A 72,089-nucleotide genomic window follows, 5' to 3' on the forward strand; every position below is an offset into this window, starting at 1 on the left:
AGTTAATCCATGATCTTTTACAGTTCTCAAAGTCTGGTATATACAACTTGTCTTGGTACATCAATAATACATTCTCAATCAACTGATACCCTATGCAACTTTGCCCTTTAGTCCTTTGTAGCAAGCAATCATTTATCTTGATTCTCAAGTTCTTCTCGCAAGTGTCGACTATGGCCATGTGGATTACTTCCATGCTTCATATTAGTGCATCTACCACATGATTTTCTTTTCTTTTTATATGCTAGATTTCAAAGTCGTGCTCACTAATGAATGCCAACCACCTGGCTTGCTTGGCATTTAGGCAAGGTTGATCAAATAAATACGTCATCCCAATGTTGCTTGGGAGCGGGAGCGGGAGTGAAAACCGGAGCGGGAGCGACCATTTTCAGAAGCTCCCGGTTTTGGGAGCGAATACGGGAGCGATTTTTCAAAAATATATATATATTTTATATTTTTTAATTTTTGATACATATATGTCAACAAAAACATGTAGAATGATGAATTAGACATAAAAAACATAAAAAAACATAGATTGATCATTGAACCATATCACATCAATCATCTAGAAATTATAATCTTCATCAACCATGTCCACAAGTTAGTAAAATACATATTACAACTGCAACATATTGAGTCTCATGAATCATGATTCATCAAATTCAATCTTAAAGTTTCAACTTCAAGCTTTCAAAATTGAAAATTCAATAACATTTATCATCATTGATCACCAAAGTTGTACTTGTAAGCTAAGTTTAACCATTACAAGAAGTAATATCTAAGATATTTCTAAGTCCTAACTTCTAACTATTAACATGATATGAAATGTTATAAATTTATAAAATGAAACATGAATAATGAAATGAAATGAAACAACTTTAGTCTTTCACGAAGCATCATATTCATAATTCACAATCATTACCAATGAGTTATAATTGCCAAGGCCCAACTTCAAACTTCAAACTTTCATTGTCACAGTTTACAAAAAATATCATTATGATATGAAAGAGTCAAGAGTCAAGAGTCAAGGACTCAAAACTCAATAGTTATGAAAACTAAAGTCTAATAGAAACTAAAAAAGACAAGTAAACTGTAAATCTACATGTGGCCCTTACCACGAGAGTCTCCAGGAGTATAAGCAGGTCGTGGTGGTCTTCTAGGAGTCTCCCGCACAGACCGACGACCAGAACTAGAACCTCCACGTGAGGGTGTAGATGGAGGTGGCGACAGCAAATGAACAAGACTCGGACCTCGAGCACTGCTACTGGATGGTGGAGGTGGAGGTGGAGGTGGCATGGCTGCTGCAGCTACTTCATCTTCATCCCTTACAAGTTCCTCTTCCAGTTCTTCAATATGTACAATGCCATCCTCCAAATTGTCATTCTCTGGGTGATTGTCCCAAATTTTATATGTGGGATCCTCATAAGCTCGATCACAGTAATGACTCAACAACCTCAAGTTGTAGTGCACATAAACCAAGCTTTCTGCTCGGTTTTCATTGAGTCTGTTTCTTTTCACATTATGTATGTAGCTGTAGGTGCTCCAACACCTCTCTGCAGAAGAGTATTTACAACCTGTGAAAGAACCTTTTTTGCCAATTTTGGCAAAAGTCCATGCCCGCCATATGTTTCCCACCATGTGAGAGTATCAAATCTATCTCTGTCGTCCATTGCATGGAAGTTACCATACAAACCAGTGCCACTGAAGTATCTGCCTATTTCAAAGCGCACAGCTGCACATTCCTCCCTGTCAGGTACCAACTTTTCTAATGCTTCCAAATATCCTCTAGTTACCTCTGGATCTAAATGGGGTTTGGTCCTAACCCCACCCCCTGCTGCAGGTTGGCCCAACCAAGATGTAGAGTAGTATTTTGGTGTAAGGATATACGCCAAGCAATGTAGTGGAAGATTAAGTCTATTCCACTGTTCACACACACAATCGTGAATCAATTTGTACAAGTCGGGATCTCTGTTATGAACAATATCTTCTATTTCCCCCAACATGGTATCCATCTGCTCATACACCTCGCCAATCACTGGTTTTTTTGTATCTGCAAATCGAATCATGTGATAAATGGGCTTGGTGAAATCCAATACTTGCCTCACACTTGTCCAAAACTGACCATCAAGAGCGGCCTCCTCCACCATTTCAAAACCTCCCCTGTCAGCTGCATTTGTAGCCCTTTCCTTTAATACCTGCCAATGTGGACTTGATACCATGCTAGCCAATGCCTCTCTTACCTTCAAAAGGCGCCTGAAGGTGAGGTAATAGCTACCAAATTTGGTCTTTGCAATCTTCAACAACTCCAATCTCGATTGACTGCGGAAAAGGCCATGGGTATTGCTATGATTTTATAATAAATTTTATCATTTGTTTGCCTTTCTTGTACAAATCACCAATCCATTGGTATTGTTCATTTTTGTTCTTGACAATATCATGCAACAGAAGGTTCAATGTGTGAACCAAACATCCAGACCAAAATATGTTGGGGTATTTATCCTCAATAAGCTCCCGCTGCCTTACAATTAGGAGCATTATCAGTGATGACTTCGATGACATTGTATGGCCCAATACGCTCAATTGTTTCAAGTAATGCTTCTGCAATGTTGATGGCGGTCTTGAACTTGTCTGAGTAATCATGTGCAGTTAGAAAGATGGGACCACTAACAGACACAACAAGAACACTTATCAATGGCTTGCCTTTTACATTTGTCCATCCATCAGATACAATGGACACCCCATGGTCAGTCCAAGAACTTGTCATTCTATTCAAAGAATGTGATATTTTTGCTTTTTCATGATCAAGGCCAACGGTTCTTGCGTTGTCATACCCAGGGCTCTTGTATCCTTGAGGGGCGTCATTTATGGCAGAAACCATTTCGTGCCAATAAGGTGAGTGAAGAACATTGAATGGTATCCCACATGCATAGAGAAACTTGTAAACCTTTGAATCCACATCATTCCTACACCCCTCATCAAGGAAATCTGATATGGTTCTATGCCTTAAAGATGATGACCCTGTGCCTCCATATCCACTGCCTTGGGAGGATGCTGAAGGAGTTCTTTGTGATTGTGAGCTTGGTTCAAAGAAACCCCTTGATTTTTTTTATTTGTATTGGGCTTCCTCCTTTTCCCTTATGTATTTGGCTCTATCCGCTGCTGACACCGCTGTACAAGTTTTGATTCCTATTTGTTTGTTTCCATCCCATGGCCTTTTCCCGCAGAGGTGTCTTCTAACATGGGTGTATGAACCTGTGTAATCAGTGTTGCAATGGGGGCAATGAAATTTAGTGGTTCCACCCCCTCTCCCTGTTTCAACCCTGTTAACATATTTCCACAATGGGGTTTGGTCTTGTTTAGTTTTCTGAGGGTCATGTTCACCCTCCTCCAGCTCCTCCTCACCGGGGTTTTCACCAATTTGACTTTCTCCAGCTTCTTCATCCCCCTCTTCAGTTTGGCCCCTCCGTTTCCTACTCTCCAGCACCATAATAACCATAAAAGGGACCAGGAAGAGGAAAATGCCAAGAAATATAGCTGGGTCCATGGTGTTTGATGTTTATAGGGTTTTGATTCTTGAATCTGCAAATTAATTTAATTTATTGGGATTAATTAATTTAATTTAAATTCATGATTTTTAAACTCAATAAACTAAATTAAATTAACTAAATTACTAATTAACTAAATTAAACTAACTAAACTAACTAAATTACTAAGTTACTTACTTTTGCAGGCTTGCTCCTCGCTCCTCGGCACTTGCTCCTCGCTCCTCAGCACTTGCTCCTCGCTTCTCCTTGCTCCTTTGCTCTTGCTCTCCAACAAACTCAACTCAATGAAGTGATAATGAAATTTTTTTAGGCCCATTGGGCTTTTAAAACAATTTTTTTTTTAAATTTAATTTTTTTTTAAGTCCGCGGAATTTTTTTCCGCCGGATCGCTCCCGGCGCCGCTCGAAACGCTCCCGGAGCGATTTTTTAATGCCCGGGAGCGATCGGGAGCGATCGCTCCCCGATCGCTCCCGGGCTTAAAAAATCGCTCCGAGAGCGATGGAGCGACCGCTCCCTACAGCGCTCCCGAAAATGGCAGGGAGCGCAAATTTTTTTTCGGGAGCGTGCTCCGGAGCTGCTCCCGCCCGGAGCACGATTCGGGAGCGGGTTCGGGGGGTGCTCCCCCACAACTATGCTTCATCCCATTGTGGTTTGTCATTAACATAAATATGCAGCTAAGCAAGTAATGGCTCCACATCTTCAAGGCATGGATTATATTGCAAGCTCTAGGTCATGCGTGCCATAATGATTTTTGTCCCCATTGAGTATCCTGGGATCATAGCTAATTACATACCCACTTTGCATAAAGACTCCATCGAGCCCTTCCTTGCACATGTCCATGCATACTAGAAAATATCTGCCCACATTTGCAATCTTCAATATTGGTGCATTGGTAAGAAGATGATGTAACTGTGGGAAACTTTTCTCACATTCTTTTGACCATATGAACCTTACTCCTTTCTTTTGTAGTGAAGTGATTAGGTGGTTGATCTCGAAGAGTCCTTGGATGAATCTTCGATAATATCCTACCAATTACTTGAATGATCTCATCTCTATTACATTCCTTGGAGCAGGCCAATCCATGATGTCCTTTATCTTATTAAGATGAATTGTGATTCCCTATTCCGAAATCTCATGGCCTAGGTAATGGATTTTCTTTTGGTAGAAGTCACACTTACTAAACTTTGCATACAATTGATACTCCCTCAATACATGTAGTATTGTCTTTAAGTGTTCATCTTGCTCCTCCTTAGTCTTCAAGTAAATGAACATCTTATTGGTGAAGGCCAATACAAGTTTATCCAAGTACTTACTGAGAGTGTTGTTCATCAGGCACATCAAGGTAGCTAAAGCATTGGTGCACCACCACAAATGCATAGTTCCTATAGTGGGTCCATAATGTTGTCTCATGGACGTCTTTGTCTTTTATCCTAACATAGTGATATCCAAACCTCAATTCTATCTTAAAAAACGTTGTGGCTCTTCTCAATTGATCGAATGGATCATCGATTCATTGCAATGTGTATATATTCTTGATATCCACCTTGGTCAGCTGCCAATAGTCAATATACAACTTGACAGTGCTATCTTTCTTTTTTACAAACAATGTTAGTGCTCCCTAAGGAGACACACTTGGCCTAATGTATCCCTTGCCCAACATTTCCTTCAGCTATAGCGTCAATTCCATCAACTCATAGGTAATGATTCTTTTAAGGCACTCGAAACATAGGCACTACTCCCGGCATGAGTTCTATAGCGAAGTCACATCACAGTTAGGCGGCTTTTCTAGAAATACATCTTTGAACTCTTGGAGCATTTGGTAGTCTTTGAGCTTCATTTCCTTGTCATCTACCAACCCTAATGCATGGATGGCTTACAACTAGCATCACTTTTGGTAGCACTTCTTTAGCTACATCATTGACACTTGCCTTATGGTCATAGGATTTGATATGCCTTTAACAGTTCTAAGATGTCCATTGTTGTCCACACCTTGCAAGGTCATTAGAGAAATTTTGAGGTCTAAAATGGGCCTCCGAAGGAATATTATAAAATAATAGTGGAAATAATACAATAAGATTAGATTACATCATCAAACTTTAGAGGGAGAAAAGAAAATCAAAAAACTACTTTTTCAACTCGTATTTTCAACTTATCTCTCTACGGTTTTACTCAAATTTCGAGCGGGAGCACTTGTTGCATGCAAAATTTAATTCCTCATCCAAGGAGTATCCATGTGGCATACATTTGATGGACCCTGCTATACAAAAAATGTAAATCACGTTTTTTCATGTATTTCTCATTTTTCGTGTCGCAGGGTCCATCAAACATATGCAACATGGGTACTCCTTGGATGAGGAATTAAATTTTGCATCCAACAAGTGCTCATGCTCGAAATTTAGGTAAAACCATAGGGAGATAAGTTGAAAATACGAGTTGAAAATTTATTTTTATTTTTTTAATCTTTTTACCTTTTTACTCCAACAATGGTGAATCACCCCCCATGGTTGACATCATCATCTTGAATCATATTGGCTCTTATGAAGTTGATTTTGGTTGTACATTTTTGTTTTGAGACCCATTTTAGACCTCAAAATTTCTCTAATGCTTATTGTAGCAATCTAGCTTGACCCTATGCATTGTTAACCAATCCATGTTGATCAAAACATCATATGATCCCAAGGGAAGTATGTACAATGTTTCTTTTATGTAACCCATTCATTTCAAACAAGCATGCTTCCATCGGCTCAGTTTCTTTTCTATTGGTCCCTATGGCTAGTTGGACCACCCACGATTTCCTGTGCTTACTTTTCTAGAGAACACAAGTATCAACAACTTGGGGTGCAATATAATTTAAGTTATCCCTAGTGTCAATCAAAATAGAAACAGGTTGTTGAGCAATTATAGCTTCTACTTCAACCACTAATGCTTGATGGTCTGCTTGTTGATTCTCCATAGCTACATGGATCCCAGGGATGGTTCTCGATACATTACTGACAGTAGTAGTTTCCTACACATTGCATACCCTCTTCTTGTTATCCTACCTATGAGGACAGTCTCGGAGTAGATGTTCTTCTCCTCAACTAGAGAAGTGTAAGCTCTTTTCCACCCAACCATAGGCTCACTTGTGCCTATCTCTTTCTACAGTTGGCCACCCCCTAGCTAGGCTATGATATCACTAGGGAAACTCAATTTTCTCAAGGAAATTGATGGGTATGAACGCCACTCTCCTTCACAAATAGTTAAATGGATGGGACCCTCTACCCACTTAGCCCAAGACTTCCACAAATCCTACAGATAACTTTTCAGCTAGTTTGCATCAGCACAAAGGAGTCCCTTCAATGCCTGTGCAATCCCTCAGCTCTCTCCCCTCTCAGTACCTGCTTCCTCACCCAGCCAGAATCACAATTCACAGCACTCTTTGCCTAGGTAGGGTTTAGGTTTCCCTGCCCAATTTCAGCACTCAAATTCAATATTTAACAGGCCCAATTGCTTAGCAATGGGTGCAGCTCACATTTGGTAACCGTTTTCTCAACTTTTGGCAACCAAATCAAGTTATGCTTGCCAGTCAAAATTCAGCAGCAAACCCACTCGTGATTCTGCTTTTCTCCACTCATGGGTACATCCACAACTCATAGAAACTCTCTTTCAGCATCTCCCATGGGTTCTACACACTCCCTACACATGGAAAATTGAACGCCATGACTCCCATGTGCATCCTCCTCTTGCCCAAGAAGGTTCATGATTTTCTTTCTTGTGGCAGAGGAGGTGAGTGCTTGCAGTACCAATAATTGGCATTCTGCTCTATCCCAACCACCTCCTATACCTTCATAATTGTCAGTGGTTGGCTGTCCAGCTACCCCTCTCTCAATAACCGATTTTGGGGAAATGGAAAGAGAGGGAAAGAAAATACAAATTGATGGCAATATGGCTTTTTGATGAAGGTAATTTGCTCGGCAGGTATAGTGATATCCCCAGCTCCCTCATTAATTCCTACCCATGATATCATGACCATACCAGTGCTCCATGCTTCAGTCAATTGTTCGCATTTTTCTCTTTAACAATCAAAATACATTTGCATCATTTATAAATTGTCTGTTCCTGCCTTAAAATTGACAAAATAGTTTTGTCATGACCCATGGAGACACCAGGAATTATTTATATTTACAAACTAGGGGAAAATGAGGTGTTACATACAAGGGTGCATTGTGGATAAAATTTGAAAGAAGGTTAAAAAGAGAACAAATATAGCAGAAATAAAGATAAATATATTCAGGAAACACACAATAATTACAAAAAGAGGGTTCAGGGTATGTACATAACCAATATTGGATTTCATCTAAAAATCCAGGTCGTTGAAGAGCTTATCTAAAATGAGCAACATGATATAATCAATAGATTGATTGAATCGGGTATATACTATATAGAGAGGTAAAATCCTTGTTTAGACAAAAAGGGGATGAAACCCTAACTTGTTTCCCTAGCTACCTTTACAGGATAATTAGGCCTTCATTAACTCTAATCACTCTAATGTGGACTTATTTAATATAGGTGGCCTTGTAAAATTATGCCCAGGAAGGGTCTAACAGACCTAGTAATCACCTCTTGTCAGAAGATAAAATAAAATTTGACAGGGCATAAAAGGTAATGTGAGAAACAAAAAGTAGGTAGGGTTGATCGAGATAATTAGGGAATGTCTTACTACTGAATTCCTGAAGGAAGGAACAACAAAACATTGATGGTAGACTTAGAGGAATCGTAATAAGCCTCTCAGTTGGGTTTTAAAAAGATTATGTTTCAAGTGGATTCAAAGTTAATTGTTAATCTTTTTAAGATGGGAATGGGCTAGGAAAGCTAGCTAGATTTGGGATGCCATGAAGAATCTAGAATGGTAAAGTATGTACATTCGTAAGAAAAAATAAAAGATGAAAGTTCTCTTAACGAACATAGTCTTGAAGGATATTTATTTGTCATTACTAACCAGGTAGTTTGTTGGATTTCAAATAACTTTGAAATCGTATTTTGCAATCATCTCCTCCATTTCAGATCTAAACTTGCATGAGAACCCTACACTAAGTTATCATACATTAATTCTCGGTCACCCCCAAAAGTGGCAAAGAACCACATCCTTTAATCAGTATTAATGAAGAAGATCGATCCAGGAATGCTGAAGTATGTTTAGGTTGCTAAAGTAATGATTTGGATCTCATTTTCAGCAGCAGTGATTGTATGCCTTCCCTGATTGCCTCAGTGCCTTTCAGCCCTCAGTTTCTATCTTTGACAGTGAATGGATTAAAAGGAGATTGAAAGCCTAAAATGTGGATGTAGGTTCTTATTATCTACTAGTATGCGAAAAACCCACCTTCAATATACGGTGTAAGCTAGTGCTCATATATGGAAACTTGGATAAGCTTCTTGTGATCAAGTGCCGGTTCTTCCACACACTTTTTATACGGTCATGTATCCTCCTGGCATTACTGAATGACCGTGATGGCTTCTGCTAATCAACAATCCCCTTGCAGGTGTGCACTGGCCTGCCAGATGCAAACATGCCATGTTTTTAGGGATTCAGAGTGTAGTGACGGCTATAGTAGCTCCCACTTTCACTGACCCAGCTCATTTCTTAAAAAGGTGCATGTGTGTATGAACACACATAGATACTAAAAATTCACAGTGTAACCAGTTTGTCCATATTGCAGCGAGCCACGTGGTTACTTAATAAGTAAAGACTAAGAGGCATTTTATGAGATAATTATGGCAACTTAATCAAGCTTAGAGCCTTAAGGAGGACTTTTGAGATTAAGTTCACTATATCCAGTAATATCAAACAAGAATACGGGGTTTGGTCATAAAACAAATGGGAAAATCAATCCAAACAAACGATTGTAGAAGTTGCTGTACTCATTCTCAAAGATATATATTATAAATCGCCTTTTAAAATTAATGATTCTGGATTTGTTGATGGAGTATATTTGAATGAGACTTACAACTTCCTTACTTTATACAAGCTGAAAGCTGAACATAGGAGAGAAACGGATGTTTTTTTTTGTGCTTTTTTACCATGGTGAATTGGTAACTTGTTGGAGCAATCTGAGCAGGAGCCAAGATCAAATCTCGCTGCTGCCACTATAACACCAAGAGTATACCTAACAGCCCATAAGTCAAATATACCAGGTATTTATGACTTAGCAAGAGCCGAGACTCTGCGAGTGTGGGGAGCCTTATCACAACAGGCCAAAGATGTCTCCGTGAAATTTAAAACTGGGTAAAGGGAATAACATCCCATTATACCAACCAATCAATCATCCCACAATGAGATAAACATATGAGACAAACTTAACTAAAATATCTCACTTTGAATTGACAAAGGACCAGCTTCCATTTGTGAATCTATACAGGACTCCACCCCTAAGTAGAAATACAACTAATAGAGTCATTACATTTGCATTCTCCCTGTTCACTAGCTCATTAATTCTTCTGCGATGCGCTGCTAGCACCCCATTTCTCAACAATGAAGAATCCGAAGAGAGATAAAATGGAGAAAGCAGAGAAGACAGCAGTGGTGATGTCCAGGGAAACATGTCTCCCCGAGATGGGCTCGACCATGAACAGATTGCTGGTCTTGTTCCTGTTGGTGCTCTGCCCATATGCCACTTCGCTCCCCAAAGCATTGAATGCGTATGCTCTCACGAAGTATGTTCCTTTCGGGACATCCCTCTTCACAGTCCATGTGGTGGTGTTGTTCTTGGTGGTGGATTTACGATAGGGTTGCTCGATGACATCAAACTGGCATGTCTTATCCTTATTCAGATCGTCGTTGGTCTTCCTCCACGTTCTGTCCACTTGACTCACTGGAGCAAAACACAACTTCACCTTCACACTCATGTACTCCGAATCCGCAGGTGTCGAAGATTGTTTCACCCACCATGACACCACCACCTGATCAATTCCGGCCATGGCAACTGCAATACAATTTCAAATCCCTCAGACATATTGTAACTAATCAACTAACCAAGTGGGTATAATAAATTGAATTGAAGTAATGCTTCTTACCATTGGGTAGTGTTGTTGTAGATGAATTGATGGTTGCTATGACTCCCATAGTGTTGGGTAAGGAAGAGAAGTGCACCCCTGCACTAGCCCATGCCATCAAACCAGAAATCTCCACTATACCCCACAGTACAAATCCTAACGGAGATTCCATTTCTGCACGAACACATAAACACAACTGTACATTAATATGAAAGCTTCATTAACTAGAAAAAAGTCGGAAGACGATAACTGAGAAGCAGGGCATTTGCTTACCAGTAAAGATATTGGAGAGACGGTGAACCTCTGAAATGGTCAATCCCCAGGGAGCCTTCATATGATATTAGCACGCTTATGGCTCTTATTTATATAAAATGCATGGGCCATGGATCCATATGAGATTCTGTTCAAAACAGTTTGTGCTTTGAGGGACAGTAATACCAGGGGTTTGACTTTTTGTTGATGCCTGAAAACTGACAACAGGAAGAAATTCTTGGGAATCTGGGTTACAGTCTCCATTAAATACCTAATGAGAATAGGTAATCATCACAGACATATACTCCATTCTCAAATTCTAGATTATAATATTTGAAGTTCAATCAAAAAGAAATATCTTGTCAGTGTCTTTTGTTTTAATGGTTCATTTGTTTTCAAATGATTATGCACGATATAGAATGGGCACAGTGCACCTCGTTTTGTATTAATTCTTCCGATGTATGTGATATACAGCGAGAAGATGTTGCTATCGGTAGAACTTTATTCTACTTCAATAATTTAATAATGAAGTAGTCATTTTCTATACAGTGATAGATCGTACTTGTGCTAAACAATTTGAAGAGAAATTGAAATATTTAATGACTTGATCTTGTAAGGCTGGCCGAAGTTGTTGCGAGCGACAAGCCTACAACATTCACATGGGTAATTGATTCTTCTCAACTTTTAACGAAGACTGTCTGAAATGGAAAGGGCAAAGGGAATCACCATATTATTTAATTATAATCTAATAAATTTTTTGGTCAATTGAATTTCTCAAGTCGTTGGGAGGGTTAAATGATAACCTTTCTACGCAAGTTTCATTGTGATATGATGTTTCATTGTGAGCTATTTTTATATTAGTTATTTTGACTATGTAATTTTTTCTTTATTTTCTTGCAAATGGCAAGAAGAGTGATATCTTCCAAAAGAAAAAAAATATAATTCCATTGAAAGTGGTATTCTTAGGTTTTGAAGCCCATTGGTTGAATGCCATTGAAAGAGCATCCTTAACTACAAATTCCGTCCTTTGCTGGAAAGCGGTATTCTTAGGTTTTGAAGCCCATTGGTTGAATGCCATTGAAAGAGCATCCTTAACTACAGATTTCGCCCTCTGCTCGAGGAGTTTGTGCACTGTTGAGCTCTAGAAGACCTAGTCCGTCTCCCAGGGACAGATCTGAGACGGTTTAGCTGCTAAGGTCTTGTGTGGCAGGGTGAGGTCCCATGGATCCTCACTGGTCTAGAGTCTGGATATGAAATGGTATCAATCGTTCTCTTTGTGCCCCTATCTTAAGGTAGTACCCTGAAAAATGTCGTGATCCTCTATGTGGGGTCTGGTTTGATGGGAGGCTGAAGAATATGTGCTCGGAACCTAAGAGCCTTTTGCATATATAGGGCCAAACATCTCTGATCGGGATACCTGAAAAATTCTGTGATGGTCTGAGAGTCTCTGAACAAGCAATGGAACCTTCCTCTGATCTCGTAGTAGAGAAACTTGTGCTTGCCTGCTTGATTGAAACAAACTCGAAATTGGGTACTATCTTGTCACTTTGAGTTAAATGTTGAGCCCTTGACAAAAATAAATTCCATGAGAAGCAAATTAAAGAAATGTGCGTTTGTCCGCTTGATTTGAGTTTAAATATTGAGCCTTGACTAAAACGTTTGTGCAGCTGGCACTTGTTTAATATTATTTGTGCTTGAAATTAAATCATGGATTAAGGAATATGGTGGGTAGATTGATGTTTATTTATTTAGAAAAACTCGATTTTAAACCTAATTTTTTTTATTAGCCCTAACATTAGTTTATTTGTTATTGTTGTGAAGGATTTGTAAATAAATTATACTAATATAGCTTTATTTTAACCATGGATTTACTAAGTGTTGAGAAAGGTCAAAATTCTTGTAATACAATGTTATGCAATCAGCTCACAAAATAGAAGAAAAGATAGATCAACGCCTTCAAAATCAGCCTCTTCGAGGGGGCAACCTCCTTTACATTACACAAATGAACAATTCTTGGATGATACAAATGATAAGACCTCCTTTCTATATATAGGAGCCTAAGGAGTCATAATATAATCAACTGACATAACAATAATAATGTAAGGGCACAAAAATAACAATAGTGGGTTTCTATGGGGCACAATAATAACAATATGGGACTACATAGGCACAACAATATAATAAGGGGGTTGCACTAATAGCAATAATGGGTTACAATAGTAGTATAGGGACCTAACATACAAACTTCTTTTAAAGTGTCCACGGAGCTCTAGTGCTCTGTTAAGACACTCCTTGATAGAAGTCACGAGTTCAATTCCCCGCCCTGATCGGGGTGATATATTGGACACGACAAAGATGTAGTATTGCCAAGCTTACAAATAAAAAATTCTTCTAAAGTGAAAAAAATGTTTTTGATCTATCTCACTACTTGATAAATCCATGATTAAGATGGTTATATATCCACTTTGATTGTGTAAACTACATAGCGAAAACTTTGCAATTTCAATTAATCTTTGGTAGAATTTTGACAAAATTGATTGAAAATTACTCTTGAAAATGGTCAAAATGTAGAATAGTAAGATTACTTGAAACATTTTAACCATAAAAGAAATTTTTTCCCAATTTCTTTATATAATATATAAGTAACTTTTAAAAACCATATACAATATATGCTTAGTTGACTGTTGGTTTATATAATATATAAGTATTTATTTCTTGTAATATTTTACTTAACACATATATATATGTGAAAATGATATTAAAATATATTAGTTAAGATGTATATTTAAGTAGCTTATTTAAGTTTTATATTAAAATATTTTTAAAGTTTGAAGAATATGTGCTCGGAACCTAAGAACCTCTTGCATATATAGGGCCAAACATCTCTGATCGGGATACCTGAAAAATTCTGTGAGGGCCTGAGAGTCTCTGAACAAGCAATGGAACCTTCCTCTGATCTCGTAGTAGAGAAACTTGTGCTTGCCTACTTGATTGAAACAAACTCGAAATTGGGTACTATCTTGTCACTTTGAGTTAAATGTTGAGCCCTTGACAAAAATAAATTCCATGAGAAGCAAATTAAAGAAATGTGCGTTTATCTGCTTGATTTGAGTTTAAATATTGAGCCTTGACTAAAACGTTTGTGCAGCTAGCACTTGTTTAATATTATTTGTGCTTGAAATTAAATCATGGATTAAGGAATATGGTGGGTAGATTGATGTTTATTTATTTAGAAAAACTCGATTTTAAACCTAATTTTTTTTATTAGCCCTAACATTAGTTTATTTGTTATTGTTGTGAAGGACTTGTAAATAAGTTATACTAATATAGCTTTATTTTAACCATGGATTTACTAAGTGTTGAGAAAGGTCAAAATTCTTGTAATACAATGTTATGGAATCAGCTCACAAAATAGAAGAAAAGATAGATCAACGCCTTCAAAATCAGCCTCTTCGAGGGGGCAACCTCCTTTACATTACACAAATGAACAATTCTTGGATGATACAAATGATAAGACCTCCTTTCTATATATAGGAACCTAAGGAGTCATAATATAATCAACCGACATAACAATAATAATGTAAGGGCACAAAAATAGCAATAGTGGGTTTCTATGGGGCACAATAATAACAATATGGGACTACATAGGCACAACAATATAATAAGGGGCTTGCACTAATAACAATAATGTGTTACACTAGTAGTATAGGGACCTAACATACAAACTTCTTTTAAAGTGTCCACGGAGCTCTGGTGCTCTGTTAAGACACTCCTTGATAGAAGTCACGAGTTCAATTCCCCGCCCCGATCGGGGTGATATATTGGACACGACAAAGATGTAGTCTTGCCAAGCTTACAAATAAAAAATTCTTCTGAAGTGAAAAAAATGTTTTTGATCTATCTCACTACTTGATAAATCCATGATTAAGATGGTTATATATCCACTTTGATTGTGTAAACTACACAGCGAAAACTTTGCAATTTCAATTAATCTTTGGTAGAATTTTGACAAAATTGACTGAAAATTACTCTTGAAAATGGTCAAAATGTAGAATAGTAAGATTACTTGAAACATTTTAACCATAAAAGAAATTTTTTCCCAATTTCTTTATATAATATATAAATAATTTTTAAAAACCATATATAATATATGCTTAGTTTACTGTTGGTTTATATAATATATAAGTATTTATTTCTTGTAATATTTTACTTAACATATATATATGTGAAAATGATATTAAAATATATTAGTTAAGATGTATATTTAAGTAGCTTATTTAAGTTTTATATTAAAATATTTTTAAAGTTTGAAAAATTATACATCTTTATACTAAAAAATGAAAATATTAATTTTTAATTATTTTATTTTTCTGTAACGTTTATATAAAATTATTATGTTATTATCGAAATATTTTATCTCTATGGAAGAAATATTTTTATTACATCTTATAACATCAATTTTTTATTATAGTTGATAATATTTAAAAAAAAAAACAAATATCAATTTCCATAAATTCTAACAAAATCACACGTCACTCTCATACTAAATTATAATTATACTCAATTATAAATTACACCTCTCAATACACTCATAGATCTTTAAAAGCTTCATGTTACATTTAAACTATGATGAATTTATTCTGTGATCCACTTGTCTTTCTTTATCATGAATTTTTAGTACAGGGGATAACGAGTAAGCCGCTGCTTAGTTGTTAAAAAGGATTCCTACCCCCGACATGACAATTCCACTTTTCGTGGATAAAAAATTAATTCCCATCGCTTGGGCCGCTCATACTGAGAGTGTTTATCTCATCTCGCTTTTCTTAAATTGTAATATTTTAAGAAAATGAAAATATCTAATAATTATTAATAAAAATAGATATTAATGTATTTTAACATATTTCTTTAAACGTATCTAAATTATATTTGTTAACGTTATAGGTTTTTTTTTAATTTACTTTACATCGTTTTTATGTAAAATGTACTTGTGAATGTTTTATTAATAAAATTAAAAGAAAATAATAAAATTATTTAATTTACTTTATATTTACACGATAATTATTTAAATTATTAATAAATATTTAAAAAATCATAATACTGAAGTGTTTAAAGATCTTAACTTCTAAATAATGATTATTGATTCTAACTTTTGGTAAATGGTCATAATCAATAAAACAAACCGCATTATTTTATTTTACATATAAGTAAAAATTAAACTCAAAGTCATATAAAAAATAATATTATTTTATAATATTATAATATTTTTTTTAGAAAAACATTACATGAAAATAATATTGTAATAATTATTTTTAAGAAAAACATTACATGAATTTGTGACCAGTCGGAGAATTAAATTGATAAAAGAGATTAATGTTACTTAGTTTAGTATACTTACATAATATTACTTATTTAGTGTTAGCATTAACTAGATAGCATGCTTTTTATGTCATGTTATTGTTGGTAGTGCTTATAATTATATGGTGGATAAATTCATTGCAGTCGTACAAAAACATGTCACAATTAGATTCCAATATATCATTTTAAAAGTCAATGTTGATTTTTAAGTAATAAGTTCTCATCATGCAAATGATCTAAATCATGTGAAAATGTTTTTGATCTAGATTAGATCATTATAAACAATGTCAACTATCAAATAAAAGTTGTATCGAGTACTCCTGTTTTTGAGGTAGCAAAAAATTACCCGATTTTGAAAAATATTATTCATAATATATTTTTTTTAAAAACATACTTTTGAGACTTCAAATTTTCTTATTTATCAAACCCCAACGTTTTTGATCTGGATTGGATCATTATAGACAATGTCAACTATCAAACAAAAGTTGTATCGAGAACCCATTTTTGAAAAATATTATTCATAATACATTTTTTTTTAAAAGCATACTTTTTGACACTTTAAATTTTCTTATTTATCAAACCCCTTTTTTTAGAGGGCTTATTTTTCACACTTTTAATTTTCTAATTGAGCCAAGAGGCTCATTCTACAACCCACTATGATGTGTAAGAGTGTTCATTCGTCATCAAATTTGAAATTTTGCTCATGTTGGCCAAAAAAAAAAAATTCTAAAAATCTAAAAAATAAATAAATTAAATAACTATACAAAACATTTAAATAATGTCAACTCTTTAAAAAAAAATGCACGAGAAGAAATTGGATCCCTCTCGGCTCATGTTATATCCGTATTTAAAATGAATCTATGCTTGTGTATTAAGTGTGGATAATTTTTTTTAAATGTTGATGATTTTCATGCAGATTTTGAAAAGCATCAACATTCATATTTTTACACTTTAAATTTTTTAATGTATTATGTATACACAAATTTTTTTAAATGTTGATTATTTACCCATTTTTGAAGTTGTCTTATTTCTCTTCATGTTTTTCATGCTAAGATATTTGTTTTTTTAAGGGTTTCCAAATTTTTGTTTTTAGTTTTTCTTTGCAATGTTTATTTATAATGAAAATTTTATTTTTTTTGCAAAGTTTAAAAAAAATAATAAAATTAATATTTTGAAGTTATGATTTTTTATATATTTATATATCGTTAATTAATACATCAATACACATAATTGTCACTAAAAAATAATAATTTTAAAAACTCAACAAAAAATACACATTTTACATATAGATATAATTAAAAAAATACTTGTTTCAGGATTTTTTTCGCTAAAATTACATGTTAAATATAATTTTTTTATAGAAAAAGTTGAAAAAATAACAAATTTAATAAAAAAATTATGAATTTTATATCAAAAAATGATGACATTTGAAAAAAATGAATCAAATAAAAGTTTAAGTAAAAATAGCAAAAAAAAATATAACATACAATTTAAAAAAAAAACAATAAAAACCATTAAAAAAAAAACAAATAAATTTAAAAAAAATAAAAAATATAAAACATTAAACTAAATGAAGAATAGGAAAAATTGTAATTACGCCGCAAGGCATTTCCCTCTGAAATCAACTCCCCTCTCTGCACACCTGTCATCTTGTGCACCACAAGATTATATGTTAGACGATTGCAAAAGGTTCAGTCGTTCGATCAAGGTGGTTACCAATTCGTTGCAAAAACGGTTTGCAGAAACTCGATGTTCTTTCATTCTTCTCGGTTGGGTTTGGGATGAACAGACAGTTGTGATGCCTCACTCCAAATCTAAGGCCCATATTAGCGTGGCGCCATTCTTGTCTAGCCCAAACCCTACTTTCTCATTTCATTGTTTTGTTGGAATCCCTCTCTCCCAGTGGACAGGTGCTTCAGATAAATCCTTCAGGGACCTATGGTGCCCTGATGACAGGACTGTGATTATAGTAGAGGACATCTCTTCCCCAAACATCTTGAATTTCGGCATAGGATTAACAGTGGGTTCCAGGATTCCTCATCAATCCTTCGGTGAGCTGCAGTCTAGGTATGGGAATCAATTTTTTGTATCGGAAGAGGGTTATCAGGCAGCCCTTTTGAATACAATTGATGACATCAAGTAATGCATTGTTAGGGAAGAGGGATGCAATAACGTGCCTGGTTTGACAGATGTCCTGTACTTTTTAACTCTTGTGACATCCATTACCGGGGGTTGTGTGTTTGGGTTTGCTGCCCAGCTTAGCCCTCAGGGCAAAGTGGAGGGTTCATGGCAGTGGGTTGTTCTTCTTTCTCCTCTGTGGCTATTGTTATTTGCTTCATTTGGGATACTTCCAATTGTGCGGAGAACTTCAGATTGGGAGCCTTTGGTAAAGAACAGCTTAGGGTTTTTAGGAGCAGCTGCTGCTTTTTATCTGACACCCATCTTTGGAAAATCACCTATTGAGAAAAAATGATTTAACTCTGATATAAAAGTCTGGGAATTTTTTATTTTGTATAAGTTTAGGGCTCAAATGCAACTCATGTTTATTAGTATCCTCAGGAGGGTTGCAATGGCTGCTTATAATTTTTTTCAATGTAGCCTTATGTTATGGGTTGTCCCTGTGGCATATCTAAACCTGTCTCTCTTATATGGGACTATTAGTCCACTGTTTGCATCGAAGGAAATGGAGATATAACACTGAGAGTGATCATGCAGGATTGCATCAATTAATGGGTCTCCTTCACATGTCCACCATGCTCTGTAGTGACAGTAATTAGCTGTAAAGTTCCCAGGTCTGACATTCTCTATGCTCAGCAGCCCTATTATTTTGTTATTCTTCTTTTAGTTACATTCAACGGAGAATAAATTTCGTTTTGATTTGTGTAAAATAAACCTTTTATTGCAAGCATTATATTGTTTTTTATTTCAGGATGTGGTTACTCCAGACTCATGAATTTTCTGAATGTATGGAAATGAGGCCTTCCCCTATAGCTTATAGGTATGTCATTCTTGTGTTTACTACTTCATTTTACATTCCCGTGGTGTGGGCATTACCATCTCGTCTAATTTTCATGGGTTTGGATGTGCCAGAGGATGTGTGCTGGTATCATCGAGCTGGTTCAAGTATTCGTGGGACAAGAGAACAATGGATTCCATTACCATCGTGGTGAAAACTCTCAGGTCTGCATTTATCGTTTTTCCCTCAATTCCTTGTTATTGTCGTTTTGTGTTCCTCAAAGGAACGTGTTTGGTTCTCATGCAAACTATTTTTCTCTGGCTGTTTAGGGTATCCACAGTGGAATGGAATTCACCAAACTATACCAATGGAACCAAGAGCAACTTCTCTTCAAGTGTGCTATGTATCTATAGGTATGGATTATTAACCCTTGTCTCAGAAAAATAACTCCCCTATTTACTTTTTTTCATTTATGCTACCTGTAGCCATGGTGTAAGCCTCGACTGGTTGTGGCTCTGTGACCTCAACCAGTTCACTTGGTTTATCAGTGGGTATTTCAGGGCACCATTAATGGTCGCTACAATGCTAATGCTTTCCCTCGTACATTTAATTAGGAGTGTTATGCATATCTCGGTGCCTGCTGTGATCGAGTGTCGTAGATTCTTAGTCTACGTATCCTCATTTTGGTGTGTGCCTGGCCTTATAGGTGGAATCAGGTGGCTAAGATTTTTGGTGCATTCGGTATTTCGTGATTAGACCCATCTCCAGTATCTCATGGCAACTCAAGCTCAAGCCTCAATAAGCAACCATCAAGAGCATTCTGAGACTTTCTCCACCCCCAGTTAAAATGCCACTCAGTTCCTGCTGCATTATCTCTTTTAAGTCATTCTCTTTCCTCTCCATTTTCAATTACAAGCCCACCTTCAATCGCATAAAACACTCATACTCTGTCAGTCAATGTACACCCGATTCAATAACCCACAACTTCAACCCCTTTCAGATCACCTTCAAAAACCTGGGTATTTCTCAGTTGATATATGCACAACAAAAAAACAACATTCTCAAGGATGTGGGTAAGCAAACTTTGTCAATGGCATCCATGCTCTTGTTCACCTTTCTGATTCAGCAAGTGCAGTTGACACCATATTTAGCAATTACCCAAATCCTAAACAGAGACTTTCAATCCAACATGGCCTCAAAAGAGCCAGAAGCAATAAAAGTCCCAGACCTTCAGCTACCCAACAACTTCACCAATGTTATTGACATAGCCAGGGTCTTATCTCCAACCCAAGCAGTGAAGATTTCACAAGAGTTGCAGGCTTTGGAAGACAAGTCAGAGTGGAAAATGAGAATCCTTACAAGGTCTGGGCGATCCCCATCTCCTTCAGATAAATCCTTCAGGGACCTATGGTGCCCTGATGACAGGACTGTGATTATAGTAGAGGACATCTCTTCCCCAAACATCTTGAATTTCGGCACAGGATTAACTGTGGGTTCCCGGCTTCCTCGTCAATTCTTCAGTGAGCTACAGTCCAGGTATCGGAATTAGTTTTTTGTACCGAAAGAGGGCTATCAGGCAGCCCTTTTGAATAAAATTGATGCCATCAAGCAATGCATTGTTAGGGAAGAGGGATACAATAACATGCCTGGTTTGACAGATGACTTGTACTTTTTAAGTCTTGCAATGTCCATTGTTGGGGGTTGTGTGTTTGGGTTTGCTGCCTAGCTTAGTCCTGAGGGCATAGTGGAGGGTTCATGGCAGAGGGTTGTTCTTCTTTCTCTAACTCTGATATAAAAGTCTGGGAATTTTTTATTTTGCAGAAGTTCAGGGCTCAAATGCAACTCATGTTTATTGGTATCCTCAGGACGGTTGTCGGCCAGATTTCTTAACGCTTGGGATTTCTGTACCCACGTTTTGTTTAATTAATTAAGTTATTATGTTTTGGATACCAATCAATATTGAAATTTTTCAAATTGTTTAATTAATAAGTTATCATGTTTGGATACCAATCAATGATTTCTTAACGCTTGGGATTTATGTACCCACGTTTTGTTTAATTAATTAAGTTATTATGTTTTGGATGCCAATCAATCTTGAAATCTTTCAAATTGTTTAATTAATTATCATGTTTGAATACCAATCAATCTTGAAATCTTTCGAATCACTGTAAGACGATCTTTCTGATTATTTTTATGCTACATCATTTTTATAGTTTTTATATTATGATTGCAAAATTTAGCTCAATATGGTGCGACTATTAAATATTTTACATTTTAAACTTTCATGAAATAGTGAATGGCTTTTTGTAGATGGGGTACCTGAGTACATTTTTGTGATAAGTTGACACATTCTTTTTCAAAAAATATTTTATTTAATCAAGTTTTTGGGTTAAATATGTTTAAATGATGAATGCAGTAAGATTGGCATGTAATGCTCTAGTAAATAATTGATTATTTTACCTTAATTACATTATGGAGGTGGTTATCATTAAAGAGAATTAGTTTAGAAATTTAATACTTTGGTAAATAATTGATTATTTTACCTTAATCACATTATGGAGGTGGTTAACATTAAAGAGAATTAGTACATTATATATAAAGCGTCTCTCCCAACAAAAGACGAAGAATTTAATTTTGTTTATCAGCCTAATCACATTAAGAAAATAGTTCTCCCTTTAGAATGTCAATTGTTTTGATCTTGGGTAACAACGTGTATAAAAATTCTCTTTTCTATTAAAATTCAAACACCATCGCACTCTGTAAAATTCCACCAAAAATATTCCTGTTTATCAAATATTTAGTTGGATGTCATAGATTATTTTCAATGAACATAACACTTTGAATCCTCGTTTATTTTGGTATGGACATGAATTCAAATGATTTATCAGGAAGTATTCGTCCATCTTTGACTAAACTTACAAAACTCTACTGGTTCATTCTGGTGTGTGCCTGGCCTTACAGGTGGAATCAGGTGGCTCAGATTTTTGGTGCATTCAGTCTTTCGTGATTAGACCCATCTACAGTATCTCATGGCAACTCAAGCTCAAGCCTCAACAAGCAACCATCAAGAGCATTTCGAGTCTTTCTCCATCCCCAGTTAAAATGCCACTCAGTTCCTGCTGCGTTATCTCTTTTAAGTCATTCTCTTTCCTCTCCATTTTCAATTACAAGCCCACCTTCAATCGCATAAAACACTCATATTCTGTTAGTCAATGTACACTCGATTCAATAACCCACAACTTCAACCCCTTTCAAATCACCTTCAAAAACCTGGGTATTTCTCAGTTGATATATGCACAGCACAAAAACAACATTCTCAAGGATGTGGGTAAGCAAACTCTGTCAATGGCATCCATGCTCTTGTTCACCTTTCTGATTCAGCAAGTGCAGTTGACACCATATTTAGAAATTACCCAAATCCTGAACTCAGACTTTCCATCGAACATGGCCTCAAAAGAGCCAGAAGCAATAAAAGTCCCAGACCTTAGCTACCCAACAACTTCACCAATGTTATTGACATAGCCAGGGTCTTATCTCCAACCCAAGCAGTGAAGATTTCACAAGAGTTGCAGGCTTTGGAAGACAAGTTAGAGTGGAAAACGAGAATCCTTACAAGGTCTGGGCCATCCCCATCTCCTTCAGATAAATCCTTCAGGGACCTATGGCACCCTGATGACAGGACTGTGATTATAGTAGAGGACATCTCTTCCCCAAACATCTTGAATTTCGGCACAGGATTAACAGTGGGTTCCAGGATTCCTCGTCAGTCCTTCGGTGAGCTGCAGTCCAGGTATGGGAATCAATTTTTTGTATCGGAAGAGGGCTATCAGGCAGCCCTTTTGAATACAATTGATGCCATCAAGCAATGCATTGTTAGGGAAGAGGGATGAAATAACGTGCTTGGTTTGACATGTAGGAATTTACAGGGTAAGTTCCTCAGAAAGAACACCAAAAGGACACCGCTCACAACTAGATCTCAAATCAATACACCAGTATTTTTGACGTGGTTAAAACCCTGAAAGAGGGAAACAGTCCACGGCCTGTCCCAACGTGGGTACTACAGGCAATTTATTAATCAAAGAATGAAAATTTACATAAGCTTCTCTCATGCACGGATTACCCGAACAATGACCCTCCATGCGCTTTAAATAGAACTCATGGACCAATCGGGTGTCAAGCCACGGATCAAGTGTCGGTAATACCGAGGTGAGAGTGAACCGTCGGATCACTACATATCGTGACCGTCGGATTGTAAGTTACAAAATGTACAACGGTAAAGAAACACACTTTACCTAACTCTATACCTAACTCTATACTAGACCAAGTTGAACTTAACTATATCCTATGTGTCGGAATATCCTAACATCCCCCCTTAAGAACAACTTGGGATAGGATTGAAGGATTTACAAATATGACACAATAGGAGAAGGAAGGAGGCACTAGAGCCTATCCCCCCTTAGTGACAACTTCCTGAACTCCAAGCATATATCGAAGTTTAGTGAACTTCGCCTCTGTGAGAGCCTTTGTGAAGATGTCTGCAACCTGATCATCTGTTGAACAATATTGCACTTCAAGAACATGGTCATGAATGAGCTTTCTGATGAAGTGCATGTGTAGTTCAATGTGTTTGCTGCGCTGATGCTGGACTGGATCTTTGCATAGCTGAATGGCACTTTGATTATCACACCAAAGTGTGGTTGGATGCTGCTGCTCAAAGCCAAACTCTGATAGGATCTGACGAAGCCACAAGGCTTCCTTACTAGCTTCCACGGCACCACGATACTCTGCTTCTGCTGACGAAAGAGAAATGGCAGCCTGTTTCTTACAAGCCCATGTAATAGGTCCTGAACCAAGAGTGAAGACATAACCGGCAGTAGACTTCCGATCATCAGGGTCACCAGCCCAATCAGAATCAGTGAAACCAACTAATAGAGGAGCTGCTTTGGCACTGTAATGAATCCCAAACTGTACTGTACCTCGAACATAACGAAGTATTCTTTTAGCTGCTTTCCAATGACTTTCACGGGGGTTTTGCATAAAACGAGCAACAAGGCCAACAGCAAAGGAAAGATCAGGACGAGTATGGGTTAAATACAAGAGTTTTCCTACAAGTTGACGGTATAAGGTAGCATCAACTTCAGGAGAAGTACAAGAGACTGAAAGTTTGACTCCAGACTGAAAGGGAGAAGGGGCTGGCTTACAGTCTTCCATGTGAAAATGACGAAGAATATCACAAGCATACTTGGACTGGGAAAGGGAAATACCCTCCTTGGATTGCAAGACTTGAAGACCGAGAAAATAGTGTAAGTGTCCTAAGTCTGTCATTTCAAATTTCTTTTTAAGGCTGGACTTCACATGGTTTATAAGGTTGGGATCACTACCAGTAAGAATAAGATCATCAACATAAAGAACAAGGATGATAAGAGAGTTGCCCACTTTCTTGGTGTAGACAGTATTGTCAGAATGACACCTAGAAAAGCCAGATTCTAAAAGAAAGCTATCCATTTTGGCATACCAAGCCCGAGGAGCTTGCTTGAGGCCATAAAGGGATTTCTTAAGTCGACAAACAAGGCTGGAGTCTGTTTGTATGAAGCCAATGGGTTGTTCCATATAGATTTCTTCCTGCAAGTCCCCATGCAAGAAGGCAGATTTAACATCCATCTGATGGACTTCCCATTTTAAAGAGGCAGCAAGGGAAAGAACAAGGCGGATAGAGTTCATTTTGGCAACAGGGGAGAAGGTTTCAGTGTAGTCAATGCCTTCAACCTGTGAAAAGCCCTTAGCAACGAGACGAGCTTTATGTTTATCAACTTTCCCATCTGGTCCATACTTGGTTCTGTAAACCCATTTACATCTAACAAGTTTGCGTCCCTTTGGTAGAGGAACAAGATCCCATGTATCATTTGTCATCAATGAATGATATTCTTCATTCATAGCTGCTTCCCAATGTGGATGGCCTGAAGCTTCTGCAAAAGTGTCAGGATCATGATTTACTGGAGCTTGAGCCAGTAAAGAAGAGGCTCTTTCAAACTGAGAACGTGTACGTCGCTGATCTGTAGGATCACCGGCAAGATCACCTGCTGCATCCCGAGTAGCACGGACCCATCTTGGAAGTTGAGGATCCTGAGAAGGTGGGGGAGGATTATCATCCTCGCTTTCATCATCTGAAGAAGAAATGTTTTCAAAAGTAGAAGAGATAGGAAGAGGTGGCACATCCGCCGGACTAGGCTCGCAGGCCGATTTATTTTCATCAAATTTTACATCTCTTCTAATGATAACATTTTTGGACTTAAATGGAATAAGTCTATAACCTTTTACATCTTCAGAATATCCAACAAAAGTACATTTCTCACTCTTAGGTTCTAAAGCTTTATGCTTTTCATCTGGAATATGGGCCCATGCTTCACTTCCAAACACACGAAAGTGACTTACATCTGGTTTAATGGAACTCCAAGCTTCTTCTGGAGTGATATTCTCTAGAACCTTAGTAGGAGTGCGATTGATTATATAATTTGCACAATTAATTGCTTCGGCCCAAAAACTAAGACTGAGTCCTTTAGATTGCAGCATACAATTAGCCATTTCCTTTAAGGTGCGATTTTTCCTTTCAGCTACACCATTTTGTTGTGGAGTGTATGGAACAGTATGTTGCATTTGAATTCCATTTTCGGTGCAAAAGTTGATGAATGTGTTTTTAACATATTCTCCACCATTATCAGTTCTTAGCTTAAGAATTTGATGTCCAGATTGTTTTTCAACAAAGGCTTTGAAGGCCAAAAATGTGTTAAATACTTCGCTCTTGAGTTTTAAGAAGTATACCCAAGTGCGTCTGGAGAAATCATCAATGAAAGTTAAGAAGTACTTGCAGCCAGAGAATGAAGCAACAGGAAGAGGACCACATAAATCACTGTGCACAAGCTGTAAAGGGGCTGAGGCGTGCCAAGAGGCACGTTTGTCAAAACTGTCCCGATGATGTTTTCCGAGTACACATCCGGAACAAACACCATCTCTGCAAGATACCATAGGAAGACCTGTCACCATATTTTCTTTACATAGATGCTGAAGGGAGCGATAGTTTAAGTGACCAAATCGCTCATGCCAAAGTTTGCTCACTTCATCATTATGAGCAACAAATACTGAGGGAAGATTGGATGACCCAAAGTTGTGAAACTTATACAACCTTGTGGAATCATCAGCAAGACCAGTAGCTAGAATCTGTTTAGGATCTTTTAGATCCTTGATTACAACATCATGAGGTGAAAATTCAACAATTTTACCTTCACCTGAATGAGTTATCTGATAGACAGATAGAAGGTTGCAGGATAAGGTTGGAACACATAATACATCATTAAACTGACCATTGTCTAGATGAACAGTTCCAGTCCCTACAACATTAAGAGATCTATCATCACCAACATATATATTTTTGGTGTTACAATCATTTAAAGAAGAAAACATGGCTTGGTTTTTGGCCATGTGATAAGAGGCTCCAGAATCAATGAGCCACTCATGAGAATGAGAAGAAGAAGAAGATACATTTAATGCATAACCAGACTGAGATGATTGACAATGACATGCAGAAAGTGCCATTCCGGAAGTTGAAGTTGAAGTAGGCTCCACATGGATGTTATGTTTCTTCATTGCGGCTTCCAAGGCTTCCATCTTCTTAAAGCATTTAGATTCTAAGTGGCCATCTCGATTACAAAAGTTACAATGTCTATCAGTCTTCTTCCATTTGTTTTTATTGGTCTTATCATTTTGCTGAAATGATCTTTCATTTTGAGGCTGAGTTGGTTTAGGACCATTCTTTTGAGGATATGACTTAGGATTCTTTGAATTTGGTTGCTGCTGGGCGGCTAACGCTTTCGTGGAAGAGTTTCCAAGATTAAGAAGACCAAGGTGTAAGAGTTTTTCTTGTTCTCTTATTAAGGAATCACAAAAGGAGTCAAAGGAAGGGGCCTTGTAGTCTTTTCCTTGACAAATGAAAGCTTCCCTTGTAGAATGGAAAGTGGAAACAAATACAGAGTAGGCTGGTCCCAACTTAGTAAGGATGGAATAAATAAGGTTACCATCTTCTTTCTTAACTTTAACACCTTCCAAGAGATATCTAAGGGTCTTGAATTTGGACAAGAAATCTTCAATGCAAGAAAAATTATTAGGATCCAAAGTAAGCAACTCATTTTCAAGTTGATGGGCTCTAATTTCATTTTTAATCCCAAAAACTTTAGCGAGTTTTTCTAATGCTTCATGAGGAGTCTCAAGTTCTGCAATGTGGAATCTAAGATCAGGAGAAATAGACATCCCTATCAAACCACGTGCTTGATCTTGTCTATTTTCCCATTTTGCAGCCTTGTCTTCATCTTTTGGTTTCTTCTCTTGGTCTGTGGCTATTCTGAAGAGACCTTTACTTCTAAGTAAATCTTCCATGTAGGCTACCCATTGGAAGTAGTTAGTGCTGTCAAGAATGACTTGGCATGGACTTTCCATTTTTTTAAAAAAAACTGAAGCTGAAGATGCTGAAAGTAAGTGTTCCAATGGATAGATCTCGAAAAAATAGGCGGTTTTAAAAAAAACGGCTCTGAAAAAGGCTTCCGGATGAAGAAGTTATGGCTTTTTGAAAAAAAAATTGTTGACGTTGCCGGCAAAGTGCGCGAATGTGCGGGAATGAAAAAATCCGCCCCCACAAAATGGAGACTTGAACCCAAGACCTCTACTCTCTTAAAATAGCTTTGAACCAATTGATCTATACAAAAAATTTGAGAGAGAGAGAGAGAGAGAGAGAGGGGGGGGGGGGGGGGGGCCTTGGTTTGCGTGCTTGCCTTGAGAAAGCTCTTTTTCCCTACAAAACACAAAACACAAAACCCAACACGAATATGCAAAGAAAAACGAACCTTGCGGCTCGAAGTTAGCTTTAGCCAAAAAACTAGAAATTTTTAAAAAAATCTCAAAGTTAGCTTTAGCCGAAAAACTAAATATTTTTCTCAATGTTTCTGATTTTCCGAGATCACACTAAGGTGCAGGGAAAAGAGCATACGCATGAGAAAAATCCTTCCTTTCTGTTTCTGATTTGCCCAGATCGCACAGAGTCGCAGGGCAAAGAGCATACGCAGAAATGAAAGGTATAGATCCGGTTAAAAAAAAAGGCTAAATAAACCGAAACCGAAATAAGCAGAGAGAAAATAACAGTAAACTGCAAAAAACACTGTATACCTCCCGATCTGAAAAATGACGCAGCTAGGGCTACCGGAAACCTTTTCGCGTGAAACGAAAGGGGTTCCTCACTGGAACAGATGCTCCGAACGCAACAGAGCAGTCCTCTCGGCCCGAAAGCAGTCAAAAACAGCAGATCTAGGAAACGACAGCCGCATGCAGTTCTACCGGCTTCAGATTTGGATCACCAACGGACGCGACCCTCAAAGAGGGAAACAGTCCACGGCCTGTCCCAACGTGGGTACTACAGGCAATTTATTAATCAAAGAATGAAAATTTACATAAGCTTCTCTCATGCACGGATTACTCGAACAATGACCCTCCATGCGCTTTAAATAGAACTCATGGACCAATCGGGTGTCAAGCCATGGATCAAGTGTCGGTAATACCGAGGTGAGAGTGAACCGTCGGATCACTACATATCGTGACCGTCGGTTTGTAAGTTACAAAATGTACAACGGTAAAGAAGGACACTTTACCTAACTCTATACTAGACCAAGTTGAACTTAACTATATCCTATGTGTCGGAATATCCTAACATGACAGATGTCCTGTACTTTTTAACTCTTGCGACATCCATTGCTGGGGGTTGTGTGTTTGGGTTTGCTGCCCGGCTTAGCCCTCAGGGCAGAGTGGAGGGTTCATGGCAGTGGGTTGTTCTTCTTTCTCCTCTGTAGTTATTGTTATTTGCTTCATTTGGGATACTTCCAATTGTGGGGAGAACTTTGGATTGGGAGCCTTTGGTAAAGAACAACTTAGGGTTTTTAGGAGCAGCTGCTGCTTTTTATCTGACATCCATCTTTGTAAAATCACCTATTGAGAAAAAATGGTTTAACTCTGATATAAAAGTCTGGGAATTTTTTATTTTGCAGAAGTTCAGGGCTCAAATGCAACTCATGTTTATTAGTATCCTTAGGAGGGTTGCAATGGCTGCTTATAATTTTTTTCAACGTAGCCTTATGTTATGGGTTGTCCCTATGGCATATCTGAACCAGTCTCTCTTATATGGGACTATTAATCAACTATTTGCATCGAAGGAAATGGAGATATAACACTGACAATGATCATGTAGGACTGCATCGATTAATGGGTCTCCTTCACATATCCACCATGATCTGTAGTGACTGTAATTAGCTATAAAGTTCCCAAGTCTGACATTCTTTGTGCTCAACAGCCCTGTTATTATGTTATTCTGCTTTTAGTTACATTTAGCAGAGAATAAATTTTGTTTTGATTTGTGTAAAATAAACCTTTATTGCAGGCATTATATCGTTTTTTATTTCAGGATGTGGTTACTCCAAACTCATGAATTTTCTAAATGTATGGCAATGAGGCCTTCCCCTATAGCTTATAGGTATGTCATTCTTGTGTTTACTACTTCATTTTACATTCCCGTGGTATGGGAATTACCACCTCGTCTAATTTTCATGGGTTTGGATGTGCCAGAGGATGTGTGCTGGTATCGTCGAGCTGGTTCAAGTATTCGTGGGACAAGAGAACAATGGATTCCATTACCATCGTGGTGAAAACTCTCAGGTCTGCATTTATCGTTTTTCCCTCAATTCCTTGTTATTTTTGTTTTGTGTTCCTCAAAGGAACGTGTTTGGTTATCATGCAAACTATTTTTCTCTGGCTGTTTAGGGTATCCACAGTGGAATGGAATTCACCAAACTATACCAATGGAACCAAGAGCAACTTCTCTTCAAGTGTGCTATGTATCTATCGGTATGGATTATTAATCCTTGTCTCAGAAAAATAACTCCCCTATTTACTTTTTTTCATTTATGCTACCTGTAGCCATGGTGTAAGCCTTAACTAGTTGTGGCTTTATGACCTTGTTAGGTCCCTATACTACTAGTGTAATCCCTTATTGTTATTAGTAGAATCCACTTATTATATTGATGTATCCATGTAGTGCCCATATTGTTACTATTGTGCCCCATAGAAGGCCACTATTGTTATTATCGTGCCCTTACATTATTATTGTTATGTCGGCTCTAATTATGTTATGACCCCTTAGACTCCTATATATAGAAGGGAGGTCTTTTCATTTGTATCATCCAAGAATTGTTCATTTGTTTAATGTAAAAGAGGTTGCCCCCTCGAAGATTCTTATTTTTAAGGTGTTCATGTATCTTTTCTATCTTTTTGTGAGCTGGTTTCATAACATTTGGTATCAGAGCTTTGGATTCTAGGGTTTCACTGCTCCAAACAGGTTATCGTGGCATTTTCGCTACAACTTTTTTTTTGTGACGTTTTAGAAGCTTAAAAAAAAACCATTTGAGAAGAAATCGCGCTGAATCTCATGTCCAAATTTCAGAGCTTTTCGCACTATAGTTTTGAAGATATGATCTGAGGAAGTTGGTCTTTTTGCAGACTCCTGAATTACATTCCAAATAGGTGACGTGGGGAAAATTGACATAACTTTCTCTCTAAGCATTGGATTGAAATTTTGTAAGAAGGTACAGAAAGAGGACGAACTGTAGTTTCTTGTATATATATTTTTAGTACCAAAGGTTGAAACAGTGACACGTGGCACTTCATACAAGTTCGCTCTTCTGGAAAGGTCTATAATCAGGTCATCTTGGGAGATTGTGCATAACTCTTTCTTGGAGAATCCAATTTGGATTAGACTGGTGGCATTGGAAAGAGGACACAGAGGGTTACTACAGGTCGCAATTTCAGAACTTACAGATCTGAAAGTACAGAGTTACAGTTGTTTCAATATCGAGCTCCTAAAATCAAGAAAAAGAAAGATGAGGAAGTTTGATGGCAAGGATCCGGTAAATTGGATACTTCAGATGGAGCAATATTTTGATCTACATGGTGTACCACTGTTACAAAAGGTATGTATTGCATCTTCATATTTAGAACCGGATTAATTTTTATGGTATGAAGGGCTTTGTTTTCGTAAACAACTTGTTACGTGGTCAATTTTACAGAGGAAATGATAGCACATTATGAGGATACAAAGAGCAACACCTTCTTTAGAGCAACACCACAACAATTGGAAAGAGTAAAAGGGATTTGTCACATATTGGAAAGAAAAATTATGGAAACCAGGAAGCATACCCCTCACAACTGTAAAGATGGAAGTGTTGTTTATCCTAGCCTTCCACAACCTACAAGGGTTACACCACAACAATTGGAAGAAAAAAGAGAAAAAGGGCTTTGTTACAATTGTGATAGCAAATGCACTAAAGGTCATAAGTGTGCTAAGAAGAAATTATTTTACATAGAATATGAAGAGGAGGAAGAAAAGGATCAAGAAACATCAAAAGAAGAAGATATATGCCAGGACCCCACCCCAGAGAAAGAAGAAATGAATCAGACCATATCTTGTAAAGCATTGGCAAGAATTACCACTCCTCAAACTCTCAAGATAGAAGGACATATCAAGAAGAAAAATGTGCAAGAAGTGAAAGATCACATCGAGAAAGAAGAAATGAATCCAACCATATCTTGTAATTCATTGGTCAAAATTACCACTCCTCAAATTATCAAGATAGAAGGACATATCAAGAAGAAAAATGTTCAAGAAGTGAAAGATCACATCGAGCATCAAGAAATGAATCCGACCATATCTTGTAAAGGATTGGAAGAAATTACCACTCCTCAAACTCTAGAGATAGAAGGACATATCAAGAAGAAAAAGGTTCAAGCAGTGAAAGATCACATCAAGCATCAACAACAAGTTCTCCAAATTTTAAAGGATAACGCCACTTTGGTGCAAAATCAAACGAAACAACAGGTAGATCAACATCATAGTGAAAAATGTTTTGATGTAGGTGATTGGATATTTTTACTGCTACATCTCAAGCAAGCTATTTATGAGAAGGAAATGTTGGCAATACTATATGCACTTAAAAAATGGAGACCTTACCGAATGGGAAGACTCTTCAAGGATGAGGATGTGGAAGCATTGTTTTGTGCTATTTCTATTATCTAACCAGATTGGATAAATGAAGCAAGGGATGAATGGAAGAAGGACAAAGAAGTATGGCCACTTATTCAAAAGTTGCAAAAGATCCCAATTCAAACAATATTGCCAGAAATTGAAGAGGAAGGAAAAATCATATTGGAACCTGGAGCAGTCACAGAAACAAGAACACGATAGCTACGAAATCAATCAATTTCAGAGTATCTCATCGAGTGGAAGAACTTACCCGCTGAAGATTCCACAAGGGAGGACAAGAATTTTATACAGAAGCATCAAGAACTACTTAAGCGTTGAGGACAACGCTTTTTGAAGGAGAGGGGCATGTTAGGCCCCTATACTACTAGTGTAACCCCTTATTGTTATTAGTACAACCCATTTATTATATTGATGTACCCATTTAGTTCCCATATTGTTACTATTGTGCCCCATAGAAGCCCACTATTGTTATTATTATGCCCTTACATTATTATTGTTATGTTGGCTCTGATTATGTTATGATCCCTTAGACTCCTATATATAGAAAGGAGGTCTTTTCATTTGTATCATCAAAGAATTGTTCATTTGTGTAATGTAAAGGAGGTTTCCCCCTCGAAGAGGCTTATTTCTAAGGCGTTCATCTATCTTTTTCTTGAGCTGGTTTCATAACATTTGGTATCATAACAGACCTCAACCAGTTCACTTGGTTTATCAGTGGGTATTTCAGGGCACCATTGATGGTCGCTAAAACGCTAATGCTTTCCCTCGTACATTTAATTAGGATTGTTCTGCATATCTCGGTGCCTGCTGTGACTGAGTGTCGTAGTTTCTTAGTCTACGTATCCTCATTCTGGTGTGTGCCTGGCCTTACAGGTGGAATCAGGTGGCTCAGATTTTTGGTGCATTCGGTCTTTCGTGATTAGACCCATCTCCAGTATCTCATGGCAACTCAAGCTCAAGCCTCAGCAAGCAACCATCAAGAGCATTCTGAGTCTTTCTCCACCCCCAGTTAAAATGCCACTCAGTTCCTGCTGCATTATCTATTTTAAGTCATTATCTTTCCTCTCCATTTTCAATTACAAGCCCACCTTCAATCACCTAAAACACTCATACTCTGTCAGTCAATGTACACCCGATTCAATAACCCACAAATTCAACCCCTTTCAGATCACCTTCAAAAACTAGGGTTTCTCAGTTGATATATGCATAGCACAAAAACAACATTCTCAAGGATGTGGGTAAGCAAACTTTGTCAATGGCATCCATGCTTTTGTTCACCTTTCTGATTCAGCAGGTGCAGTTGACACCATCTTTAGCAATTACCCAAATCGTGAACTCAGACTTTCAATCCAACATGGCCTCAAAAGAGCCAGAAGCAATAAAAGTCCCAGACCTTCAACTACCCAACAACTTCACCAATGTTATTGACATAGCCAGGATCTTATCTCCAGCCCAAGTAGTGAAGATTTCACAAGAGTTACAGGCTTTGGAAGACAAGTCAGAGTGGAAAATGAGAATCCTTACAAGGTCTGGGCCATCCCCATCTTCTTCAAATAAATCCTTCAGGGACCTATGGCGCCCTGATGACAGGACTGTGATTATAGTAGAGGACATCTCTTCCCAAATATCTTGAATTTTGGCACAGGATTAATAATGGGTTCCAGGGTTCCTCATCAATTCTTCGGTGAGCTGCAGTCCAGGTATGGGAATCAGTTTTTTGTATCGGAAGAGGGCTATCAGGCAGCCCTTTTGAATACAATTGATGCCATCAAGCAATGCATTGTTAGGGAAGAGGGATGCAATAACGTGCCTGGTTTGACAGATGACCTGTACTTTTTAACTCTTGCGACATCCATTGCTGGGGGTTGTGTGTTTGGGTTTGCTTCCCGGCTTAGCCCTCAGGGCAGAGTGGAGGGTTCATGGCAGTGGGTTGTTCTTCTTTCTCTAACTCTGATATAAAAGTCTGGGAATTTTTTATTTTGCAGAAGTTCAGGGCTCAAATGCAACTCATGTTTATTAGTATCCTCAAGAGGGTTGTCGGCCAGATTTCTTAACGCTTGGGATTTCTGTACCCACGTTTTGTTTAATTAATTAAGTTATTATGTTTTGGATACCAATCAATATTGAAATCTTTCAAATTGTTTAATTAATAAGTTATCATGTTTGGATACCAATCAATGATTTCTTAACGCTTGGGATTTATGTACCCATGTTTTGTTTAATTAATTAAGTTATTATGTTTTGGATACCAATCAATCTTGAAATCTTTCAAATTGTTTAATTAATTATCATGTTTGAATACCAATCAATCTTGAAATCTTTCAAATCACTGTAAGACGATCTTTCTGATTATTTTTACGCTACATCGTTTTTATAGTTTTTATATGATTGCGAAATTTAGCTCAATATGGTGTGACTATTAAACATTTTACATTTTAAACTTTCATGAAACAGTGAATGGCTTTTTGCAGATGGGGTACCTGAGTACATTTTTGTGATAAGTTGACACATTCTTTTTCAAAAAATATTTTATTTAATCAAGTTTTTGGGTTAAATATGTTTAAATGATGAATGCAGTAAGATTGACATGTAATGCTCTGGTAAATAATTGATTATTTTACCTTAATTACATTATGGAGGTGGTTATCATTAAAGAGAATTAGTTTAGAAATTTAATACTTTGGTAAGTAATAGATTATTTTACCTTAATCACATTATGGAGGTGGTTAACATTAAAGAGAATTAGTACATTATTTACAAAGCGTCTCTCCAACAAAAGACGAAGAATTTAATTTTGATTATCAGCCTAATCACATTAAGAAAATAGTTCTCCCTTTAGAATGTCAATTGTTTTGATCCTGGGTAATAGCGTGTATAAAAATTCTCTTTTCTATTAAAATTCAAACACCATCGCACTCTGTAAAATTCCACCAAAAATATTCATGTTTATCAAATATTTAGTTGGATGTCATAAATTATTTTCAATGAACGTAACACTATGAATCTTCGTTGATTTTGGTATGGACATGAATTCAAATGATTTATCAGGAAGTATTCGTCCATCTTTGAGTAATCTTACAAAACTCTACTGGTTCATTCTGGTGTGTGCTTGGCCTTACAAGGAGAATCAGGTGGCTCAGATTTTTGGTGCATTCAGTCTTTCGTGATTAGACCCATCTCCAGTATCTCATGGCAACTCAAGCTCAAGCCTCAGTAAGCAACCATTAAGAGCATTCCGAGTCTTTCTCCACCCCCAGTTAAAATGCCACTCAGTTCCTGTTGCGTTATCTCTTTTAAGTCATTCTCTTTCCTCTCCATTTTCAATTACAAGCCCACCTTCAATCACATAAAACACTCATACTCTATCAGTCAATGTACACCCGATTCAATAACCCAAAACTTCAACCCCTTTCAGATCACCTTCAAAAACCTAAGTATTTCTCAGTTGATATATGCACAGCACAAAAACAACATTCTCAAGGATGTGGGTAAGCAAACTCTGTCAATGGCATCCATGCTCTTGTTCACCTTTCTGATTCAGCAAGTGCAGTTGACACCATCTTTAGCAATTACCCAAATCCTAAACTCAGACTTTCAATCGAACATGGCCTCAAAAGAGCCAGAAGCAATAAAAGTCCCAGACCTTTAGCTACCCAACAATTTCACCAATGTTATTGACATAGCTAGGGTCTTATCTCCAACCCAAGCAGTGAAGATTTCACAACAGTTGTAGGCTTTGGAAGACAAGTCAGAGTGGAAAACGAGAATCCTTACAAGGTCTGGGCCATCCCCATCTCCTTCAGATAAATCCTTCAGGGACCTATGGCGCCCTGATGATAGGATTGTGATTATAGTAGAGGACATCTCTTCCCCAAACATCTTGAATTTCGGAATAGGATTAACAGTGGGTTCCAGTCTTCCTCGTCAATCCTTCGGTGAGCTGCAGTCCAGGTATGTGAATCAGTTTTTTGTATCGGAAGAGGGCTATCAGGCAGCCCTTTTGAATACAATTGATGCCATCAAGCAATGCATTGTTAGGGAAGAGGGATGCAATAACGTGCCTGGTTTGACAGATGTCCTGTACTTTTTAACTCTTGCGACATCCATTGCTGGGGGTTGTGTGTTTGGGTTTGCTGCCCGGCTTAGCCCTCAGGGCAGAGTGGAGGGTTCATGGCAGTGGGTTGTTCTTCTTTCTCCTTTGTGGCTATTGTTATTTGCTTCATTTGGGATACTTCCAATTGTGGGGAGAACTTCGGATTGGGAGCCTTTGGTAAAGAACAGCTTAGGGTTTTTAAGAGCAGCTGCTGCTTTTTATCTGACACCCATCTTTGGAAAATCACCTATTGAGAAAAAATGATTTAACTCTGATATAAAAGTCTGGGAATTTTTTATTTTGCAGAAGTTCAAGGCTCAAATGTAACTCATGTTTATTAGTATCCTCAGGAGGGTTGTAATGGCTGCTTATAATTTTTTTCAATGTAGCCTTATGTTATGGGTTGTCCTTGTGGCATATCTGAACCTATCTCTCTTATATGGGACTATTAATCCACTGTTTGCAATGAAGGAAATGGAGATATAACACTGAGAGTGATCATGCAGGACTGCATCGATTAATGGATCTCCTTCACATATCCACCATGCTCTGTAGTGATTGTAATTAGCTGTAAAGTTCCCAAGTCTGACATTCTCTGTGCTCAGTAGCCCTGTTATTATGTTATTCTGCTTTTAGTTACATTCATCAGAGAATAAATTTCATTTTGATTTGTGTAAAATAAACCTTTTATTGCAGGCATTATATTGTTTTTTATTTCAGGATGTGGTTACTCCAGACTCATGAATTTTCTGAATGTATGGCAATGAGGCCTTCCCCTATAGCTTATAGGTATGTCATTCTTGTGTTTACTACTTCATTTTACATTCCCGTGGTGTGGGCATTACCGTCTCATCTAATTTTCATGGGTTTGGATGTGCCAGAGGATGTGTGTTAGTATCGTCGAGCTGGTTCAAGTATTTGTGGGACAAGAGAACAATGGATTCCATTACCATCGTGGTGAAAACTCTCAGGTCTACATTTATCATTTTTCCCTCAATTCCTTGTTATTGTCGTTTTGTGTTCCTCAAAGGAACGTGTTTGGTTCTCATGAAAACTATTTTTCTCTGGCTGTTTAGGGTATCCACAGTGGAATGGAATTCACCAAACTATACCAATGGAACCAAGAGAAACTTCTCTTCAAGTGTGCTATGTATCTATAGGTATGGATTATTAACCCTTGTCTCAGAAAAATAACTCCCCTATTTACTTTTTTCATTTATGCTACCTGTAGCCATGGTGTAAGCCTCGATTGGTTGTGGCTCTGTGACCTCAACCAGTTCACTTGGTTTATCAGTGGGTATTTCAGGGCACCATTGATGGTCACTACAATGCTAATGCTTTCCCTCGTACATTTAATTAGGAGTGTTATGCATATGTCAGTGCCTGCTGTGACCGAGTGTTGTAGTTTCTTAGTCTACATATCCTCATTCTGGTGTGTGCCTGGCCTTACAGGTGGAATCAGGTGGCTCAGATTTTTGGTGCATTCGGTCTTTCGTGATTAGACCCATCTCTAGTATCTCATGGCAACTCAAGCTCAAGCCTCAGCAAGCAACCATCAAGAGCATTCCGAGTCTTTCTCCACCCCCAGTTAAAATGCCACTCGGTTCCTGTTGCGTTATCTCTTTTAAGTCATTCTCTTTCCTCTCCATTTTCAATTACAAGCCCACCTTCAATTGCATAAAACACTCATACTCTGTCAGTCAATGTACACTCGATTCAATAACCCACAACTTCAACCCCTTTCAGATCACCTTCAAAAACCTGGGTATTTCTCAGTTGATATATGCACAACACAAAAACAACATTCTCAAGGATGTGGGTAAGCAAACTTTGTCAATGGCATCCATGCTCTTGTTCACCTTTCTGATTCAGAAAGTGCAGTTGACACCAGCTTTAGCAATTACCCAAATCCTGAACTTGGAATTTCAATCCAACATGGCCTCAAAAGAGCTAGAAGCAATAAAAGTCCCAGACCTTCAGCTACCCAACAACTTCACCAATGTTATTGACATAGCTAGGGTCTTATCTCCAACCCAAGCAGTGAAGATTTCACAAGAGTTGCAGGCTTTGGAAGACAAGTCAGAGTGGAAAATGAGAATCCTTACAAGGTCTGGGCCATCCCCATCTCCTTCAGATAAATCCTTCAGGGACCTATGGCGCCCTGATGACAGGACTGTGATTATAGTAGAGGACATCTCTTCCCCAAACATCTTGAATTTCGGCACATGATTAACAGTGGGTTCCAGGCTTCCTCGTCAGTTCTTTAGTGAGCTACAGTCCAAGTATGGGAATCAGTTTTTTGTATCGAAAGAGGGCTATCAGGTCGCCATTTTGAATATAATTGATGCCATCAAGCAATGCATTGTTAGGGAAGAAGGATGCAATAACGTGCCTCGTTTGACAGATGACCTGTACTTCTATGTCTTGCGACGTCCATTGCTGGGGGTTGTGTGTTTGGGTTTGCTGCCCGGCATAGTCCTCAGGGCAGAGTGGAGGGTTCATGGCAGTGGGTTGTTCTTCTTTATCTAACTCTGATATAAAAGTCTGGGAATTTTTTATTTTGTAGAAGTTCAGGGCTCAAATGCAACTCATGTTCATTAGTATCCTTAGGAGGGTTGTCGGCCAGATTTCTTAATGCTTGGGATTTCTGTACCCACGTTTTGTTTAATTAATTAAGTTATTATGTTTTGGATACCAATCAATATTGAAATCTTTCAAATTGTTTAATTAATAAGTTATCATGTTTGGATACCAATCAATGATTTCTTAATGCTTGGGATTTATGTACCCATGTTTTGTTTAATTAATTAAGTTATTATGTTTTGGATACCAATCAATCTTGAAATCTTTCAAATTGTTTAATTAATTATCATGTTTGAATACCAATCAATCTTGAAATCTTTCGAATCACTATAAGACGATCTTTCTGATTATTTTACGCTACATCATTTTTATAGTTCTTATATGATTGCGAAATTTAGCTCAATATGGTCCGACTATTAAACATTTTACATTTTAAACTTTCATGAAACAGTGAATGGCTTTTTGTAGATGGGGTACCTGAGTACATTTTTGTGATAAGTTGACACATTCTTTTTCAAAAAATATTTTATTTAATCAAGTTTTTGGGTTAAATATGTTTAAATGATGAATGCAGTAAGATTGACATGTAATGCTCTGGTAAATAATTGATTATTTTACCTTAATTACATTATGGAGGTGGTTATCATTAAAGAGAGTTAGTTTAGAAATTTAATACTTTGGTAAATAATTGATTAATTTACCTTAATCACATTATGGAGGTGGTTAACATTAAAGAGAATTAGTACATTACTTACAAAGCATCTCTCCGAACAAAAGACGAAGAATTTAATTTTGATTATTAGCCTAATCACATTAAGAAAATAGTTTTCCCTTCAGAATGTCAATTGTTTGATCTTGGGTAACAACGTGTATAAAAATTCTCTTTTCCATTAAAATTCAAACACCATCACACTCTGTAAAATTCCACTAAAAATATTCCTGTTTATCAAATATTCAGTTGGATGTCATAGATTATTTTCAATGAACATAACACTTTGAATCCTCGTTGATTTTGGTTTGGACATGAATTCAAATGATTTATCAGGAAGTATTCGTCCATCTTTGAGTAATCTTACAAAACTCTATTGGTTCATTCTGGTGTGTGCCTAGCCTTACAGGTGGAATTAGGTGGCTCAGATTTTTGGTGCATTCGGTCTTTCGTGATTAGACCCATCTCCAGTATCTCATGGCAACTCAAGCTCAAGCCTCAGCAAGTAACCATCAAGAGCATTCCGAGTCTTTCTCCACCCCCAGTTAAAATGCCACTCAGTTCTTGCTGCATTATCTCTTTTAAGTCATTCTCTTTCCTCTTCATTTTCAATTACAAGCCCACCTTCAATCGAATAAAACAATCATACTCTGTCAGTCAATGTACACCCGATTCAATAACCCACAAATTCAACCTCTTTCAGATCACCTTCGAAAACCTGGGTATTTCTCAATTGATATATGCATAGCACAAAAACAACATTCTCAAGGATGTGGGTAAGCAAACTCTGTCAATGGCATCCATGCTCTTGTTCACCTTTCTGATTCAGCAAGTGCAATTGACACCATCTTTAGCAATTACCCAAATCCTGAACTCAGACTTTCAATCGAACATGGCCTCAAAAGAGCTAGAAGCAGTAAAATTCCTAGACCTTCAGCTACCCAACAACTTCACCAATGTTATTGACATAGCCAGGGTCTTATCTCCAGCCCAGGCAGTGAAGATTTCACAAGAGTTGCAGGCTTTGGAAGACAAGTCAAAGTGGAAAATGAGAATCCTTACAAGGTCTAGGCCATCCCCCTCTCCTTCAGATAAATCCTTCAGGGACCTATGGTGCCCGGATGATAGGACTGTGATTATAGTAGACGACATCTCTTCCCCAAACATCTTGAATTTTGGCACATGATTAATAGTGGGTTCCAGGGTTCCTCGTCAATTCTTCGGTGAGCTGCAGTCCAAGTATGGGAATCAGTTTTTTGTATCTGAAGAGGGCTATCAGGCAGCCCTTTTGAGTACAATTGATGCCATCAAGCAATGCATTGTTAGGGAAGAGGGATGCAATAACGTGCCTGGTTTGACAGAGGACTTGTACTTTTTAACTCTTGCGACGTCCATTGCTGGGGGTTGTGTGTTTGGGTTTGCTTCCCGGCTTACCCCTCACGGCAGAGTGGAGGGTTCATGGCAGTGGCTTGTTCTTCTTTCTCCTCTGTGGCTATTGTTATTTGCTTCGTTTGGGATACTTCCAATTGTGGGGATAACTTTGGATTCGGAGCCTTTGGTAAAGAACAACTTAGGGTTTTTAAGAGCAGCTGCTGCTTTTTATCTGACACCCATCTTTGGAAAATCACCTATTGAGAAAAAATGATTTAACTCTTATATAAAACTCTGGGAATTTTTTATTTTACAGAAGTTCAGGGCTTAAATGCAACTTGTTGGAAATAATACTTGGGGGGGGGGGGGGGAATCAGTATTATTAAATCAATATAAGTTTTTCATTTCCATATTATGATTGATATACGCTACTTCAGTTAAGGCAAACCGCGTGTATATGCAACTATGTGTAGTGTAACAAGTGTATATCCAGTAAACTTCTGATTCAGTTAGTTGATCCTTAATGAGTGCATCAGAACATTATTAGCCATATGAACAGTAAACAAGAGTAGTAAAACATAACAGATCATCACACACAAGAAGCACACATGAACACCATGATATAGGGTGGAAACCCAATGTGGGTGAAAATCACTTGCTGCAAATCGTCTCTATCTTCTTTTAATAAGAAACTTCTTTTTACAATATTTCTGTACTGGTGCAGTCTTATACCAGTACACAGGCTTCTACCTGTAGAAGGCTACAACCTTCTCTCGTTCTCCAGCTTCTCCTGGAAGGGAGCTGCAACCCCCTTAGCTCTTGTACTAGCTGATCCTTTTACTAGTACGTAGGTGTCGGCCTACTGAATGCTCCAACCTTCACTCATTTTCCAGCTGCTACTAGAAGGGAGCTACCACCCCCTTAGCTCTTGTACTAGCTGATGTACTAGTACGTAGGTACCGACCTACAGAAGGCTACAACCTTCTCTTTCTTCCTCCAGGTACCACGTTTCATAAATTTTCAGACTGGATACTCCTGAAGCACAACACTATAATCTGAAGGCCACATTTCATCCAATTTTCATACTGGACCCATCAATATCATTGAAGCACATAATCAATCAACACTAGCATCATCAATCTCTGAATCACCCAATACTGAATCACTGAAACCTTGTCAACAAAATGTAGTCACCAAAACACAGAGTAGAACACAGAACTCTGCAACGACATTCAGATCTAACTGTATCCTCAAAAATCATGCATCAGAGTACATACGCTACTTGGAAGAGCCGAACCAGCGTGTATACGCAACTTCACCAAGGAGAACCAACGTATATGTCATCAATTACTTACTTATAACTTTGCTGCACTTCCTAACCTCAGACATACCCAGATCATTACATATACAAGGATATTACATATGTTAGCAACCAGATCTAGTCCATCAGATCACATAAAGATAAATCATTATGATCCTGATCCATTATAGATCTCATCCATCAACACTGAAGCTAAACACAATCAACCAAACTGAATATGCAGAATACTGACACCAGTAAACAGTCATCAGAACTCATCAACAACCAGAACCACCTGTAACTTCAAACATCATATCTTATATGGTATACACTACTTAGATGTATCTAACCTGCATATGTATGTGCTTTTATCATAGTCAACCGGCATATACATCTGTAAATATTCATTCATGATTTGCAGCTATTCCAAACTTGAGTTATACCCAGATTACAATATTTACAGAACATTACATGCGTCAGTATACAGATCTAGACTTAACAAGATCAAACTGTATAGAGATGATTCATTCCAAGCCATTAGATCCCGATCTATCCTTAGATATTGTTCTCCATCAACCACTAAGATTCCTCCTTAGCTCAGATCAAGCAAAGCATCGTGAACCCATAACCTACATACTGGATCTCATACTTCATAAGATATTCAAGATTTTCTGAATGCCTTTGCCTAATGATCTTCTTCTCCTTTTATAGTCTTAGGTCTTACTCAATACCATGGTCCAAAACCATTTAGAACCAATACTAGGGACCCAATACCTGGGTTCAACACTTTGGATGCAATACCAAGGTCCAAAACCATAGGTTTAAATACCACAGACCCAAAAATAAGCTTTCCCACATGTACGCACTTTTCCGTGCATGAAAGTGCATGCATACGCATACGTGACTTTTGATCAAAAATACCGCGTGTATATGCACCTTTGTATATAGTGAACTTGCGTGTATACACTACTTGGTATATAGCGAACCTGCGTATATACGCGACTTGGTATATAGTGAACCTGCGTGTGTACACGACTTGGTATATAGTGAACCTGTGTATATACTTTTCTTTCTTCATTCTTTGTAACCTGATCATCAGTTCTTTGCTACTAACCTGCTGCACTATGATCTGTCATCTGTGTGAGTTGCCATCAAGGACAACACTTGTATCATAATGCCAACACAACTCATGTTTATTAGTATCCTCAGGAGGGTTGCAATGGCTACTTATAATTTTTTTCAATGTAGCCTTATGTTAAGGGTTGTCCCTGTGGCATATCTGAACCTGTCTCTCTTATATGGGACTATTAATCCACTGTTTGCATCGAAGGAAATGGAGATATAACACTAAGAGTGATCATGCAGGACTGCATCGATTAATGGGTCTCCTTCACATATCCACCATGCTCTGTAGTGAGATGGAATTGGTTCTCATTGCTGTAATTGACTTTGTGTTTCTCTCACCAAAACAATACTGTAATTAGCTGTAAAGTTCCCAAGTGTGACATTCTTTGTGCTCAACAGCCCTGTTATTCTGTTATTCTGGTTTTAGTTACATTCAGCAGAGAATAAATTTCGTTTTGATTTGTGTAAAATAAACCTTTTATTGCAGGCATTATTGGAATAAAGAAAATAATTATTTTTGCATGAGGTGCCAAGTGTCACTATTGAAAATTTTTATAAAAGAGGGAGAAAGTTTGTGAGAAAGGGACTTTTTTAACACCCTACTATTGGATTAATATCCTAATGACATTGTGTACTTAGAGTAACTATCAATATTTGTGGTGATTTTAGTAAAAATGGAGGTCATGTTCTTCTGTTCATCTCCTCAATGGGTATTGAATTCCCTTCTTCATCATAATGTTTGTAAGATTTATTTCTTTCTTTCATAGGCTTTGGCGTCCTACTTTTGTAATATTTATTTCTTTCTTTTGTAGGCTTTTGCTTTTAATTCCTGCCTTTCTGAGCTACGGTGCTTTAAAGGAAACTAGTCTTAGCCTTTTTCTCAATCTAGGTGGTTTGTAAGGAATAAAAATAAGATGTGACATACCCTAGTAGATGTTGTTACCTTTTTCTCCAGCTAGGCATACTTATATTTGTTCCTTAATGTTATTGCATCTAGGGTTAAATTAGAAAAAAACTTACTAATCTCTAAAATTTTAAATGCATATATTCCTTAATGTTATTGCATCTAGGGTTAAATTAGAAAAGAACTTACTAATCTCTAAAATTTTAAATGCATACAATTAAGGTTGTGAAAGCATAGTAGTCGAAAAGGGCTCCAGATACAAACATTAAGACCTTAAATTATTTACAAAATGTAGGCCACCATTATACCATTTAATGGGAGAATAATGAGTACCCATCAACATCATTACCATAGGTTTCTCCCATAAAATGGTTTTGGGGTCAATGTCAATAGTGAAAATATCATCTACATAATAGTCAACATTTTTTATATCCGCTTCTCATGGGATTGAATTTGAAGAGCCACACTTGATTCTTCTTTACCTTCACTATGTTAAGACAATTTAAGTACATATAGGTTATAGTTTTAATGTTATAGTTAACGTGTTAGGTATTAAAGTTTATGTCTTGTAACATTTTAGGAGTTACAATGTGTTTATGATGAGAGTGTATTAGGGGTCATAATTTTTAGAATTCATTGTGTTAAAAATCATATTGCACTATGGTTTACTTAATAATAGAGTTATTCCCTTAAGGATTATAAGGTAATAAATGTCATTTTTTCTTAATGGTAATAGTGGTTAGAAGTTGCATTTTGGAAGGGTTTGCAATTCTCCAAGAGTGATCAAAGTATATTAGGGTTTATATGGGATATGGGACATATAAGTATTTTGACTTTCATAATGGTTTTTGGTTAAGACACATTATATTTGATATTATAGTGACCATAGTGGTGAAAGGTTACACTAAGAAAGAGAAACAATTAGTGGGGCTAATATATAGTGCAATATATAGGAATATCTAATAATAAATTCATTATAAGTATTTTTATTCTTTATGAAAGTATTTTTTTTGTTGTATTTGCGTTCTTCAATTTATGCCTTACAACGTTTCCTTTGCAACATCTGGTGCAAATGCTAGTTTTATTCATAATGAGAGAAATTACATGTTCTAGATGCTAATATAGCATATGCATTATAAGTTTGTCCTGATACACAAGATCAAATAAAAACTCTAAAAACTAATCTATTCTTTCCTACCTTTCTTTTTTTCAACTTTTCAGCAACCCCCAATGTTGGGAGTGGATGTTACAATAGACATTTGGGCATCTTTGGTAGTAGATGGTATTTCTTTGTCAGAATCTAAGTTTTATGTTCCATGTGATTGCTTGCTGCCACTGATCTCTTTCCCTAGGGAGGGATGGTCACTTTGTAGCTGTGGGATGGATGGCCTTGGCACTAAAGCGGAGCAGTTCTGGTTCTCGTCATTTTGTGAGTTGTACTGAGTGTTATGTGCAATGATGACTGGGGTATTTCTAGGAGATCTGCTTCTTGGGATGTGTTGTTTGTGGTATTTTCTGTTAATTTTTCCTCTTCTATATCATCTACATGAGTGGCTGAAAACTGCCATCCTTTCGGCTTTGGTGGTTGTCTTTTTTTCCTGTCTTTTTTGTTTTGTGGGAAACCACTTTGTAGATGACTAGTTTGTTGACAAATACAACATTTGAAGGGCATATTCTCATAATCGATGGGTTGGTACCATTACTAATTGTTGTGGTATAACAAGATGTGATCTAGTAAGCCTTGACTGAGATCAACCTCCACACAAATTTTGGCGAAAGTGAAGATATCCTTGGTAAGACGATTGCCATCCACTTTTAAGAATTTCCCAAGGGCATTTCCAATGCCTGCTAGTACTTTGTTGTGCCAAAAATGTATAGGAAGGTTGTGTAATCTTACCCACACAAGAATTTTGGAAACCACCATGGTATTTGCATCAAAATCTGGAAACCATGATGTCAAGAAAAGACCAGCATTACCCCAAAACCATGGTCATTCATGCAATGCATATTCCTTGTCTTTAGTTGTGTCAAATTTGACAATGAAAAATCCTTTTGAGCATAAGTGTATATCACATTTTTCTGTCCATATGGAGTAAATCCATTGGCGAAGGGCTTTTAGTTTAGGTCAAAATTAAACTTGTAAATCACTGCTTTAAAGATATAATCATCATGTATCTCATTTACCTCAGGTATAGTAATTGTTAATGCATGGATCTGTAGTGCCCGCTCTAGTTAACTGACAATAATATGACACTAACATTTATTTAGCCCTAAGGCCCACACATTATTCTTTGAGGACCTTAGGTTGAGGATCTGGACACATGACGCTATTATTATTAGTGATTGAGATATTCATGGTTGTGATGCTTATGTATGTTATCTATTGGTATTATGATGATTGTAACATCAAATGGTTAAGTTTGGTCTTTATTGAATTTATGATGATGATGGCAGTAAAGGATATGTATGCTCTCTATTAAAATCACGATGATGATTAATTTGATAAATAGGTATATTTCTATCGATGTTACGATGTTGATAGCTTGATGGATAGGTATGTTTCCATTGATGTTTTAATGATGATAGCTATGATGGATGTGTCCCCTATGTTACCTACTTTCATTAGTTCATGGTTACTATGAACAATGATGTGAATGACTAGGTGTTGTTAATGATGCTATTATGACAATGACTAACACTGAGAAACCTTGTTACTGATTATTAATGAGTATGGCAGGAAACCACCAGAGGCACTCCAATATGATGAGTTGACGACAACTGGTCTCATGAGAAAATTATATTATTTTATCTTTGAAATTCAAAGTCAATTTTGAAACCTACTATATATGTTTATCTATATTATGATGAGATGTTAGTGGTTGCAGGTACAGATTAATTGCTTGGCCGAATGACTCACATATGGGTAACGGGGTTGTATAAGTGGATGGAACTACATGGGAGGGGTGGGACAGTGTCCCTGATCTCACCCACTAGCACTCCCACTATGACTTGGGCTGGAAAGGTTGAAACACCTTTGCCTTGAAGATCACGATGTCATGAGGGCAGGTCCCAAAGTTGGGTCGCTCATGAGGATTTTACCGGGGGGCATGCATTAAGGCGGATTCCTTGATCCCCGACACCATTAGTCTCACTATAGCAGGCAACATAAGAGATGATAGTGGTCTATGAAATTGCGCCTATACTTTCGCCTCGTAGTCACTGAATGCTTGAAGGGCAAGTGGTGTGGCACCCTTGGAACCTCAAGGGAATTTCTTGAAGGGCATGACCAACTTGGCACCCTTGGCATCATAAATAAACTATTGGGTGTGGCACCCTTGGAACTTCAAGGGAGGTTCTTGAAGGGCACGACCAAACTTGACATCCCTGGAATCATCAAAAATAAATTAATTGATAAATATAATCAAAAAATGAAAACTAGGTAAATTTACATCAAGGGTAAATGAGGTTAGAAACCGAGGTAATTAAATAAAAAATAAAACTTGGGTTAAGAGGATCATAGGAAGAAATAAAATAGGTCACCTTAAAAACTCTACCCTTCCCATGTTGGAAAATATTAGGTAGATTATGTAGTTTAATTAGGAAAAAAGGGGAAAGAGGGATATAGTTGTAAGGATAAAGATTAATCATAAAATAGTTAAACTTAATTAAGAGAAGAGGATTGGGAATTAAAATAAGATTATTAAATTAATTTCTATAGAAATGTAGAGAACCTTCATGTGGCAACAACCAACATAAGAATATCCATCTAAGAGATAACTTGAGTTAAATTAGGGAGTAGATAGGGGATCAAATCTTGACTCATTAATTGACTTTAGTAATGAACACAAATTAAGGAGTAAAAAGAGGGATCAAGAGGCAACTAGGAGAAGAAATAGGAATCTTGATTGAGGTAAAGAAAATATTAGTTTTAAAATAAAATTTATGTAAATAATTTTGGAGACCCTTGATGAGAGAGTGACACATGGGTGGGTGAATAATCAAACTATTGAATTATAAAAAAAATGATTAATTATGCATGACATGCCAAGTGTCACCTATGAGGACTCCTATAAAAGAAGGGGCAAGCCATAGGAGAAGAGGACTTTTTGGGAACCCTAGTGTTGGATGGATGAGACAATGTCAGAGTAGTGATTACGAAACTATAGTGAGTTTGGTGAGGTAGAGGATTTTTAGAGAGGGGACTCTTGAGCCAAGGAGTGCTCTCCTCTACCAGCTAGTGCATTCCTCCATTGTACAACCCCATTGCAGCTCGGGGGTTCGCGGGGAAGAAGGGTACCGAAGGAGTAGGCTGGGAGGTTAACCGGTGGGTCATCGCATTCGGATCAAGTACATCGTCATTCACTCTCGGAGGTGACCGACAACAAGGGAATACAAGTAACAACAAATCAAGTGGAGTCTCGTCTTTTGGTGAACGATACATATGTGTTGCAATATTATTTTGTATGATTGCTTTATGGTCTTAGTTAAATGTATGTAAATTTTATGATATGTTCAGTGAAATGAATTTCAGGAATGTGTTAGACAGTGCTAAATAAATTTGAATTCCCAATGTTTTTTCTCTTCTGGTTGTATTTTATTGTGATTTATTTTTAATAATATATATACATATAGTATAGAACTGGTCCTTACACTTGGTATAGAACTGGTTCTTACACTTGGTATCAGAGCTATGTTGAACCCTTGAGGCCTATGGGCCCATACATGCATGGCTAGTTTTGTTAAATAATATGATGAAAGTCTCTAACTAATGTGACGAACTCCGACCTCCTCCTTCGTTTATCCCTTGCAATTTCGTCTGGCAGGCAATTTTAAAAAATCTCTGCTCATGAATTCGTCAATTCTAGCTGTTGCCCTATTTCTTCCCTTGAAATTCTATCCGCTAGGGAAATCTAAAGCATCTCTGTTTAAATTTCACGAATTCTGGCCTTTTTCTTCTTCAATAGCCTGAAATTCCATGGCATTTTTAAGAAACGCTGTTTAATTTCATAAATTCTGTTTTGCTTTGTTTTTATCCCTTGAAATTCCGAACGCTGTGGATACGCTGATTAAACTATTGCCTTTGATTTCTCCGTGGATCAGAATCTGTGCTATTCATTTCATACATCTTGAAACCTCCGCACGGGGTTTCTTTTGCCTTTAATCCGACGAGTTTTCGAAAATGAATTCTTCCAAGTCAGAACTTGATCTGGACCGGCCTAATGTCAAAGAGTATCTAACAGAGGCACATTTAGACGACACTCTGCAACCCGGCATCCAGAGCACATATGAGAACTGATTTTGAAAGGACATCTGTCCATGCACAATCGCTCATGTGTAACTGCAGATTTGACTGTGCATGCTAACGAGAAGCTTAATTGACCACATTAATGTCAAAGGAAATTTTGATGATACTAAATAAAGACATGCTTTCTTTATAATGAAAAACTACAAACTCCAAGCTCAGGAACCTAGCATAAATGAGATCTTGACAAGAAACTAAATCAATAAACATTTTTAACAACGACCACAAATTCTAGGCTACTGAACGTGGCATCGACATACTTTCATTTGAAGATTTTTCGAAATTTGTAAGAAATCATATGAACCTGAAAGTGTGTGAGCCAATTGAGTTTTTTTTTTCCTGTTCTGTAACGATTGAGATTTTACTCTGTTAAATTTGGAAATGATCGGGAAATGCATTATTCTATCAAACAATCCATCAATTGGAGAAACACATTTAATCACCTAAATTCCCCAAAAGCTTCTGTGATTGCTAGCATTTCGATCTTGCCTTTGCCTTTGCCTTTGAATAAGAGGTACGTTTGGGTGGTTTTTTTTTTACCAATCACTGGTTGGATTCGCAGGGTTTTTGTTTTTGTTTTTTGTTTTGTTTTGTTTTTTTTTTGTTTTGTTTTTTTTTTTTGTTTTTTTTTGTTTTGTTTTGTTTTGTTTTGTTTTTTTTTTTTTTTTTTTTTTTGTTTTGTTTCGTTTTTTTTTTGTTTTTTTTTTTTTCGGGTTATAAATTTTACATGATATTGGTTTCTCTTAAAAATATTTATAATCAATTTTTCACTTAACTGTACTTCAGATTTGCATTCCTCAATATTTGTACATGTATGAAATATTGGGTCGTTTCCAATAGGTTTATGCAGTTTTTTTTTTTTTAAATATATTTTTCTGTTCTTTTTTTTTTCAATGAATGGGTTTTCGAGGGTTTGTTTCAGAGGTATATTGGTCAGACAAAGGTTTTTAATTTCTTTTATTTGGAAATGACTTAATGTTGCTTTTTAATTTCTTTTATTAATATTTTGGCCGGGACTTGGGACATGCTTTGGAAGAGTGTTACGAGTGTTACTTCAAACTTGTTCGATGATATTTGAATTAAAAAGTCCCTAAATATGCTTACAAAAATAAGCTCAATACCCAACTAAAGCCACTAGAGCAAAGCATTTAAAATTTGAAGCCACAAATCCTTCTAAAAACACTTAAACAATACGTAGATGCATTTCATAGTTTTGAATAAATTGCTATCAATTGCATGCCAAAAAAATAGAAGTATATTACTCAAAACCAACCAAAATCTAAATAAGGTTGAGAATGACAAGTAACCAAAAACCATTACTGAAAATATTTATCCTCGATTAAATTGAGTTTCTAATTTTCACAATGGAGGCACATGTATATAAACAAATCCCCAGAAGTGGATGACACAATCCAATAATATTCGAATTTCAGAGGGAAGTTTTGCTAGATTAGAGAATTTTGGTCATGACTTCAAAATGAATAAAATAAACCTACTTCTGTCAAACCTGAACCAAAACTCATATAAATCAATTCCAAAATCGAAATCAGTGGAAGCATGAGTCAATTATCCATCCAAGTATGAAGTCAATATGATTGAACAAACCAAGTCTACACATTCTTTTCTAAAATATAGATATGTGCATGCATTTTTGGAGTTCACGGTCCAAGCTATTTATGCATGGCCAACCTAAGGCCTAATTCAATGTCCAATAAACAGTCAAGACTTAAAACAATTTATAGTTTAAACTCAACAACCATAGAAACATAGACAAAACAAGTTGGATAGGATAACCCAATTTTGAGACAAACATAAATCAATTGCCAAAATCAAAATATGAAGCCTGCGAGCATCATTTTTAACTTTCTCATGTAGCGTGAATTATTCGGCAAACAATTTTGTACAGTTCCTAATCTGTTTCCAGGGTTTCAATTTGTTGACTTGCTGTCCTGTTTTTTTCTCATTCTTTAGGGTTTTTTTTTTTCATTCAATTTTATGCAGCCCATGTAATATGTAATTAAGGGCTCTATTGCAATCTCTAGTACTTTAATTCTATTTGGGGCTTTTGCTTATATAAATAGCTCCTCTCTACTTGAATTTGTGTATCTAAAGTTATAAACAACTCCTCTCTGCTTGAATTTGTGTATGTATAGTTATAAACAGCTCCTCTCTGCTTGATTTTTCATTTGTCTTTTGCTTTCTATCTGTGCATTTGGTATTTGGAACTTAGGGTGGAGTCCGTCAGTTGTTTGGAGCTTTATCAGCTGTTTGGAGAACAAAATTTCTGCTTTGAGCAGAATCACTGCTACCTGGAGGTGGAAATTGTTGTTTGGAGCTGGAAATTGTTGATTGCACATATTTTGATTTGGAAATTGGACTAAGTACTAAGTCACACTTGCTTATTTCTAATAACATTTGTGACTTTATGGTGTCAAGAATGCTAAAAAATTTGGTTGATTATGTGTCTTCATTTTTTGTTTTGTTTATATATATATATATTATTGCTCTTCCCTAAAAAAAATAAATTTGGTGTGCTGTGGCCGTCCCCCCATTTTCTGTTCTGGATAATTTATTTCATTACCCTTGTAGGTGACACTGAAATTATCAGCAGACGATAGCAGGTTCAAGGAACTAAGGAATTTGGTTGGCAAATTGAAAATTCTATCATAATCTTTTATTATAATTCACAACATCCTTGAATAGCAAATCTGTTTAACATATATGCAGAATATCGAGTATGCATATTACAAAGTTAATCCATTTTTTTTTAATAACTCATAAGGATTGCTACAAGTTGTGTCCTATAAAAATTGCTATGCACTGAAGACAATTTTGCTAAGCAACTAGGTTATTGTGTTACGTGGTGTTTTGGTTGAGCACAAACATTTTGTCCATGGAGAGCTCAAAAGATGTAAAAGTTACAATGGTTATAATAGTGATATCCCCTGATTAATTCCTACATCAATATGCTTGATCTCAAATTGTCTATCTAATTGTTTCTCAATGTCAAGGTGCATTTATACTTGTCACTGAAAAGTTACGAACAACATGAGAATGCTAAGATTTCTACTAATTACATAAGGCTTCCCTTAAGAGACATGTAGTCTTTTTTGTTTTGAAGAAATAATTCTTTTATTAGACAGTAGTATAATATATACAAATACAGAGGTAGAATCATCCATCTCACTGCAGTCAAAGTCAAAAGTGAGTTCAAAATGTGCCATGACAGAGAAATCATTATCAATTTTTCAGCCAAAAAAAAAAAAAAACCTCAACAGTAACTTGGGAAGCCAAATCATCAAAGGCCATCTTTCAAAAAAATGCTGTAGACCCTGACATACCCTCAAAAACATGTACATCAAATCCTACAGAAGCATCAATCTAGTTACCACAACACTTACCCAACACAAGTGACTTATTTCCCCAGTCACTTGAGATATATTCACTTATGTAAACATTTATTTCACAAGAAGCCTTAAAGAAACAATTAAATTTTGATGTCAGGTTTATCAAGATAGTTTCTACTTTTACAATGCAGGCAGTTTTCCTGAAATAGCTTCACATCTACAAGGCTAAAGTAGAGAAGCCTTTTAAATTGTCAGTCTTCATGGGGTGTTTATACTCATCATTGTTTTGCATCAAATGTGCAATTGTTCACTTTGGTTTAACAGGTTCGGCAGTGGACAACCATTTCATGGTTGATAGTCCACTCTGCAGCCAAGTTAAACGAGTTTGATTTACAATTTTACATTATGTTGTCTCTACAGGTAATCCTGCATCCAGATAGAGGAGGGGGTTAAGTGCTTTGCAAATTTGTTATAATTAAAAGTTAAGATATTATATTACAAAGCAAAAACTGCTTTGAGCGTTTTCACTATATTTGATTTGTTACCTTACATTTGATACTTGGTTTCTAGTTTCAAATAAGTTCCCCTTCACCCAGTATTGTTGGGAAAGTTATAGATTGAACTATCAAGCTTTTCCTCATTGGAGTATGAAGAAAAAAAATTCTATTGAGAGTAAATCAGACCAAAATAAAAATAAAAAAAAATGATTATTTTTTTTTTTTTTTTTTTATAGAGAAATTTTATGTGAATAAATGTACCGAATGAATTTGCTGGGTGTGTTTTGACTATTAATACCAGAAAAGATTTACTTTAGCTCACTCATACAAAGTGGCTTTAAACAAATTTTCTGAGATTCAGTTAGGATGAGATCTTGTGCAAAATAGGGATATCTTGCGATGACCACATGAATGTAATCTTTTTGGATTCAATCTAAGGATACTATGTAACTGTAATGTACTAAATCAACAAAAATAGCAGAACATGAACAATATTCAGAGAAATTAAATGTGGAAAAGCAAATACTAAAAAAAAGAAGTTTAAACTTGCAGAGTATATCCCTTATCTTAAATATCTCCATGAGAGTGAGCAATGTTCATAGGCTTCTTCGAGGCAACCTCCTATGAGAAGAGCTCCAATTACAGTAATAACCCTTCAAAAAAACATTCCATAACCTCTAACTGTATAAAATAATTTCTTAAGAGTATAAAATAATTTCTTAATAGAAAAAGCCTTGACTACTTGTGGGCTTGCCATTAATGGGTAACAATCACCTAGTGGGCCTTAACTAATAAAGATAACCATTTTCATTTAAGTAACTACTTACTATCTAATGGTCTCTATTCAAAGAACACGACCTCATATAGTAATTTACTAACTATTAAGTAACCAAATTATGGAGGTCATGATAGGAGCCTAACATGCCCCCCTTCAATGGGAACATTGTCCTCAACACTAGAGGTGGGGAAACTACTGTAGACTAGCTCTTGGTTCCCAAGTGGCATCTTTTGATTGCATATCTTTGCACTGGATCAAAACTTCTTAGATGGTGCACTGCTCCTCGATAAACAATACAACTTCTGGCTGGGCCAAAAGGACTCTTTTCAATCCATTTTGGAAAGGCTAGATTGAACTCAACAATTTGATGCTACTGCCTTCAAACAGGAAACATGAAAGATTGGATGGATCTTGGAGTGGGATGGAAGAGCTAATCTAGTAGGCAACTTGTCCAATACACTGGGGAATCTAATAGAGTCACATACAATTTTGGTGCTAGCTGTAGGTGGATTTTATCTTTGAGAGAGGTATTATAAGGTTGAAGGTGAAGAAACACATGATTCCCTTATAACAAAAGAACACTTAGAGCAATGCTAGTCAGCTTGTTGTTCATGTGATTTTGATCTGTTGTCACATTGACTACAAGGGTAGGGAGAATGGCCTCTTGTGTGAAGCATGTAATCAACATCTTGAACTTTGGATGTGTTTGGTAAATATGAAATTATAGAAGGGAATTTTTGGACATAGATTGCCATAAAGTGTCATTGTGGGAGTGCCATGATAAATGGTATTGTACCACCATTATTCAAGATGTAGCCATTACATTGCTAATGTTTCTTATCTAAAGCAAAGCATCAAAATTAGGTTTTCACGCACTTGTTGACCCCTTTTGTTTGACCATTAGTTTAAGGATGGTGCATTGTGCTCATGTACAATTGGGTACCTTGGAGTTTAAATAGCATCTACAAAAAAATCGCTGGTTAATGTGGGGTCATGGTTTGACAAAATGGAAGTGGGTCGATTGTGTAACTTAAAACAACAATCCATGAAAACTTGGACATGTAAGGAAGGTGTAAATGGGTGTGGTAAGGCATAGAAGTGTGCATATTTGGAAAGGCAATGAATGACCACCATGATGACTAATTTGTTGCTTGTTGGAAGGCCCATTATAAAAACTATGGAAATGTTAGTCCAGATAATGGTTGATATCAAAAGTGGTTGCAATTCCCTAGGATTCTTAATTGTCTCCCCTGTTGGAAAATGTAATTAGGTTCGGTCTTTATTATTGTAGTTGAAGTCGAAATGTAATTTATTTGTCAAAAGAAAGTGAAAATAATTTTAGTATTGACTTATTAAAGCATGGGTTTCATGCTTGGGTCTATTATAGGTCAAGCCTCCATTGTAGGCTTTAGTTTAATTGTCAAAGTCATTTATTGTTTTACTCCTCCACCAAGTCATTCTCTTTAGCAAAGTCTTCAAGACCACCTTGTCAAGTCTGCCTCAAAAGTATAGTTATTAAGTGAAGATCCTATGGGCCTAAACATAGTGACACACCTATTCATATACACATGTCGACTCATTTCTAGATGGCAAACTACTATATATAACTAGTTGATCTTGTCACATTTAGTCATCTGTGTAGCTTACATTTCAGAGCAAGTTTTAGTGTTTTCTATGGAATGTTTCAGTATCTTTATAGTGACAAGTTCAAACCTCAGAAGGGAGGTTCGAGTCCATATCCAAAAATGTTCCGTTTTAGGGTAAAGAAAAAACTCCCCTATACTTAAACCTTTGCTCACTCTTCAACCCATATGTCTCCCCTCACATTTGGTCCTTACACTATTCCAAGGACTTTGAGACGAAGTCTATTATTAAGAGGGGGTGTATGTAGTGCCCGCTCTAGTTGATTGACAGTAATATGACACTAACGTTTATTTAGCCCTAAGGCCCACACATTATTCTTTGAGGACCTCAGGTTGAGGATTCGGACACATGACGCTATTATTATTAGTGATTGAGATATTCATGGTTGTGATGTTTATGTATGTTATCTATTGGTATTATGATGATTGTAACATCAAATGGTTAAGTTTGGTCTTTATTGAATTTACGATGATGATGGAAGTAAAGGATATGTATGCTCTATATTAAAATCATGATGATGATTAATTTAATAAATAGGTATATTTCTATCGATGTTACGATGTTGATAGCTTGATGGATAGGTATGTTTCCATTGATGTTTTGATGACGATAGCTATGATGGATGTGTCCCCTATGTTACCTACTTTCATTAGTTCAAGGTTACTATGAACAATGATGTGAATGACTAGGTGTTGTTAATGATGCTGTTATGACAATGACTAACACTAAGAAACCTTGTTACTGATGATTATTGAGTATGGCAGGAAACCACCAGAGGCACTCGCATATGACGAGTTGACGACAACTGGTTTGATGAAAAAAACTATAGTATTTTATCTTTGAAATTCAAGGTCAATTTTGAAACCTGCTATATATGTTTATCTATATTCTGATGAGATGTTAGTGGTTGCAGGCACATATTAGTTGCTTGGCCGAATAACTCACATATGGGTAATGGGGTTGTACAAGTGGATGGAACTACATGGGAGGGGTGGGATAGTGTCCCTGATCTCACCCACTAGCACTCTCGCCGTGACTTGGGCTGGAAAGGTTGAAACACCTTCACCTTGAAGATCACGATGTCATGAGGGCAGGTCCCAAAGTTGTGTTTCTCATGAGGATTTTACCAGGGGGTGCGCATCAAGGCAGATTCCTTGATCCCCGACATCATTAATCTCACTATAGCAGGCAACATAAGAGATGATAGTGGTCTATGACATTGCACCTATACTTTCCCCTCGTAGTCACTGAATGCTTGAAGGGCAAGTGGTGTGGCACTCTTGGAACTTCAAGGGAATTTCTTGAAGGGCACGACCAACTTGGAACCCTTGGGATTACAAATAAACTATTAGGCGTGGTACCCTTGGAACTTCAAGGGAGGTTCTTGAAGGGCACGACCAAACTTGACACCCTTGGAATCATTAAAAATAAATTAATTGATAAATATAATCAAGAAATGAAGACTAGGTAAATTTACATCAAGGGTAAATGAGGTTAGAAACTAAGGTAATTAAATCAAAAATAAAACTTGGGTTAAGAGGATCATAAGAAGAAGTAAAATAGGTTACCTTAAAAACTCTACCCTTCCCATGTTGGAAAATATTAGGTAGATTATGTAGTTTAATTAGGAAAAAAGGGGAAAGCGGGATATAATTGTAAGGATAAAGATTAATCCTAAAATAGTTAAACCTAATTAAGAGAAGAGGATGGGGAATTAAAATAAGATTAATAAATTAAATTCTAGAGAAATGTAGAGAACTTCCATGTGGCAACAACCAACATAAGAATATCCATCTAAGAGATAACTTGAGTTAAATTAGAGAGTAGATAGGGGATCAAATCTTGACTCATTAATTGACTTTAGTAATGAACTCAAATTAAGGAGTAAAAAGGGGGATCAAGAGGCAACTAGCAGAAGAAATAGGAATCTTGATTGAGGTGAGGAAAATATTAGTTTAAAAAAAAAATTTAAGTAAATAATTTTGGAGACCCTTGATGAGAGAGTGACACATGGGGGGCTGAATAATCAAACTATTGAACTATAAAAAAAATAATTAATTATGCATGACATGCCAAGTGTCACCTATGAAGGCTCCTATAAAAGAAGGGGAAAGCCATGGGAGAAGGGGACCTTTTGGGAACCCTAGTGTTGGATGGATGAGACGATGTTAGAGCAGTGATTACAAAACTATAGTGAGTTTGGTGAGGTAGAAGATTTTTAGAGAGGGGACTCTTGAGCCAAGGAGTGCTCTCCTCTACCAGTTAGTGCATTCCTCCATTGTACAACCCCATTGTAGCTCGGGGGTCCGTGGGGAAGAAGAGTACCCAAGGAGTAGGTTGGGAGGTTAACCGGTGGGTCATCGCATTCAGATCAAGTATGTTGCCATTCACTCTCGGAGGTGACCGACAACAAGGGAATACAAGTAACAACAAATCAAGTGGAGTCTCGTCTTCTGGTGAATGGTACATATGTGTTGCAATATTATTTTGTATGATTGCTTTATGGTCTTAGTTAAATGTATGTAAATTTTATGATATGTTCAGTGAAATGAATTTCAGGAATGTGTTAGATAGTGCTGAATAAATTTGAATTCCTAATGTTTTTTCTCTTCTGGTTGTATTGTATTGTGATTTATTTTTAAAAATATATATACATATAGTATACAACTAGTCCTTACACTTGGTATAGAATTGGTTCTTACAAGATCTGAGTCATCTGCTCCATGATGTAGGAACCAGGAGTGGTGGCTCTCTGTTCGGATTGTATTTGGGCCTCCAACTTCCCTTTGACTACATCTTTGAAGGAGACAGGTCCTTTAGAGATTTTCCCAAGGCAGCGTCTGAGGAGTCTTGTATTAAGGGAGATAGTTGAGTCACAGTCGATGTTATAATCTTTTAACTTGTAATCCTTCTGCAAAATTTTTCCTGCATGGATCAAGAGTTGTATACTGGCTGGAATATCCATATTTTCTTGTATCCTATGTTTAAGAATTGTTATCTCCTCCTCATGCTTGATCTTAATGCAGGTGGATTTCCCTTCGATAGACCTAATGAAGAGAGTGATTTGTGTTCCTTCAATTGATTCTGATGTGGGTGTTTCAAGATCTAGAGGTGGATCATTCATTGCTGCTTGTCAATCTTGCTCGACCGATGTTGCTTGTTGTAGATCTGGGACTTTGTGTACATTGACTCCGTGGCTGACTCGTAGATCCCACCAGCTAACACAAAATGACAGCCCAAAGTAATACATAGGTTGTGGCCACAAACGATTCACTGCCCCCCAGACCTTGATTCAAGACAATCTTTGTGCCTTCGTTGCCACAGATCATCACCTTATCCCCCAAAATCCATGCTGAGGAAATACATGAATTCGAGGAGGGTTAGCCAGATCTATCCATCTCTGCTCTGGATCCGCTAAGAGGGTCTATGAAGTTGTGAGATTAGGCCAAAACAGAGGTCCATCTATAATAATATACTCCAGATCTGGTTTTTTGAAGCTTATCCCCATTAAAGGAGACAAATCCAACCTTAGAGGGAGTCGATTGACCAACATAAAAAAGTGAGTTGTGTCTAAGCGTCCCCTGCTTTGTAGAGAGTATCTATCAGACTTCTCGAGTGGATTTTCATTGCATTTTTCCTCATGAACGACAGATCTACACAGGAGGAAGCTAGATCAAGCATATACGTCCATATCTGGCCATTACTTAGGCATATCTACTTTCTAGGGGCGTAGATCTAATAGGAAAAAGCCCAATCTGAGGGCAAGCCTTCGATTTTGTATGGGAGCATTCATCCCTTGCCAAAGATCATGGCATCATCGGATATATTTCTGTCTATCGTGTGTTGCATAACTTCCTTCAGATTTGTTGCACGGACATCTGATCCCCAACTCAGGATCTCCTAAAGTGCCCAGATCGCAGGGTAGAAGAGTTTCGTCTGTACACTGATCAAACTTTGCTACTCTCGCCATCATCCTCTAGAATTCTCCAAAACTAAATGAAAATTAAAAAAACATTAAAAAGAATTAAAATAAAAATAAAAATAAAAATAAAAAACAATTATAATTAAAATAAAAAAATATATAAAAAAATAAATATTTGTTTTTTCTTTTAAACTGTTCAATCAAATATTATTTATTTGTTTTTATTTTTTTCTTAATTTATCTTTTTTTTTAGAAAATATTAATATTTTTTTAAAATTTTATGTTTTATAAGTCAACTTTGATTTTTTTTAATATTTTTTATGTTCAATTTTTTTTGTTTTTGTTTTTGTTTTTAATATTTTTATATATTTTGATATTTTTTTGGGGGTTATTTTTTTTTTTTAATTTTTTTTTTTTAAACTCCTTTTTTTGTTTTAGGTTTTTTAATCGTTTTAATGTTTTAATTTTGATTTCTTTTGTATTTTTCACTTTTATTAATTTAATTTATTTTATGTTATTCTGCAAGGTTCGTTTCAACCCTTAACTAGCAACACAATCCCATTATGTGTGAATTTGATTGTTTATTTTAATGTTTTCGATATAATGGATCAAGTCTACCCTCACAAAGTGTCAATTTCATTGTCGATTTTTAAGTTTTCATTGCAATGCGTCAAGTTGTCTTAGGCCAAGGTTTTAAAATAGCTATACTTTTAGCAGTTAAAAAAAAATTACTTTCGGTATAATGACTCTTTCGTTCAAGTGTTCTTTTTTATTTTTTTTAGTCAGACAATTTTTCCATAATGCCATGGTTGAAATATGTTGAAAACTTAAGGTTTTCCCTAGTCATGATTTTTTTAATTTTAATTCTATGGTTGAAAAATTGTCAAAATTTTAAAGCTTTTCTAAGTCATGATATTTTATCTTTAATACTATGGTTGAAAACAATTATAAGTATTTTTTCTTAACATAATGTCTGAAAATTGTTGGAATTTTAAGGCTTTTTAGAGACGTGACATTTTATCTTTGATGTCATGCCTGAAAATTGTTGGAATTTTAAGGCTTTTCAGAGACATGATATTTTATCTTTAATGTCATGCCTGAAAATCGTTGGAATTTTAGGGTTTTTTGGAGTCATCATATTTTATGTTTGACATCATTATTAAAAAATGTTGAAAATTTACCCAAAAAAAGACATTATTCGAACATCAACATTTTTCGTTTTCAGGCTGTTTTTTGCACAAAAAAATTGGTTTCCACTATCATTTAAAAAAAACGTTATTCCAGCATAAACACTTTTCGTTCTTTAGTTATTTTTTTCATGTTTTTTTGGGGATTTTTTGCTAGAGTTCTCATTTTGAATTTAAAGTTCCCGTTTGATAGTTTACATTGTTTATATTTTTTTCATCCATCTCGATGCATTTAGAGTGGAAAAAGTGGAGGAATCAGTTCACGAAACCGTTTTTATCGGCGGGACCCAGTTTGGCAAAATAGGGTCTGAAACTTTATGGGAGTGTTTTGAGGCATCAAACAACATTTTTTGGGGGTAAAACTTTTCTGTTCTAATGTGTCAGCTTTTCATGTTATTCGGCACATAGAGATCTTTCCAATGATGCATGAAGCACGTCAATCAAAATCCATATGCAAAAGTTATGCCACTCAAAAGTTGCCTTTCCATTTTTTACACCTATAGTTTAGGAGGATGCTGCATCAACCCCCATTATTCATGGAAAGGGGCTAGCCATGTGTTTTATTGGGTTGTGTTATAACTGGGCCACTAGGAGGAAGATGCATTCCATTCTTTCAAGAACATTTTCTTCCATATCTGAGCAAAGATAGAATCTATGCACTGTAGCAGCCCACAGGCCACATACATTACTTCTTTGTACTTGCAGCCTTATTTTCCAAACAGAGAAAGACAGCAAAGTGATGAGCCCAAAAAATGGGTAACTTTATGGGCTCATTTTGCCTATTATTCTCGATTAATCCACCATTATTCATAGTTTTATGCATGCTTTTGAACATATTTATGTTAATTGAATGAATGAGAATAGTCACTTGACCACAAATTCTAATACGTGCGTATTGCAGATTTTTGGACATCTTTTGGACCAAGGTCAAGCATTTATGAGCCAGTTGACAGCCAAATACAAAGGAACAAGGCTAAGGATTTGTAGGAAGGGTGTCTCCCGCACTAAATGACCCCTTGCTCGAGTTCTCCACCATCATCTCAGAGTTCAACATCTCACCAAAGATGATTTCAAGGGGCAGCCGAGCAGGTTTTGTGAAGTGGTTGATTAACTGCAGTCTTGAGTAGCCAAGCTCCTAAAGTTAAGGAGGATTGTTGGGAGTCCTCGTGTTGCATAAGTAGGAAGGCTTCAAGCCTTGGTAGTTTGGATATTAAATAATTGTTTTTCGCACTTTAGTGCAGCTCTGCATTTCAGCTTATTTTCGAGCTCTTGCTGTAAACAATTTTGTGACATGACTATTATTTTTTGAGTAATGGAGATGAATTTCGCTTTGCACCAGCTCTGAGCTTTCCTAGGAGGCTATAGCTCTTGGGGTTGGGCCCAACCCAAGTGCCAATACCTCCTTTGTGTACTTTTATGTGTTTTCCTTGCATTCATAGAATAATTTCTGTTATTTAGGTTAAGATCTTGCTTTGTTACTTAGGTTGCTTTTGATGATTAAAATAAATTTTAATCCTTCAGGTTGATTTGACAATTTGGTAACAGAAAAGATCTACAAAAAGGCCATCAAGCAATCCTTGATCTCATCTCTCGCTCCTTGGGACCATGAGCTGAGACCAAGGCATACTTGCTGCCACAAAAAACAATGTTCTTTCCTTTCTATGCAATTGCTAGTGTTAGATTTTGAGTTGGAAAATTTGATACCAGTTGTACTTGCATGTTTAGATCTGTTCTTACTTAGTTTCCATAGCTATCTTGCATGATTTCCTGTCTATAAACTTTTGTTCATCATGTTTCTGGTTTTTAGGTCAGATTAGGTCAAAATAGATAGATCTCTGGTTTTTCTAGTCTTTGTTCAATCAATTTTGGAAAATAGTGTTTAGAGTACCTGTAATACATTCCTACCTACCCTTCCTCCATCATCCAACCTGTTCCAGCCCCTAATCCAAGATTCCTTCCCTTCATTCGCCACACTTTCCCAATTTTCCCTAATTTCTATATTTTTGTGCAACATTGCTTTCTCCATCTTTGAACAAATCCAACCATCTTCATCACTCCTGAGCTTCATTTACCAAGTTCCACACCTTTTAACAACCTTATCCATCCTTAATTTCCACTTCCCCACCATTTTTTTCCTCCATCAATCCTCTAAAATCCTCTTTCGACCGTTCCTGTAGAACTTCCTGTAGAACATCCTGTAGAACCCCTGCAAACTTCATGTAGAAGTTCACGTGAGCAGTTTTTCGAGATCTGATCACTGTGAAACTCTCTGGAAGGTTGCTAGGGACCCCTTAGGCCCTCTTCTCACCTTCCCAACCTTCTGCAAGCGCCCACTCCATTTCCTTTCGCCAATCAACCTTTGCACAATAAAAAAACAGTTAAAGCACATGCATAATAATTCTGCAATATTACTCAAAAATACAAAAAGGTGTTTTTTCTATATTTTACTTTAGAAGTAGCTTAGTCACATGAATTTTAACTTTCCAAGAGTCAATGGCATCCATTTCCGCAGCTTTCATCTCTTTTCTTGCACTAGTAGGGTTAGTCGGTAAAACTAGGGTTTGCATTTCCTTTCAGCTTTCAGCTTCTTTATGCAGATAGACTAGCCTTTTTGAGTTAGAATTCATTTATCACAGTTAAAAGCTTCTTCTAAGAGCTCATAGAAGTTGGCTTAAGCACCTAGCGGACTTGTGCCAGCTGATCAAGTGATAGCTTGTGGCAAGAGCTAGTACTTGTGCATATATCACTGTCGCTTCCATGTTTGTTACGTACAACCAGGTTGATAAAAGTAAAGAAGGGAGTCCTAGGAGTTGCAACATCATTGCTGCAATACTGGAGTCCACCATCTTTTTGGCGCTATTGCCGAGGAAGCATCAGAGTATTTGTGATTACTGCTTTTCTTCTATTCTCTACTACAATCTTCTGCTAAGTAGTTTATTTCAGCAAGAGTAGAGTTGTTGTTTCATTTCCATTCTGCAATTTTATTTCCGCAAAAGTAGATTAGACATTTCCTGCTTTCATTTCATTTAAGCAAGCGTAGATTAGATATTTCTTGCTTTCATAGATTAGCATTTCCCTTCCGCAATTTCAATTCTGCAAGCGTAGATTAACATTTCATTTCTATAATTTCAATTCTGCAAGCATAGCTAAGCATTTCATTTCTGCAATTTCATTTCAGCAGCATAGATTAGTTATTTCCTTATTTCATTTCAATTTTGCAATTTTTATTCCAGCAAAGTTTATTCTAGTTAGTTGCAATTTGTTGTTCAATCAATTCAGTTTTGCAGGTACAAGCAGAGAAAAACACAAAAATTAACCAAAAATATTTCATTTCATGCCTCGTAGGAACAAAGACAATTCAGGAAAATTCTTACCCAACACCCCCACCACATCACTGAGTCACCCTTCTCTCTTCTTTTGTGGCAGTGATCCAGAAGAACCTATAGGTGAACCTCCAGAGATATACAAAGATCCTATAACAGAAGAAGAGCAAAAAAAAATTCCTCCTGAGACCATGGCTGAACATAGAAATGGTATAGGAGATGAGGAGAGAATAGAAGGTACCTTTCCCATCTGAGAGACAAATGGGGACACAAAAATGAAAAACATAAGTCCCTCAGGCTTACCTCACTTCCATGGATTGACCACTGAAGACCCTGATACCTTATTGTTTGAGTTTGTTGTCCTTTGTCGAACTTATGACTATGCAAAAGACGAGAAAAAGTTGACACTCTTTCCCTCTACCCTCAAGGATGCAGCACTACGCTGGTTCATGAGGTTACCTGGAAACAGTCTCACAACTTGGGCTTAGATGCAGCAAGCCTTTAACAACAAATACCGGGATTACTGTAGGTCAAAGGAAACAAAGGGAGAAATCTTTCGGATGACCATGGGAAGTGATGAATCTTTAGAAGACTATGAAGAAAGGTTCCAACTCAGTTATAAAAGGGCCAGGTGCACACTTGACCCCGAACCTCTGAAGCTGGTTCTGCTCTGAGGAGTCCCTGAAGACCTTCTAGATACCCTCCATTTGCTGGTTGGGGGAGACATCTACCAACTACCTTATGATGACATCAAGATTGTGTTTAGAAACCATTCTAGGGCAGCCCGGAAAAGAGGTAGGGGGGTCAAATTTCAGCCAACACCACCTTTTCCAAACATGAGTTTGCAAACCAGATGGAAGACCTTAAAAGTGAGGTGAGACAGACCATTTCTATGCAAATGGACACCTTCTGAATCCAATAGAAGCAAGAGGAAGCTGAGAGAGCTTTGGCCATCTTTTGTCCCATATTTACAAGGAAGCATCCTAGGAACGAGTGTCCATTGCACTCCATAGAGATATGTTTCGTTTGTGAGGCAAATCACCCTACAAACCAGTGCCCAACCTTACCTGGACTTAAAGCTATGTACCAAGGGGCTGATGGAGCCACTGAACCACTCTACTTCCTAAACAAAAGGGGGCCACATGGACCTAGACCATACCAGCAGGGGACGCAAGGGACATCCTAGACTTATTACAACCCCAACCAATCCACTCACATACCTTCTTGGGGTCCCCCTGCTCATCCTTCCTGGTCCACACCCCCTCCTTGGTCATATCCATCTCAATACCATACTCAACCTGCTGCTCATTCGTTTCATTCTCATGTTCAGCTACAACCTCAGTGGAATGTACCTCAACAGGGGTGGGGGCCCCAGTACAACTCTCCTCCCCCTCTTTTTCCTCCACCACCTGCTCAACCATAACCATTACCTCTTGCTCCTCTAAGACAACCCCAGATGCCTGCTCAACCGAACCCGAACCCTAATAACAGACATGCCCAGCAGGTATATACTGGAGAGACAACATGCCCTACCTATGCTATGGAGATTGATGAGATCAGCCTATGATCTGGGAAGGTCCTCCTAGATAGCCAACATCCTCCTAAGGAGGATGAGGAAGAGAAACAGGGAAGTGAACCCAAAGCCATTCCACCCTTTTTTGAGAGACTAACTGGAACCACGCAACCAAACCCAGAAGAGACTGAACTTCTGGGAGAACTTAAACAATTATGTGTAAAAATACCACTTCTCTAGGCCATAAAAGATGTACCAATCTACAACAAATTGATCAAAGAGAAGTGTTTCAGGCACCAAGGCAGGTGCAAGAGAGATGCCCCAACTATCAATGTCATAGGACAACTGTCCGACCTGATGTTGGGACAAGTAATCTGTCCAAAATATCTGGACCCTGGGAGTCGTGTAGTCGATGTCCACATTAATGGCACTATAATCCCCCACACCTTGATTGATCTAGGGGATGCCATTAATGTGATGACCAGGGATACTATGCTCAAACTCAACCTTAAGATTTCCCTAAGAAAGACCTCGACAGTACTGCAGTTAGCAGACCGCTCCACCGTGACCCCCAAAGGGATTGTGGAAGATGTCATGGTCTCCGTTGATTCTTGGGAGTACCCTGTGGACTTCTTGGTCCTTTAGCCAAAGGAAAAACTCACTGGATACCCCCTCTTTTTGGGAAGTCCTTGGTTAGCTACTACAGATTCTTACATCAGTTGTCGAGTTGGGAGCATGACCATTAAGAATGGGCCTATGTCCAAACAGCTAGTCCTATATCCTCCTGCCCAACCGCTGCTAGAACATGACTTACCTCTCTGGTTGGAGGAGGAAGATGAGGATGAAGTCTACTCTGCACCATTGTACGCAATGGAAGCCACCACGGGAGGTCCTCAAACTGAGGATGACCTTATTGAAAATTTGATTCAAAATCCACCTCCTAGTGTGTTGCCATTAGAAGAGTTGGTAGAAGACACCCAAGCTAGTGCTTTAGTGGATCTCTGTGTGACTGATCCGACCTCTCCCCGAGTTAAGAATGTCGAATTTGGCCCTGAAAGAACCTTGAAGATCAACTCATCCCTATCCCCCTCTCAGGAGAAGGAGCTGTGTAGCTTATTCAACCACCATTTGGATGCTTTTGCTTGGAGCTATAAGGAGATGAAACGAGTCCACCCTTTAGTCTGTACCCATCACATTTACATTAAAGAGGATTGTAAGCTAGTTAGGTAGCTTCAGAGGAGGATGAATCTAGCCCTCAAGGACATCGTCAAAGAAGAACTGCAAAAGTTGCTGGATGCGGGATTCATCTACCCCATCTCTGACAGCAAGTGGGTTTCTCCTTTGGTGCTTGTGCCTAAGAAAAATGGGAAGTGGAGAATCTGTGTAGATTATCGAGAACTTAACAAAGCTACCAAGAAGGACCATTTTCCTTTGCCTTTCATAGATCATGTGTTAGATGGCCTAGCAGGGAAGAAGTTATTTTCTTTCCTAGATGGGTTTAGCGGGTATAATCAGATCCAAATCAGCTCAGAAGACCAAGATAAGACAACTTTCACTTTTCCATGGGGTACCTTTGCCTACTGGGTCCTTCCCTTTGAGTTATGCAACACTCCTGCCACTTTCCAGAGAGCAGTACTGAGTATATTTGCTGAGCTGGTTCATGATTCGGTGGAAATATATATGGATGACTTTACTCCTTATGGGTCCAACTTCCAAGAAGCATTGACTAACCTAGGAAAAGTTTTAACCAAGTGTATTGAAATGAACCTATCCCTCAGTCCTGAAAAATGTGAATTCCTAATGACTGAAGGGACCGTGCTAGGTCATACAATTTCTCAGCAAGGATTACAGGTGGATCCCAACAAGATTGCTATCATCCAAAGGGTTCCACCTCCTCAAAAGGTAAGAGATGTTTAGAGTTTTCTAGGCTTAACAGGATATTATAGAAGATTCATTAAAGATTTCAGTAAGCTAGCCTCTCCATTGTTTGGTCTTTTGGGGAAAGATGTTGAGTTTACATGGACTGACAACTGTCAAGAGGCTCTGGATGCGTTGAAAGGTAAGTTGGTAACTGCCCCAATCTTGAGAGGTCCAAATTGGGCCCTACCTTTCCACATTCACACAGATGCCTCGAACAAAGCCATAGGAGCAGCCTTAGGACAAGTTGAAGAGAAGCTACCGTATGCCATATATTTTGTCAGTAAAAACCTGTCCAAGGCAGAGTTAAACTATACTGTAACTGAGAAAGAGCTCCTAGCTATAGTCCATTCCCTAAAAAAGTTCAGACACTACATCACTAGTTATCAAACATTTGTACACACTGATCATGCTACAATTAGGTATTTGATGAATAAACTTGATGTAAATGCTCGTATCATTAGATGGTTACTTTTATTGTAGCAATTTGATTTGACCATTGTTGATAAACCAGGTAAGGAAAATGTTGTTGCTGATTTTCTATCTAGACTAGATTTGCCTACAGGTGAAGAAGGGATGGTGGATGATGAAATGTCAGATGAACACCTATTTGCTATTTCAGTACTCTCTCCATGGTTTGCTGATATAGCAAATTACTTGGTTTCAACATAGTTCCCGCCACACCTATCCTCAAAAGAGAAGAGCAAGATCGTGAGGAAAAGTGCCCCATTCACTTGGATTGGGGGCAACCTGTTTAAACTTGGCTTGGATCAGATTTTGAGGCATTGTGTCAGGGAGGAGGAGGTTTTCGACATCCTCCTAACCTGTCATGATGGGCCCTATGGAGGCCACTTTGCAGCAAAGAGAACCGCCTTCAAAATTGTATAGGCAAGTTACTATTGGCCCACTCTTCATCAAGATGTCAGGAGATACATCAGCTAATGTGACTGATGTCAAAGGATGGAGAAACTGACTCCAAGGAATGAAATGCCCCTCCAACCTCAAGTGAATTTCGAGCCATTTGAGAAGTGGGGCATGGAATTTGTGGGTCCTATCAACCCTCCTTCAAAACAAAAGTATTACATCATCATGTGCACAGACTACCTGACAAAGTGGGCAGAAACAAAGGCAATCAAGGCAGCAACAGAAGAAAAAGTGGTTGAGTTTTTGAGGGAAAATATCTTCTACAAGTTTGGCTACCCAAGAGAGTTAGTCACAGATCAAGGAAGTTATTTTACCTCTAACCTGATTGAAGACCTGCTCGCTCATCACAAGATTAAGCACAGAACTTCCACCCCTTATCATCTGCAAGCAAATGGATAGGTGGAAGTCACTAACAGAGATTTGGAAGAGATTTTGACTAAAGTAGTGAGTAGCAGCAGAAAATATTGGGCAGATCGTTTGGTTGGGGCCACCTGGGCCTACAACACTACTTGGAAAACTACAACAAGTTTCACACCTTATGAGCTGGTCTACGGGAAGAAGGCTTTGCTGTCCATAGAGTTTGAATATAACACATTAAGGTTGGTAGCTCAGCTGGACCTAGATCTCAGCCATGCACAACAGGAAATATTACTTCCACTGAATGGACTAGATGAACACAGAATGCAGGCCCTTCTCCACTTAGAGGTGGTCCAACTTCAAAGAGAGATATGGCATGACCGATACCTTAAAGAAAAACAATTTCATCCAGGAGATTGGGCACTGTTATATAATTCGAGATACAAGGATTTCAAAGGAAAGCTGAGAACAAGATGGTTGGGACCATATACAATGGAGAAATGCAACGACAATGGCTCAGTCCTTATCAGGACCATCGATGAAGAAGCCATCCCCATGCTCATCAATGGGCATCGATTGAAAATCTATAGGAAGCCCCTTTCTAAGCAGGAGTTCATTGAAACTCTAGATAAATCAGTGTTGGTAGTGGAGCAGACCACTATTTCCACTCCACCCACACCTTGAACACAAAAAAAAGAAGAAGAAAAGAAAACAGAAAAAAGGAAAAGAATAAAAGATCCTTGGATGAAAATCTCTGGGAGGCACCTAGGGCAGAAAATGAGGGTGAAAACCTCTTGGAGGCGCCCCAGCTATCTCAGACTAAAAGAAAAAAGAAAAAAGAAAAAAGAAAAAAAGAAAAAGAAAAAATAAACCTAATTTCTGTTGAACAAATTGCAAGTTGCAGGAAGGACATTGCAGGTTAGGAGGATCGCACAAGACAAAGATGGAGGTCAGCACTAGGCTGCAAGCATCCCTCACAATCCATTCCTCCATGACCACTACCATTTCCTAAGATTTGGTCTCATTCGGGCTAAGATTTCACCTTCTACAGGAAGTTTTGTGTCTTCTACAGGAAGATCCTGTAGAACCTATAGACAAGCCAAAATCAATCTCAGAAGAGGACCCGAAGGTTGGGAATCTGCCTATGAGGCCTGTAAACCTCCTTTCTTCCATCCATCACCATATGTCACCTTTTTCCATCTCTGTACACCTTCATTGCACTCATTTTTTTCCCTGCACAGTCACCCACAGAAATCCTGTTTTCTTCATACTGCCAGAATTTTTTTTAATTGACAAATAAAGTAGTAGTTTTTCACTCACCATACCTATTACCCTCCATCTAGACTCCTCATCAGCTAAGACCCTCATCAACAGTATAGCCCTACTCATTCTAGCTTGCATTCCAGGAGGAGAAGCAGCTACAGGACATCCTACAGGAATCCTGTAGCAGCTGATCCCTCTGAAATACATACTGCAGAGACAGGGACAACAAAGTATGGCAGAATAAACATGCATGGAGATCTACTTGAACGTATGAACATCAGAAACAGCTGAGGCCAAGCATGCAGTGTGCGTGCAGCAACAACAAATGAAGGAATGGGTTCCAAAACTCGAAATCTGCATAACACGGCCGCGACCACGCAGGTAAGTGCCTAAACTCATTCTTCAATTGCATAAATTATATTTAAAGCTGCATGACTATGGGAATGGTGCGGATTGAGTGGAATTGACTGGCCACCCTCAGCCAGTTACATATCCTCGTGGAATCCAAACGAGCCCCGTTACATTCAAAACTTCTGATTAGATGTGCAGCTAGCACGTGTGGAGTGTCCATTCAGGGAGAAATTGTCAGGACTGGTAGTGGTGGAGGCGGATAACAGGAGAAAGGAGGTGATGGCAGTCAGAAGCATGGGGAAACATTATGGTTGTGACGTAGGATCAATGGTCCAGTCCGGCCACCTCATCCCCTCACCACGAATCACATCGCAGTTAAAAGACACTCAGTGGAAACATCCACCACCCTCTGTTCATTTTGCACTCACAACGTTCTCGACTGGAGTACGCATCCACTGCTTCTAGAACAGTTAACCAGTCATCCTCCACCATTTTTTTTGCCTGTTTTTGAAAATCTCCCGCCTATCGAGCTCTGTCGGAAGCACAATTTCATTCTACAAGAACTGGGAGTCTTCTACAGGAAGGATTCTACAAGAAAGGCAAAGAACAGCTTTGCGGAAGGAAAACCCAGAATTTTCATCGAATTTCAAGCTCAAAATGAGGTAGGCTTGAGAAAACTCCTCTGTGCATGATTTGTTTGAGTAAGGTGGTGAATTGAACACGCCATTAGATTGAAAAACAAGAGTAAAAGTCTGCCTGTGCATTGAGAAAAAAGTGAAAGTCTGCCTGCATATTTCACTGAGTTTACCCAGTTCTTTCTCTGCATCCAAAATCTCCTCATCATTTTTAAATTCTCCTGTAAGGAAGATACATGCAGCAGTAGAGGCCCGCTTGTGTGAGTGTGAAAAAAACCTAAATTTACCTATCTATCTATGTGCTGAGAAGAGAACCTGTGTCCTTATGCTCTGTTCTGTAAAAACAAAATTCTTCTTTTCATAAACAGACAGTCAAATTCTGGGTGACAACAGTCTTAAAACAGGAGAATTATTGCTATTTGATATTGTAAGGAACACACGAGAAATTCCTTCTTGGGTTCAGAAGAAACTGGATTCAGCTATCCTCTGTTGCAGTGATTGACTGTTTGTTTTCCTGAGCATTTTCCTTTCTGGTTAAAACGTAAAAAGAGCACTCAACACCATGCCAGGAGGATTCATAAGGAAAGAACCCTCAGACTCTAGCAAGTTGCACGAGCACCCTGAGGTGGTGGACCTTTTCACTCGGGCAAATTGGATATCCTTCTTTGACAAAATTCAAGGTTATGATGAGGAAATAACTGAAGAGTTTTTAATGTCCCTGAGACCACATTCAAAGACACATGCCACAGTTAGTTTTAGGGGTTTGACCCTAGAACTTACCCCT

At 37.4% G+C, this 72,089-nt stretch overlaps 2 protein-coding genes and 2 long non-coding RNA genes across 4 annotated transcripts; 3 read left to right on the forward strand and 1 right to left on the reverse strand.

Annotated features, from left to right (window-relative positions):
* Window positions 1-9,471: 9,471 nt before the first annotated feature.
* LOC149156445 (high-affinity nitrate transporter 3.1-like) lies at window positions 9,472-11,184 on the reverse strand. Its single transcript, XM_089443969.1, has 3 exons — window positions 10,845-11,184; window positions 10,593-10,745; window positions 9,472-10,501 (listed from the first exon to the last, which is right to left on the reverse strand). The coding sequence occupies exons 1-3, from the start codon at window positions 10,903-10,905 to the stop codon at window positions 10,008-10,010; spliced, it is 708 nt and encodes a 235-aa protein (XP_089300095.1). The 5' UTR covers window positions 10,906-11,184; the 3' UTR covers window positions 9,472-10,007.
* Window positions 11,185-19,148: 7,964 nt separating this feature from the next.
* On the forward strand, window positions 19,149-33,313 carry LOC149156446 (uncharacterized). Its single transcript, XR_016262234.1, has 3 exons — window positions 19,149-19,358; window positions 19,464-19,547; window positions 33,134-33,313. It is a non-coding gene; the product is annotated as an uncharacterized LOC149156446 (long non-coding RNA).
* Window positions 29,670-30,110, forward strand: LOC149156447 (uncharacterized). The gene is made up of 3 exons (XR_016263026.1): window positions 29,670-29,698; window positions 29,791-29,880; window positions 29,986-30,110. It is a non-coding gene; the product is annotated as an uncharacterized LOC149156447 (long non-coding RNA).
* A 4,876-nt stretch (window positions 33,314-38,189) lies between the features above and the next one.
* LOC149156448 (thylakoid lumenal 15.0 kDa protein 2, chloroplastic-like) lies at window positions 38,190-38,582 on the forward strand. Its single transcript, XM_089444756.1, has one exon. It carries the CDS (start codon window positions 38,190-38,192, stop codon window positions 38,580-38,582), a length of 393 nt encoding a protein of 130 aa, XP_089300882.1.
* The last annotated feature ends 33,507 nt before the right edge of the window (window positions 38,583-72,089 follow it).

The sequence above is a fragment of the Pinus tabuliformis genome, chromosome 9 (assembly GCF_031772625.1).
Source record: "Pinus tabuliformis cultivar Carrire ecotype Pingquan chromosome 9, CPIR1, whole genome shotgun sequence".
In the NCBI taxonomy this organism is placed as follows: Eukaryota; Viridiplantae; Streptophyta; class Pinopsida; order Pinales; family Pinaceae; genus Pinus; species Pinus tabuliformis.

Bases quoted from the DNA above. Each gene is read 5' to 3' on its own strand.
- LOC149156445 (XM_089443969.1), bottom strand. From the start codon at position 10,905: ATGAAGGCTCCCTGGGGATTGACCATTTCAGAGGTTCACCGTCTCTCC. The intron at 10,746-10,844 runs GTAAGCAAATGC...GTGTTCGTGCAG, and splicing joins TCTCTCCAATATCTTTACTG to AAATGGAATCTCCGTTAGGA. The intron at 10,502-10,592 runs GTAAGAAGCATT...ATTGTATTGCAG, and splicing joins TACAACAACACTACCCAATG to TTGCCATGGCCGGAATTGAT.
- LOC149156448 (XM_089444756.1), top strand. From the start codon at position 38,190: ATGGCATCCATGCTCTTGTTCACCTTTCTGATTCAGAAAGTGCAGTTG.